The 70,580-nt window shown below is 41.8% G+C and overlaps 3 protein-coding genes across 4 annotated transcripts; 2 read left to right on the top strand and 1 right to left on the bottom strand.

Annotated features, from left to right (window-relative positions):
• Positions 1-847: 847 nt before the first annotated feature.
• On the top strand, positions 848-17,368 carry LOC132765445 (putative DBH-like monooxygenase protein 2). Its single transcript, XM_060759729.2, has 13 exons — positions 848-1,129; positions 3,467-3,613; positions 4,730-4,891; positions 5,824-5,904; positions 7,451-7,618; positions 9,095-9,197; positions 10,810-10,976; positions 12,748-12,839; positions 13,487-13,583; positions 13,779-13,838; positions 15,497-15,627; positions 16,364-16,478; positions 17,054-17,368. Exons 1-13 carry the CDS (start codon positions 848-850, stop codon positions 17,282-17,284), a joined length of 1,836 nt encoding a protein of 611 aa, XP_060615712.2. The 3' UTR covers positions 17,285-17,368.
• A 4,865-nt stretch (positions 17,369-22,233) lies between these two features.
• LOC132766507 (C-type lectin domain family 5 member A-like) lies at positions 22,234-32,317 on the top strand. The gene is made up of 6 exons (XM_060760856.2): positions 22,234-22,475; positions 24,114-24,260; positions 28,034-28,093; positions 28,186-28,322; positions 28,754-28,854; positions 31,465-32,317. Exons 2-6 carry the CDS (start codon positions 24,182-24,184, stop codon positions 31,574-31,576), a joined length of 489 nt encoding a protein of 162 aa, XP_060616839.2. The 5' UTR covers positions 22,234-22,475; positions 24,114-24,181; the 3' UTR covers positions 31,577-32,317.
• Positions 32,318-36,153: 3,836 nt separating this feature from the next.
• On the bottom strand, positions 36,154-51,548 carry LOC132767574 (C-type lectin domain family 5 member A-like). Of its 2 annotated transcripts, XM_060762681.2 has the most exons (7): positions 51,370-51,548; positions 46,986-47,074; positions 44,939-44,995; positions 43,727-43,804; positions 40,634-40,782; positions 39,459-39,568; positions 36,154-36,463 (listed from the first exon to the last, which is right to left on the bottom strand). In XM_060762681.2, exons 2-7 carry the CDS (start codon positions 47,062-47,064, stop codon positions 36,355-36,357), a joined length of 582 nt encoding a protein of 193 aa, XP_060618664.2. In that variant the 5' UTR covers positions 47,065-47,074; positions 51,370-51,548; the 3' UTR covers positions 36,154-36,354. The 2 variants fall into 2 exon arrangements, with proteins under 2 accessions (XP_060618664.2, XP_060618665.2); XM_060762682.2 differs by lacking the exon at positions 51,370-51,548 and having other exon boundaries at positions 46,986-47,790.
• Positions 51,549-70,580: the final 19,032 nt, after the last annotated feature.

Raw genomic sequence — 70,580 nt, 5'->3', positions numbered from 1 at the left:
AACCTTTTGTATCATTACCCCAATACCCCCATACATATGGGATATATTGAGAATGGTGATCAAATCATGATATTAATAAACATAACAGTTTAAATAATGCACCAGTAAGGCCTTTTTGCGAACCACCATGAGAATTTCGGGGGGGGGCTGAAGCCCCCCGAGCGCCCCCTCCCCCCCCCCCCCCCCTGGCTACATGCCTGTCACAGTCCCTCAAATTGTTGGAGGGCCGGATTATAATTTTAAAAAAATGAATGAATTCCTGTGCACACTGCACATATTTTATTTGTAGTGCAAAAAACATTTAACAACAATACAATTATTAAAATGAAGAACAATTTTAACAAATATAAACTTATTAGTATTTCAATGGGAAGTGTGGGCCTGCTTTTGGCTGATGAGATAAAATTGTTGTTGTTGTTGTTGTGAGCTTTCAAGTAGTTTCAGACTTAGGTTGACCCTGAGCGAGGGCCAGGTAAATGACCTTGGTGGGCCGTATCCGGGCCCCCAGGTCTTAGTTTGAGGACCCCTGTTCTAGAACATGGCCATACAGCCCGAAAAACCTACAACAGCCCAGTGATTCCAGCAATGAAAGCCTTTGACAATACTTGAAATCAGCAATCCTTTTGGAATGATTCCATCTCATTATATAAATATACTAAGCTTATTCCATCACCTTTAAAAAATCTGATATGGCAGAATGAAAGCCAGAGCCCCTCCCCTCTGGCCCTGGACCCATTCTGTCTAGTATTTTATATAAAGCAGTCATCCTCTGAGCCCCAGGTTATCTCAGAGAAGTCTCTGTAAGGGAGTGTGTGAGAGCAAAGGAGGGCACACTGCCCATAATGCGATGCACCACCAACCACTGAAAATGCTGTTGTTCCTCCTATCTGTCTTGTGCCTTTGCGCCAGCCATGCGTCTGTGCCTCCATTGCGTTTCTCTGCTTTCCTGGACCCCACCCACCAGATCTACTTGCGATGGGACCACAATGATGAAGAGGCCACCATGACATTTGAGCTTCAAGCCCACTCAACAGGATGGGTTTCGTTTGGCTTCACCCATAATAAAGAGATAACAGGAGCAGACTTCGTGATTGGTGGCGTCCTTCCTGATGGTAATGTTTATTTCTCGGTAAGCTGAAGCCTCGAACTGCCTCTTCCACTCCATAGGAAACCTGCCTGTATATAGTAGTAGGGCAGAGAAAGGAGGATGATTCTATTTTGGTTGAGGTCACACATTGATTTAGACAATATTGTTCCTCATAAACATTGGGACATGATTCTTTACTAGTATCTGTACTACTTACAATTGGATAACCATTCCACCCATACCTAGGGCAAACGTCACCAATTTTTAAAATTCAGAATGAGAAAATATGTCCTTGATGGATTTTTCAGTCTGGTGTGTCTGAGCATATGTAGTAAGAATTACTGGAGCCAATTCTATCTATCTCTCTGATCAAAAAACAGAAGCAAAACACAAAGCACACATTTTGCTTCAAAGTGGAAGAAAGAGAGGAGTATGGAGGCAGGGTATTGCCCCCCCCCCCCAAAAAAAAGATTTTTCTGTGTTAGAAACAGAATTTCTAGATTAGGTCAAAGGTACATCTGCTTACCACAATGAATAACCAAAAGATTGTCATAAATCTATGAGATATTTCTTACTCATCTATTAAAAATAACTCTCACCCAAAAGCCATAATTACACATTATAATAATAAATTATTCACATAAATTGTATATTCTGTGAAAAATGCAAATAATAAATAAAAATATCTATTCTTACCAATACCTATACAGCATAAAAATTTGAGATCTAGAACATGTGAAAATATGCATTCTAATATCAATATTTATAATAACACAAGCTTATGGAAGGTGATACAATAAAATTATAAATACAACCAAAACCAATTGCAAAATCAGATGCAAGGGTAACCACAAAACAGTCAAAGGTATTTTAGTAACATCTTTCTTAACAGTGTAGCAACAGAAAAATATTCCGCACTTTTTTTCCTTTTCTGATAAGCATTTGTATTTGGAAACCATTTGAGACATAGGAGAGCATGGTTTTTAGTACCGTATTTCCCAAACATTTATATACCGTGGATAAATTTGAAATGTTGTCTTCACAGAAACCAAAACACACATAACAAAGTGCAGCTTCATTGTTTGTGTCATTTTTATTTGTTTATCTGTTTTAAACATTTTACTCTAGACCAATATTGAACACTTGTTGAAACGTATTTGGCTATGCAGAATCTATGGACCTCATCATGTTTCAAGAGATCCCCATGCTGATTCACCAGCCTTTGTTGTGAATTGTCTGTGTAGTGGGTAATCCCTGTGCCCTGTGCTCCGCCCAAACAGCAGTGATGATTCCCCATCACACGTGGAGAAGGGTCACCAGGCAGCTTGTCCCCGAAGTAGCTTCATTGTTCCAAATTGGCCACGGAAGTGCGGTGTCCTACCATGCTGCCCCCCCCCCCAGTTCAGCAACAGAGCCCCACCAGAAGTGAGGCTATATAATGTGATGGGCAGCATGAGGGGTCCATCATTCAATTGGGGCAGAAGCATCCTAGGACACTAACAATTCCTCATGTGATGAGGTCCTATGCTTTTCGTGTGTGCTTATGTGTTACTGATGTTGTTTGTATTGTCATTGTTATGTGCCTTCAAGCTGTTTATGACTTGGTAAAGGAAACCATAATGAGCAAACTCTGTACATTCTTCAGGGGCATCTATTTCAACTTCATATTCCATACAAAAGATACCTTGCAAAAAGTAATTTATTTGATCACTTTAAACAACACGTACACTAGAAACTTCATCAAAAAGAGCTGAGGAAAATGGGGAAAAGTAGGAAAAATCTTATTTGCATGTAGAATTGTCTTCTTTGCATAGGATACCATTGTTAAAGAAGACAGAGATCCCTATCACACAGGATTACCTCCTCCCACCTCTAGATCAACTATCCATAGAGGAGACAGAATGTAAAATAAAGTGTCTGAGAAATATTATTTGCCAAAAGGAAAATGAAATGAAATCCTATATATCTTTACAAGATGGATGGATGGCACCCTTGAAGTGATTGGCTTGACCTTGAAGGAGCTGGGGGTGGTGATGGCTGACAGGGAGCTCTGGCGTAGACTGGTCCATGAGGTCACGAAGAGTCAGAAGCGACTGAACAAATGAACAGCAACAACATATCTTTACATAGAAGTACATCCCACTGAGTTTACTGCAGTTAATGTCTAACTAAGAATAAATAGGATTGCATAAATAGGTACACGGCGGTTATCCCATATTAACTTGCTATCAAGGTAAGTCAGTCTTGATTGTAATGATTTGTCCAATACTACCCAAGGATATATACAACTAAACAGAATTTGAAATCAGGCGTCCTCAATGGAAACCTGTAATTGTATTTCCTGGGCTTTGTGCATTTTGTTTTCCCTGTTTCACTCAGGACTGGCATGGTGTGAGTGAGGATACAATCTTGGAAGATGAAAAGCAAGACTACAAGTTGTTGTCGTTGACACAGGATGCAACTTCTACTACCATGGCCTTCCGGCGATATTTCCGAACATGTGACGAAGATGACCTGGAAATCACGGTAACAGAGAGACAAGTGCTTGTAATATCAACAAGGATACAGACAGGGTGCATCCAGAATGATCAAAAAACAAATAGGAATCCCCAATTTTGTTCTTCTTCCTTCCAGTATTATGCAGGGTTCAAATATATTGATCTGAGGCAGGCCCGTAGTCAGGATTTCGTTTCGGGGGGGGGGTGATTTTTTTTCAGGAGGGGTTTCGGGGGGGAGCTGAATTTCGGGGGGGGGGGCTGAGTCTGAGTGAAAGAGGGTCTAGCCTAGCAAACCTTTTGTATCATTACCCCAATACCCCCATGCATATGGGATATATTGAGTATGGTGATCAGATCATGATATGAATAAACATAACAGTTTAAATAATGCACCAGTAAGGCCTTTTCACGAACCACCATGAGAATTTCGGGGGGGGGGGGGCTGAAGCCCCCCGAACCCCCCCCCCCCCCCCCCGGCTACATGCCTGATCTGAGGAGCTGATATAAAAAGTTTCTGATCATACTGGAAGCTGGCAGAAAATACTGTAGGAAAAAAAATGTATGGATCTTTAAAATAAAATCAGAAAGGACAGGAACAAAATTTGGAATTTCCTCTTTTTTTCCTACAGACTTTCTACAGCTTTGATAACTTGTAACACAAGTAGTTAGACCATTCCCAACATTCCTTCTTCTTTGATTGTTGTTGTTGTGTGTCTTCAAGTCATCTCCAACTTATGGTAACACTATCAAGGGATTTTCACACTTCTATATATATTTTTTCTTTGTCAGGAAGCAGATGGCAGCTAGATATAAGACCATTTCAGCCCTGTCACTCCAAATATAGAAGACTCCAAAGAAACCTCCCTGATATTTGGTGGCAGGCAAAGCAACAGAAGCTTTTAAATGTTTAAGTGTTGCTGACTACTTTTTCATCTGCTAGTTCCTGAATCTACTTATATTTGTACATTTTGACCTTGTATAAACACCCTTGAAATTTTGACAAAATCTACCATATAAATGGGGAAATTAAACAATGTTTTCTTCGTTATCCTGGCCAGTTTACCTGCGTGTGCATTTGTGCACATATATGGCAATAGTGTAATCTCACAGGGAATATTTTCCCTTTTAATTTCTCCCTGCACAGGGGGATACGCTAAGACTGATGGCTGGCTATGGCACAGATGATACCATCGATTTCTTCAAAGGCCGAATAGTTCACAAATCTCTCTATATGATGCTGTTGTCAACTGATGAGGAATTGCACTCACCCAGTATCTACCATGTATATGATCTGAAAGTAGATGATGTGAGTATTGCATCACTTAGAACAAAGATAACTCTTGTGAAATATTTCCATTCAATAATTTCAAAGGACTCTGTTTCTGATAGATTTAATGCATTTGTTCATTTACTCATCAACAATGAACATCATATCATTCACAAGGCAGTATTTACTCGCCTTCTTATCGTTCTTATATGTATACATGTGTGTATAAATACATGTCCAAATAAGCTGATCTATAAAATAAAAATCCAATGGCAGTCTTGCAAAAATAAAATAAATTATCATTCAGATAAATATATTAATATGGTTTTCAATCACAAAATTCAATTTGTTTGAAACATATCAGAATATAATGTATATGTGAGCTTTCTCCATCCTTCTTTCCTTCTTCTAGGAAGATAGTCCATCTTTTGGTTCTTTTTGCTTGAGTAAGGGACAGTCTACTAAGATCTCATCTCCTATTATGGTTATTACTGTCTATACTCCTGTATAAGTATAGAAATTTTAGCCAAAAGATGAACCCAAAAAACTGGGTCAAATTGTCCACAGTCAATGTAGAAACTATACCAGGAGTTCTCAAATGTTTTAAATCAAGGGCCAGTTCTATGTAATTTTATTGGTATGTATTTTTATTTTGAAATTTGCCAGCAGCTGCTGCATTTCCCACCCTCAGCTTGTACTTAAGTCAATACGTTCTCCCAGTTTTTTGTGGTAAAATTGCATGTCTTGGCTTATGTTCGGGTCAGCTTATACGCGAGTATATACGTATATTTCTTGTCAATACTGCAAGGGTTAAAGGCAGTATAGAAAGTTATACAAAACCTAGGCAGAGCTTTAGTGTTCTAAGTATTATAATGCCATAGTGCATTATTTCTAGAGTTTTAACAGTTTATAATGGCAAACCACTAAAATACAGTAAACTTCTGTTCTTACTATGTATCTTGGTTTTTCAGTTCCCTGTCCCTGAGGACACCACTTATGCCTGCACTTTTCTTCCACTGCCCATAGTCAAGACAAAACATCACATCTACAAGGTAACAATGGAGAGAAGGCAGAAAATGCTGTATCTACACTTATCCTCTTAAGCAGGGGTCCTCAAACTAAAGCCCGGGGCCCGAATATGGCCCTCCAAGGTCATTTACCTGGCCCTCACTCAGGGTCAATCTAAGTCTGAAATGACTTGAAAGCACATAACAAGAACAACAACAATCCTATCTCATCATCCAAAAGTAGGTCCAAACCCCATTGAAATACTAATAAGTTTATGTTTGTTAAAATTGTTCTTCATTTTAATTATTGTATTGTTTTAAAGTGTTTTTTGCACTACAAATAAGATATGTGCAGTGTGCATAGGAATTTATTTGTGTTTTTTCAAATTATAATCCGGCCCTCCAACAGTTTGAGGGACTGTGACCTGGCCCTTGGTGTAAAGCGTTTGAGGACCCCTGCTCTTAAGTATCTCTGTAAGCTCCGTTTTAGGGGATGAAATGGGTGGTTATAACTGTAATTTAGCTACTGTTATGAATAGTAATGTAAATATCTGATATGCAGAATGTATTTTCATTCACTGGACCAAATTTGGCACAAATTGCCCAAATTTGAATACTGGTGGGGTTTAGGATGATTGATTTTGTCATTCGGGAGTTGTAGTTGCTGGGATTTATAGTTAACCTAAAACCAAAGAGGATTCTGAACTCCACCAATGATGGAATTGAACCAATCTTGGGACACAGAACTCCCATGATCAACAGAAAAATACTAGAAGGGTTTGGTGGGCATTGATCTTGAGTTTTGGAGTTGTAGTTCATCTACATCCAGAGAGCACTGTGGTCTCAAACAATGGTGGATCTGGACCAAACTTGGCACGGATACTCAGTATGCCCAAATGTGAACACTGGTGGAGTTTGGGGAAAATAGAACTTGACATTTGGTAGTTGTAGTTACTGGGATTTATAGTTCACCTACAATCAAAGAGCATTCTGAACCCCACCAATGATAGAACTGGGCCAAACTTCCTACACAGAACCCCCATGTTCAACAGAAAATACTGTGTTTTCTGATGGTCTTTGGTGACCCCTCTGACACCCCTCACCCCCACCCCTTCAGGGGTCCCAACACCAGGTTGAGAAACGCTGCCCTAGAGGCTCAGCAGGAACATTCTGGCTATTCATTTTATTTTATTTTCAAATGAAGTAAATAAAGTACACATGGATTCTTTTTTTTTTAACTTACTGATATTTTTAGTAGTATTGTAAGCCCTCCACATTTGTGAATCTTACTTTCATAGTCTTGGTTATAAGCAGATTTGATGCATATGTTCACTCTCAGAATCTCTAGTTCTTACGGTGAAACTCTGTGGTCAACATTGCCCATAGAGTTGCAGAGATTCCTAGAGAAAACACTCCTCTTGATATATGTCAGTCCTCCAGCATAATTCTGTAGTCACCTTCTGCATCGAGTTCCAATGCTTCTATGACATTAAGCCATGGCAGTTAAAGTGGTATCAAGCTGCATTAATTCCACAATGCAGATGCAGCCTTGGTTGTTGTTGACAATGCTATATGTTTTATCTGTCTGTAGTTTGAGCCCAGGATCACACCCCGGAATGGAACTCTAGTACATCATATCCTGGTCTATGCTTGTGGGAATGCAAGTGTGTTGCCCACTGGTGTCGGTGACTGCTATGGAGTTGATCCTGATTTTGCCCTCTGCTCCCAAGTAGTTGTGGGCTGGGCTGTAGGAGGAGGGGTGAGTATGTGGAATTTTCCAAACCAAGCAAACCATATCCAGCCCATAAGCAAATGATTGCACTGAATTGTCATCCCTTGTAGACAGGCCCGTAGCCAGGATTTCGTTTCGGGGGGGGCTAAAAAAATTTTCAGGGGGGGGGTTTGGGGGGGGCTGAGTTTCGGGGGGGGGCTGAATCTGAGTGAAAGAGGGTCTACCCTAGCAAACCTTTTGTATCATTACCCCAATACCCCCATGCATATGGGATATATTGAGTATGGTGATCAGATCATGATATGAATAAACATAACAGTTTAAATAATGCACCAATAAGGCCTTTTCACGAACCACCATGAAAATTTCGGGGGGGGGCTGAAGCCCCCCGAGCCCCCCCCCCCCCCCCCCCCGGCTACATGCCTGCTTGTAGAGGTGAGTTTAATTTTATCGTGAATTTTAGGAGTAAGGAGGAGTTTATTTTCCAGGGAGCAAAGTAAAGGGGTCTGGGGATCTTAAGCATCAGTTGCATACTATTCTGATGTGCTTGGCCATTTTAGTCATCAGGAGTTTGGGATTTTTTGTAAGCATTTCCCACTAAAATATCAGAGTATTACCAGTACCACCTTCTACATGTCTTCTCCGGGATAAGCCCAATAGCGTTCAGTGGCACCTACTCCTCAGCAGGTGGATATAGGATTCCAATCACAGTCTTTGCAGACTTGTCTACGCCAGCCCTTTACCTCTAAGTAGCCTAGAAGTCAAACCTAGATATTAGGCTTGGGTAATCACGGAAAATTTGGTTCTAAACTCATTTCGTTTTTAGGGGGCCCTTGCGTTTCGTTTTTTTAAAGAATTCCGAAATTTTCCTTTAAATAAGTTCAAAATATACAAAATTTCGTAAAATTACAAATTGATTCATTAATGGCGGATGCAATTGCGCAATATGTTAAAAAAACCCTCCAAATGGGACAGGGGGAACTTCTGAAGCTTCCCTCTCCCTCTGTTGTTGACTGTTGGTGTGATAATTTATTTTTTATCACTGATAAAACAAACAACAACTATAAAACTTGCACCAGCCATACGAAAATAATAACAAAACAATTTCGAAACAATTTCGAAACAATTTTGAACCAATTACGAAACAATTACGAAACAATACGAAATAAATTGGAAAAATTGTTTCGATTTTTAATTACTCCTCACAGTAGTCCTGCATGGCTCAATATTGGATCGTAAGCTAATTTAAATATGAATTAATAACTAATTACAAAATTAACGAACGAAACCGCCCAAGCCTACTAGATATCCAGGTGACATCCAAGGACTTCTAGTCCTTAATATGGAGTAAATTGGGTTAGACTGAACATTACTTCAGGCTAGCCCTGAATATGCAGATGAGCCCATAATCAGTCCCTCTAAAGCTAAAGGAACAAGTGGCAAAACTGTAACATGATTTTTAAACGGCTATTTCCTTTCTCCTCCTCTGCCTCCTACCTATAGTCCTACATGTTCCCAGATGAAACAGGAATTTCCATAGGCACACCGTTGGATCCCCAGTGGGTCCGCTTAGAAATCCACTACAGCAATTTTAATTCAATTCCTGGTGAGTATGTTATATGTAAGGAAAAGGCTGAGGGGCTGTGGTGGGGTAGGACCCAAAAATGGAGAGAGGAAACAGGTGCATTTTGCCAGATTCTTTAAAAAAAACCAGCTTGGGTTTAAACTGTACATCTCAAATGCATGGACCACAGGCCGACTACGTCATTTTATGTAGTCCACAAAGTTTTCAATGCCAGGGAGACATAGTTGCATTTATACAGTATTACAATTACATATGACCCTTTGGAGGCAACCATAAGGCTGATGTGGCCCTCAGTAAAAATGTGTTTGTCACTTCTGGTTTAAACTAAAGGAGACCAAAAGAAAGGATCCTCAGTTATAGAGAATTCTTGGAAATGATTTATTTTCCTGTGCACCTTTATTACATGGCTGGAGGGGGAAAAATCAGATTAGAAGAACAGTGAGTCTGTTCTTGAACTCTAGGAACTGTAATATGAGAGATGAATGCCCTTCCAGCACTACAGTTTACACAGTTTTGGGTTCCTGCTGGTATTTCCTATGAAGAGCCAATTAAACGTAACAGTGGCTGTACCCCCACTGCAGAATTATAGCTGACTCCACATTAACTTTCATGGTGCAATGCTATGGAATTCTGTCACTTGCAAGCAGGACTTGAAGGTTTTGTCTTTAATCTGTTGATCATTCCCAGGATCTGATATTCAGGGGTATGTTAAATTTACATGTCAATGGTACAACTTAAATTATGTGAAGCCTCTTCATTTTCCACACGAACAACAAAGTAATTTAGGTGTGCAATTTGGCCAAAAAGCATGCTGCTTCAGGGTCCATTTTCAGCTAACCCTTCATTCTGTTTACTGGGAAGTTACTCGAATCAGGATTGATGTTGCCATTTTCATTCAGCAAAGATTCGGCCCATTAGCTACAATGGGAAACTTTAAATGCTCAATCCTTAGTCATTTTAAGGCCTATCTGCATGAAACCTATTTCAGTTTTAGATCACATTTACAACTGCAGGTCTGCCAAGTTTCAAAAGAATTCACCAATCTACTGATTCTTTAGAATTATTTTAAGTTTTTACCATAACATTTTTTAAAATAAAGCAAATCACAAGAGAGGGTTCTGGGAATTGTAGTTGCCAGTTGTGTCCATTCTCAGCCAATTAGAGCATGGACACAATCAGGCTTTTTATTGGCTGAGAAACAGAGAGAGAGAGAGAGGAACTTCAACTCCCATCATGCTCTGAGAGGAACTCATAGAATTTTCAATGCCTGTCCCATGCAAGTGCTGCTGGGAAAGCAAGTTCTCAGCAGAGCCCTCTCTGGAGGAGGAGCCTAGGTACTTTTTTGCTGCTGGGGAGAGAGAAAAGATGCTACAGTTATTCCCATCTTCTCCAAGAGTCCCATGGCAGACCCCTGCCTCAGGTATATTGCATACTTAACTTCATCCTCTCCAGTAGCTAATAAAATCCAGCTCTCTTATTTTCGGTTCCCTTCTCCCTGTTCTGTTTTTGGAGATTATAAAAAACAGACCACTGAATATTACAAATCATTTTTGTTCTGATTCATGCTCAAGCCCAGTAGGTTCTGGAAATCTGTAGGGAACTTACTACTCAGGTTATGTTTTTGTTTTTTAAGATTTAATTGACAACTCAGGGATAAGGATATACTATACCCCAGAACTGCGTCCATATGACATGGGAGTGCTACATACAGGAATCTTCACCTTTCCTATCCATTTCATCCCCCCTGGAGTGGACTCTTACAAGTCATATGGCATCTGCAATACCAGTCAGTTCGAGGAGGTAAGTTCTTAAGTATCCCACTGCTTTTTCTTTAGCCAGTACCAAGCGAAATTTCATTGGTTTCTTCTTTTGGACAACTTCAGTCCCAGTTTTTGGAGAAAGGCCAGGTCAAGTAGTAGTGAGAGTGGCTGTTTCATGCTCAGGTTTGTAATTACTAGGGTTGACTGGTCTCCGGGCACCAGCTGAAATCTCTCAGGCATTGCAATACATCCCAAGATATGGAGGCAAATCTTTAGGGAAGTGGCCAGTGTTAGGTTTTGTTATGTAAAGTCTGAGCACAAGAGACATAAATCATTACTTGTTTAGTTTAATTCTTGCATGCAAAGATGACTATTTTAAAATTTGTCTTCCTGCTGCATTAAACTATGGTTTCAACATGGTTTTTCCTGGTTATATGCACTTCAGGACTTTTTGAAAAAAATAATGTATGCAAAAAAATACCCCACTTTTTGCAAAGAATATTGGTTTGCAGCGTTTTGCTCAAGAAATTGTGTATTTTGTGCAAAATTCATTATTTCTTACACAAGAGTATTATTTTTAGCAGAATTGAATATATATCCTAAGGTTCCAAAGTATGAGTAATTTATTTTAATGATGCATTGTGATGCATTATGTCCATATTTTTTTCATCTAAGCTGGAAAAACATAAATATTCTTTTCCTCCATAGCTAACCATTTCCAGGTTTTGCCTATTTTTTGGACTATTAGAAAGGTGTTTGTGTGGGTGTTATGCTTGTGCAACATTGGTGCATCAAATCTCCAAGATCAGGGGGAAAGAACTGAGGAAAGGGTCACCATGTGTATGCACTAGCTCTGAATTGCATTGTCACCTGATTTTATCCATAGTCTGCCCCTTGGATTTGGAAGGCACCCAAATGTCCATTGACCTAGAACAGTTCTGGCCCACTTGCCATATAAGCTTGTGCAGTTCGGGTAAACTGCAATCCATTTTAGTGTCTCAGATTTCATTGAGGGTCTTGATCAGTTTTTTTTTCGGGAGCCTCCTGAATTCGGGAGGACAGAAATTCATTATTGATCCAGGAAGCCAAAAATTCGTTTTTATCTGACCCATTATGGGGTGTATTACCTAGGTTCCCCTTCCTGTCATTTTAGGCATTTTTCTCCTTATATCCTTCATTAAGACCTGGATTAAAAGCATCAGAGTTAAGATACCACCTTATTGCAATCCTTTCCCTTCTGTCTGTAGAGGCGACGGGGTTTAATACTTAGTTAAAGCTGTATCTACTCTAAAGGACACAGGTACTCCAGGTGCGCATAGCGCTCTCTCTCTGCCAGCACACAGCTTTCCAAGGCATTTTAAGGTGGCTTCCCCAATTCCCAGGGAAGGAAAAGTGATCAGCCTGGAGCTATCTTAACCTGGACTTCCTTTAAAAAGCCCTGGAGTAGTGTCTTTTTTTTTTTTACCTCACACTTTTCCTTCTAGTGGCTGCCTCCCTGCCACACTCCACTTGTAATTGAAAGCAGTTGGTTTTCAACAGCCACTGTTCTGTTGCAGCTGAAAAAAACATGGTGGCTGAGCCCTTGCCGTTACGGCCATCCCAACAAGCCAGATTGGCCAAAGGGAACCAACCATTTCGAATCCATGCACAAGCCTACTTGCCAATCTATTGTGCCTCTGTAATGTCACAATAGCATACACCCCTGTGACATCACATGAGTCTGAACCAAGGTTTTGGTTCTCAGATCTTTGGAAACAGGAAGCAGGTGCTGTGCCCCAAAACTTGTCTTTTTCCTCCCTTTTGGACTGTAGATGAATGGGGCTCCAGTGCCTGATATGCATGTATTTGGCTACCTGCTGCACACCCACCTTGCTGGAAAGGGAGTGAGAGGTGTCCTCTACCGGTAAGAAAAATCATTTCACACGTGTGCCCAATCTAGATGTGACAATTACAAAATGTCATTCAGAAAGGGGGTGGTGGTTTTAAAAGCAAAACATGAAGAGTATGAAATCTCTCTTTCCCACTCCTATTACAACTTTTGCTGTTGCTTGTATCACTTCAAGTACTAGGGGTCACATGAGAGAAAATTGGTTGTGATAAAGATCATCCTTGCACTTAAGAAATCCGCATTTCCCACCTATGTGTTTGAATGGGGAAGCGGTGGAAGGGGGTACTTGCATGAGTTTTTATTTTTAGATGTGACTCCATACAAGCTGAGTGAACTAAGAGAGACAAGCTGTAAAAAAAAGGCAGAAAATGGTTTACTCCAACAGGAATATGTGTCCTATTGTCCATATACATTGCAAAACAAATGGTGAACTGTTACAGGAACAGCTCCAAAAGTCAGTTCATTGAGCATATGGACAAACTACAATTGAATCCGTAGTGGGGGGGGGGGGGGTTGGGGGGGTTGTTTTGTTTGCAATAGTAATTTTATCTCTGGGCTCTCAGAAATGTTCTATGACATATTGATTGATCACATCTTTTAAGTTCCTCCCAGTAGTACACATGTTGTTCCTGTTTTACTAATTCCTCTGTCTTCATGCCAAGGAATGGGGAGCAGGTGACAGTCCTCTGTGAAGACAACAAGTATGATTTTAATATCCAGGAGACAAGAAACCTGAAGGAGACTGTCATTTTCAAGCCGGTATGTTTTTACAGGTGTCCATTTAAGCTAGTTAGATTGTAAGTCATTCATTTCCTGCTCCCCCACTTCCCCAACCTCACCCCCCCCCCCCCCCCACTTGCCTGCTCACCTTTCAGCTAATTTTGGATTGTGGTTTGGGGACTCAGTTTCTTAAAGGTTCACCACTACTGATCTATGGACGCCATTGTTTTACAGGGAGACGAGTTCCTGGTGGAATGTCAATATCAGACTCTTGATCGAACTGATGTCATCTTTGTAAGTCTTTGACTGGTAGCCATCTGAGCATCTAAGAAAATGTGATGAGTGAATAGCTTTTAGGAATCAAGTTGGTCTCCCTATAACACTATACAAACATCTGAATAATTATTTGCAAGATCAGTAAATTTTACATTACTGGGCAATGGAAAGGTGTATCCTATGCTGGAGGGAGATCATGGGAAAAGAAGTAAGGCAGCATATATAAAGAAAGGGATGGGGTATACATTTATTCATCTGGTATATAGCAAGATGATGAGGAGACACTGACTAGAATCCTGTTGGTGACATACACTCACAGACGTTCATTGAGTAGGAAGATAAGAAGATATGCACAATGAGACCACAACACAATTATATCCCAGTAGTCCTAGGGCATACTCCCATACAGGCCCGTGGCCAGGATTTTGATTTGGGGGGGGGGGGGGCTGAGTTTGATTCGGGGGGGGGGGCTGAGTCTGAGTGAAAGAGGGTCTACCCTAGCAAACCTTTTGTATCGTTACCCCAATACCCCCATGCATATGGGATATATTGAGCATGGTGATCAGATCATGATATGAATAAATATAACAGTTTAAATAATGTACCAGTAAGGCCTTTTCACATACTACCATGATAATTTGGGGGGGGGGGCTGAAGCCCCCAAAGCCCCCCCCCCTCCCCGGCTACATGCCTGCTCCCATAGTTAATTTGTTCTTGCGGGACAGTAGGAGAACACCTGGATCATGTATGTCTACGCTTCCACAGCCAGCAGGAGAAGAGAAATCATCTTCCCATCTCTCCAAAAAAAGTACATGTGAATATTCTTGGGATTCAAGAAGATAGCCTCTTTCCCTCTCTCCAGTCATATGCTACACAGATAGCCCACCAACCTCTAATCATGAATTCACCACCTTGATAAAGAAATTAAACAAGAAGAGTCTGGGTTTTTCTTGGGAAGGTCTGGTTTTGATCTTGCTCACCAACCAGACAGGATTGTTTTTGGATGGTCTACCTTTACCAGCGCTTTGTAGATTGCACTCAATGTCATTGACCCTTCTTGTTTTCTTCTGCCAGGTTGAGGATCAAGGATTATAGAAGGAAACTATTTTGGAATAGTATGTCCATTTGAGTGCAATGCATTAAGTGCTTTTTTTTCTATTGAAAGGCAAATCATTCTTCCATCCAAACCTAGATTACAAAGATAAAAACAAAAAGTTTTAACTGAAATTATGGATCTTCAACTGAAGTTTATCAAACTGAAAGAAGTGCTCCAGATTAATGAGAGGTTAAGATCTGTGAATATTCACAGGCAGTTCATTCATGCACATACATAACCTATAAACCTAATTGCAATCCTAAACTGATTCACTGCTTATTTCCTCTTCTCAGGGAGACATGAGAATTGTGAGTGGGGGGGATGGGATCCCCTATACAGAATTCCCAGCACTCTTGATCAGTCAATGAGAATTGTCTTTGAAAGGCATCAAAACAGTTAAAACTGAAATACAATTTTATGGTGCAAGCCCAAACTAGCATTCCCATATAGCATTGTTTACAATATGTGTTTTCCTAATAAGTTGCCAATTTTGTGATTATGAAATAGATAAGTAAGGGCAAAGCATTCTCCTTTCTTGCATCTTAGCTGAATTTTGAGTTGTTTTCTCTCTTTCTCTCAGGGAGGACCAAGTACCCTGAATGAAATGTGCCTGATATTCCTTTTCTACTACCCTCACAACAACATCTCCAGCTGCCTAGGATATCCAGACATTCAATATGTTGCCAATGAACTTGGGCAAGAGGCCTCTGAGTGAGTGCTTCTGTGGTGAGGTGAAGAGCAAAGTACTTGAACGGCTTAGGATGGAGAGGAGGAAGCAAGGTTGCTGTAGTTGGTAACAGAGTGGAGAGAAATACCAGAGGATGAAGGCAGTCTAAAAATTATGGAAAGAAGGGATCTGAATAGACATTCTCTGAAGTAAATAATGGGCATGGAGAACTTGGATTGTCTCTGCCATGTTTTACAACAGCCTTTCCTGAACTTGGAACCCCAGATGTTGCTGGATTGCATCCTCCACACCATACCTTAGCAATTGCCATGTTAGCAGAGGGTGGTGGGAAGTGTACTCTAACAACATGGGGGGGGGGGGGAGGGAACAAGTGTGGGGTGGCAGGGAAGGACTAGGGACACTTTCTCACTAGCGTTATAGAATGAAGACTATTGTCTGCCAATCATCCGAGTTGCTCCTGCAGAATTCTGGGAAATGTAGACTTTTGGAAATCTCAGCTAGAGAGGTCCTCGGCTTCCCTGAACTACATTTCCCAGAATTCTGTAGGAGTAGATCAGACAATTGGCAGATGAAAGCCTCCATTCTATAACGCTAGTGGGAAAACGTCCCAAATGTCTTCAACTGAAGATTTTTTTTCATCTTCTACCGCTGGCTTCCCTTGATATTTGTGGCCACCATGACATCTCTCCTCATTCTCTCCACTGTGTCCTGCCTTTTTGCCCTTAGTCATCCATCTCTTCCTTGGTGTCTCCCCTGCAGTGAAGCGGAAGGAATGATGGCCATTACCTTGGTGGAATGGGACAATGAGACTATCAAGCAGGCAGAGAAAGCATGCAAGGAGGCGGAACAAACTGTTATGATTAAAACAATCAATGTAAGCAGACTTGACCTTTTTTTGGTATAACCAATGTCTTCAGCTGAAAAATCAGAAATGAAGGCTCTCTAAGTCACAAGTGAAATCTTGGAATCTTAACATTTGTCCTGACCCCGACCCCCCAGGGAGGCAATCAATCTTTATATCAGAAACAGCATATACAGTTGGCCCTCCACATTTGTGAATTTCACTTTTGTGGATTTGATTATTCATGGATTTGATAAGATGTTCTCTTTAGGAATCTCTAGGTCCTGCAGTGCAATTCTATGGTCAACTCCTGCTAGAAACTGACCTGTGGAGAACACTTCTCTGGGCTTTTGTAGAGCCTCCAACATGATTCCGAATTCGACTTCCAGCAAAATTTGACCTCCAATTGTGCTGGAGGACCTAGAGATTCCTAAGTTCTGAGATTCTCTCAGTTTTTCCACTTTTGTAGAGATACTGCACCTCTAATCCAACAAATGTGGTTGGATGATGGTAGTCACACTTGTCAATGGCGAAGGAAGGAAATGTATCTTAAAGCAATGAGAGCAGACAAGTGTATCTTTCATTCCCTTCATTTTCTCTTCTTCCAGGAGCTGGTGAGAAATGAAACAAGTTTCATTCGAGAGATTACTGATACTATATCAGCACCCTGCAAGGATATTTCCAAAATCATCCCTCCATCTCGGTTGAAAAGACAAGCTGAGTACCAGCCAACTCCACCAACGACTGCCAAAGCTCTTGGGGCAAAGAGCATGTTTCCACTTCCTCCCCTGCTCTTCTTATCTTGGGGTTTTACATGGCTAATTACTTCCTCAGTGTAGACTCTGAGCATCATATATCAAGTTTTAGTTGCATAATATCATCAACATGCTAAAGCTCTTGTGATTTGATTTTCTCTGTGGTATGATGGGTGCGAATTTATTTGAAATCACACTTTCCCAAGCGCATGAATGAAGTACAAAACAGAAGCAAGCAAACCATCTCTTGGAAGGAAGTCCAGATAGATCCTTTTGCATTTAAAAACCATCTATTGTGGTTGTGTACCTTCAAGTCATTCCTAACCTATGGCAACCCTAAGGCAGCCCTAAGGCAGCCCTATCTCAGGGTGATCTTTGTTCAAAGAAAGTTTGCCTTTGCCTTTCTCTGAAATTGAGGGAGTGTGACTTCTCCGAGGATATACAATGGGCTTCATGGGGATTTGAACCTTGGTCTCCAGAGATATAGTCCAATGCTCAAAGAATTATATCATCCTAATTCCCAAAGACAACTTCTACTGCTGTATTTCTGAAAGAAACAGCAGGCATGTTCAGCAGATGTGGCAGCTCCAGTTTTCCAGATCAATACTGAGCAAGCAAAGGAGTAGGAGGCACTTGAGATTTATACAACATCCAAAGAATCTTAGATCACCTATCTAGTGCTCAGCCAAGTTTCATATAATTGTTTTGCAGAAAGGCATGCTGGAGGAGGAGACCTCAAAGGGGAGGTCATTGGCATTGAGGTCTGGGATGGTAAAACATTCAGTGGTGATCGTCATAGCCGTATCTATAACTTGTTCAAACAGAGAATAGCTAGATATATTCGATCTGAAACCCTCATGATACAGAGCAGACATTAACTCCCATCATCATAACCATTGGCCATTCTTGTTGGGGATGACAGGAGTGTATTCCTCCAAAGCAAGGGTCCTCATATTTTTTAGCCGAGGGCCTGTTTATTTATTTATTTATTTTATTTCAAACATTTGTAACCTGCCCTTCTCAAACCTGGGGGGGGGGGGGGGGGGGACTCAGGGCGGCTTACATTCGGCACAATTCGATGCTATGACATATAAATAATACATACAGTAAGAACACAGTAAATTAATTTTAAAATCAGTTTTAAAATAAAAATACATTAATAAAAAGTGCAATAGTACTAGCTGTTTAGCCTTATGTAGAAACAAATTCAGCAAGCACAACACAATCAGAAGCTTGTCCATAGTCCATTTTCCATAATATTATCATCATTATAATTGTCAATTTATCTGCCAGCTACCCAAAGGCCTGGTCCCATAACCATGTTTTCACAGTTCCTCAGAGTGTTGGGGGGGCTGGGCTATAATTGGGGGGGGGGGGAATGAACAAATTCCTATGGACATGGCACATATCTGGTTTACAGTGCAAAAAAAAATCATGAAATAATAATACAATATTCAAAACGAAGAACAATTTTAACCAACATAAAATTACCAGTATTTCAATAGTGAAATTTATTTATTTATTTTACCATGTCAGAAGCAACCTGAGAAACTGCAAGTCGCTTCTGGTGTGAGAGACGTTGCCCAGGAGATGCCCAGATGTTTTGATGCTTTGCCATCCTTGTGGGAGGTTTCTCTCATGTCCCCGCATGGGGAGCTGGAGCTGACAGAAGGAGCTCATCCATGCTCTCCCTGGATTCGAACCTGTGACCTGTCAGTCTTCAGTCCTGCCAGCACAAGGGTTTAACCCATTGTGCCACCGGGGGCTCCTTGGTTTGTGAGATAGTCAAGTTAATTAGGATTGCTGTTGTGTGTCTTCAAGTCGTTTCAGACTCAGGGCAACCCAAATCTAAAGTTTAGGGCAATGTCTGGGTAAATTACCTTGGAGGCTTGCACCTGGCCTTAGTTTGGGGGACCCCTGATCCAGAGATGTCTGTGCTTACCCATCTTCCCTTTCGATAGCCCTTTCTATAGCCTGATCATCAGTATTTTCCCTTCTTCCTATTGCACATACTAACATCTGTTAGGAGCTTGGCTGAGTACAAGTGAGAGAGACACTCCGGGATTCATCAGCTGGCACACCAATACCCTCACCTTAATTATTTTTTTTCACTTGTCTAGGAAGTTGGAGTTCCACGGTAGATTATACACCATTTTATGTGATAGGATTGGTAGTTTTTATTAATGGTGGTTTCCAGTTGCACACACACTGCATGCAGAGAGACCAGAAACACGTCCTTAAGTGTAAAACATATTTCTATATCACCACCTTCAATCCTCAACTTGTTTATTTGGAACCAGATATTATGGGAATAATTCAACAACCACTAGTTAAATCTCACCTTCAGATGTTCATAGAGGTATGAAGAAGACAACAATCATACTTGGCAGCCACATCGCATTAAGGAACAAAACAGTAACCTATAACAAATAACCTCTAAGTCCTAAAAGTGTGGCTGGCTCTAGGGATAGATAAATGTTTTACATTCTATTTATTTATTTATTTACAGTATTTATATTCTGCCCTTCTCACCCTGCAGGGGATTCAGGGCGGATTACAACGCACATATACATGGCAAACATTCAATGCCATAGACACACAACATATATAGGCAGACACAGAGGCTATTTAACATTCCAACTTTTCTTAAGGGTATTTTGGCCACCAGGGGAGCTGTTCCTTCACTGACCATTTGTGACACTGATGAAGTACTTCCTTATTCTTTGCATGGTTGCTGGAGATTTTATGGCCTCGTAAATTAGTTAAATTTGCCTCCCCGCATAAGCGGTACCTAAATTTCCTACTTGACAGATGCAACTGTCTTTCGGGCTTCAAAAGTCGACAGCAAGCTTCACAAATTGGTTGGACACTCACGCCGACCCGGGCTGGCTTTGAACTCATGACCTTTCGGTCAGTAGTGATCTTAATGCAGCTGACTCCCAGCCAGCTGCACCACAGACTCAATGGTTCTCAGCCTATGGGTCACCAGATGTTTTGGCCTTCAATTCCCAGAAATCCTAACAGCTGGAAAACTGGCTGGGAGTTGTAGAGTTGTAGGCCAAAACACCTGGGGACCCACAGGTTGAGAACCACTATCTATGCCAAAATTCATGGAAGATTAATCACATTGACCCCTATACAGATGTTCTTCACTATTACAGATATCATAAACCTTGGATAACATAAGTCCATAGGCCCTTCAAATATCTGCATAGGACTTTAATCAAAATCAGCTTCTCCTACTGATTTCAAGAAGGACTTGGTGGTCCATATTAACTGTAAAATAAGCCTTTGGAAATGAATGAAATTTGGAAGTAAATTATTGCATTGGCTATACACAGTGGCACACACCAAAACTGCTACATATAATTTATGCTCACAGAGAGTGGATAAAGAGATGGTCTTTCTCAGTTAGGACCACATCAGATGGAGGAAATTTAACATCCTAGGATACTTTCACCCCGGCTTCTGGATGGAGCCCCACACCAGATATCACACAAAGTTGCGTGACTTCCAGCACAGGGCCCCAATCCCAACCCGGGTAAAAGCATCACCAGAGGCTTCCCCCACAACACAAAAGGCTTCCCATGTTGTGCTGGCTCCAATAGAGCCAGCATGGGTCCTCTCCAGGAGGGCTATGCTTCCCCAGTGTGATGGGGAAAGCATCACTGAAAGGGAGATGCATGGGGGCCAACAGATTCACCCTGCTGCCCCTCCTTTTACCACAATGCTAAGCAAAGTGAGGCACTTCATCTGACCTTTGTGATGAGGCCATTTGTAGTACGGGCAAACTTGCCACAGATCCAAATCCAAAAGCTGAGAATTGCACTATAGTGGAAAACCTAAGGTTGGATGACCACATGCCAGTCATAATTTTATCACTGGGCATCACAATTCTGCCCAGAGTCACAAACACCCAACTTACAAGTGACTCATGGTTACAAAAATTGGTGAAACAATAGGAAGTTAGAGAAATCTATCCCTCAGATGGGAAATTCACTCCTGAAAGAGTTATCATGGGGAAAAACTTTCTCACCAAACCTTGTTTCCATGACAAGCCAAATTTTTCAAAATCCAATTCTCACAGCGATAGAATGTGAACAGGGGCACAGAGAAGCAAAACAAACACCACAGAGGTGTTAATACTTCCCTATGCTATCCAAAACACACACAGGCACACACTCACACATATATGGTTGGAATTACCTGTTCCAACTTAAATACAAATTCAACTTAAGAAAAAACTTACAGAACCCATCTTGTTCTTAACTTGAGGACTACCTGTATAGTCAGTTCATGTAAACACTAAAATATTCCTTGATGCCAACCTTAGAGGCTCTTAAGTTCCTTAAAATACATTTCTAAAGCTGAAATATTCAGAACCGCCTCACTTTTTGTTTGTATGCACTTAACTTTAGGAGGTAGTGAAACCGCAAACTGCTGAATCAGTGCAATTGTGTGAATGAAGCGAGGTGTGGTATCCAAGGTGGCCTTCCCAGTAGGAGTCCCCTATCAGTGATTGCAGGAGCCCCCGGTGGCGCAGTGGGTTAAACATTGTGCCAGCAGGACTGAAGACTGACATGTTGCAGGTTCGAATCTGGGGAGAGCGCGGATGAGCTCCCTCTGTCAATTCCAGCTCTCCACACGGGTACATGAGAGAAGCCTCCCACATCAAAACATCCTGGTGTCCCCTGGGCAACAACCTTGCAGACGGCCAATTCTCTCATACCATAAGCAACTTGCAGTTTTTCAAGTCGTTCCTGACACGAAAGAAAAAAAGATTGCAGTGAAATAGTAGGTTTGTACACTGAAGTCTTTAATGTTTAAAATCTTGTACCAGCTCTTATATGTGAACTCTGACATCTCAAAACTCGGCTAAATAGTAAGTATTGGCAGCCATCACAATACGATACTCAGCGTTGTTAGTTGTACATCTTTAAAAGAAAAAAAACATTTCTATGCTTGTGAAGTGTAAGGCATTACATAAACTGGAAACTGGCTAGTAAAAAAGGAGAAGTTTGGAGAAGCAAGTATCAAGAGAGGGTTGGAAACTTTGGAATAAGTATTTTGAAGGAAGAGTAGTCACAGCAAGTTTACTGCAGAGTCAAAAGCATTTCTGGAAGATGTGAATAATTCTGCACAAGAAGAAAGCAAGAAGGTAACATTTCAATGAAAACCAAGAAGAGAGAAATACAATAACAAAACCATTTATTGTAGCCGGATTCTCAAGAATAACGAAGCAATAAGTGAAAAACAAAATCATATCTTCACTCAGGTAAAGCTCTTTTGTCTCTGTGTTTACACTCAAGGTTCCATGTAGTACATGTTACTTATGATTAAGTCCCAAAGATTTCTTAGGGACCTTTGAATGTCTTGCCTAAACTTAATCAGATTCATCACACTAGAGAAAAAAATCCACTTAAAATCCAGTTTCTGCCTCCTGCAGAATTCTGAGGTTTGTAGTTTAGGGAGGAGCCTTTAACAGCCTCACTAAACTACAAACTCCAGAATTCTGCAGGAGAGAGAAACCGGATTTTAAGTGGATTTTTTCTCTAGTGCGATAAGGCAGCACGGGTTGTTCACAATAGAAACCAGGAAGAATTTTGTTTGGTTTGTTTTTAAAAAAATAAGAATGTATGCATGCACATACACAAATAGTTGCATCAAAACAAAAGAGAGAATTTGTAAAAGTTCCAATTGTAAGAGAGAGAAAAACTTGACAGATTAATCCACCCAGTCAGCGGGATTTGAGCTGTTAGAATATGAGTGTCTCTGTCTCTTGTTGTCAGTAAGCCACAGGTTCTTTCATGTTGAGAATATTTTCAAAAACTTGTATGAATAGAAACACTGACTGAAATTTGGCTGGTTGAGTAGAAGGAGGATTTTCTTCTGAGTTTCTTTGCTTTCTGAACTGCAAGATATTTGTTTCTGAGGAGATGAGTACAGAATTCCAACCCTTATTCTCTCCCTTTTGCAAGAATAATCTTAACTCCATTTTTATTCCATTAATCCCCATATGTTTGATATTTTATTTATTAAGTTTGTGGTCTCTGCCCCACATTTATTGGTATTGATTTTTTAAAATTTAATCTAGAATTATGAACATGTAAGTTCATAAAGAAATACTTTTATCACCCTTGGGAACTTTATTATTGTTAAATCTGTATAACAAATCTGGAGGCATATAGTACCAATGGGTGACAGCCAGATTGCTCACTGGAGCGATGTATAGGGAGCATACAACGCCCCTGTTAAGTCAGCTCCACTGGCTGCCAGTCTGTTATTGAGCCCCATTCAAAGTGCTGGCTTTGGCTTCTAAAGCCCTAAACGGTTTCAGCCCAGCTTACCTGTTGGAATGTATCTCCCTCTAGGATCCACCTCAGAGGTTAAGATAGTCGTGGGAGGCCCTGCTCTCAGTCCCGCCTCCTTTGCAATTGCAGCTGGTGGGGATGAGAGACAGGGCCTTCTCAGTGGTGGCCCCTATGGAACTCCTTCCTCAGCAAAATTAGATCAGCCCTCCTCCCTTCTGATCTTCAAGAAAAAAACTAAAAATGTGATTGTGGGACCAAGCTTTTGGCCAGTAACTTAAGCAGTGGAGTAAGTGACTATGAAACTAATACAATGATGAATGGAACAGCCCTGGATAATTATATGAATTGCTTGATTTTAATGAAGTTTTAATGTTTTATGTTTTTAACTGCTGAGTTCAATGTATTTTATTTTATTGATATGTATCTGTGTGGCATCAAATTGTTGCCTTTTGTAAAGCCACTCTGAGTCCCCTTCGGGGTGAAGAGGGCAGGTCACATTGTACTGAATAGTGTATTTCTCTAGCAGGTGTTTATTAAAAGAAATCTATATAGCCCACAGAGTGCATTACCAGTAACAATCTGTGCTAATATTTATCTTACAGATCCAACCTGGAAGTAGAATTAATCAGATTTCAGATATTCAGAAGACTGTACTGCCTAAAATCAGAATATGAATTGGAAACTCGTGAGCCATCTTATGACAATTGCGTTTATTAAGCTAATAGGCACATCTCTGTTCCTTTTCTATTGTGAGTATCAGAATGAATCTGAAAAATTTTCATTACGGTTTTCTGATTTTAAAGACAGTAGCTAAATAACTCAGTTTCTAAATTTCATTCATGATAGTTTTTGTGCTGAGTGCAGATTGAAAGACTTTATTTAACTTTTTATCATTACAGAAGTAGTAATATTTAGTCAGAATTTTTAAAGTTGCAGATCAGTTAAGCATTGCAAACTGATTAATTAAAGTTGCAGGTCAATAAAGCATTGCAAACGGATGCTCTACTACCTGATCTAGAAATTAGCCCTCTCCTCATGTCTGGAGCTAAACTCACACAATCTGGAGAATACGTGCACTCATTTCCTGCCTGAGGATGACTTGCAAAAGCTGGAGACTCATGGCCAGGCCCTGAGATCTGGAAACTCCAACAGAGAATGAATCACCATGAAAGCGGTCAGAGCTATTACTCAATAGTACACATAGATCTGCACTGCAGAACAGTTTGTCTCTAGTTTCCAAAACTGAATTTGTTTTCTGAGGCCACAAACTGATATAGATCATGGAATCATGAAACTGGAAGAGACAATAAGGGCCATCTAGTCCAACCCCCTGCCATGCAGAAACACAATCAAAGCAGTCCCAACAGATATCTGCCTTAAAAAAAATAGGAACGGGTTGGGAGAAAATCTAACCAAGATGGCAGTATGTGAAAAGAACTTCAGCCCCTCTCACCATGCATTTTCTGATTAATTTCAACTACTCTTTGCCTTGTTCTTGGAAAACTGTGATTTTTTTTAAAGAGAAAGCTACTGGCTTTATGTTTAAATGGTCCACTTTTCTATGGGTGTTTCTAAGCCAAATTGGGAATTTAATCTTAGTTATGATTTGCAGGAACGAGTATGAATGTAGTATTTTAGAATAACTGACATTAAATATTGAAATACATAAATCCTTCATTAATTCTGAACGATCCATTCATGTGTTAGAGTTATAATGATCTATGTGCAATATAGTATCAAAACTTCAGTGCTACATTGTGGATTCTTTCCGGATTCCAGATCCAACCCCACATATTGGTAAGCAGACACTGGGATTGACAGGGATCTGTTGCCCACATAATCAAAAGCAGTAGATTGTTGTTCCCTCTCACCATACTTGAGCAATCTCTGGTATGACAAGCAGAAAAGTTTGGAAAATGGAAATCTCCAATAACCTTTTTGGAGATTTTACAATATTTGAAAGGCATGGCCTTGTTAGAAGTCACAACCTTTTGAAAATGATGCCATAACCTCTTGGTAAAAGCATGACCTATTAAAAGCCATAACATTTTGTGAAAATGGCATTCACCAGTATTCACACACACACACACACACACATACAGCACAATTTCAGAAGTGTTCCTTTTAGTTGCCCAAAAAACATCTACTGTACCTCAAAATATATTTGCCTTTAAATCATGCTCTCTAGAGACAAAAATAAGCAGACTTCTTTAAAAGCAACACAGTTTGTTTACTCACAAACTTCATGTATTCAGCATACAGGTACTTTGATTATCAATCCAGTTATAAATAGGATTTGAAGTAGTTTCTCTCTGTGTGTATGTATATACACACACAGTACATAATCTAAAGCATCTCTCTATTTTGAGAGTCTAATAGAGTCTCTGTGTTCAAATAGAGTCTAAACTGAACTTCTCCTACATTGAAGTATAAAGCAAATCAGTTCCTATTGAAGTCTGAGGCAAAACCGTTTCTAAAATGGAGTCTGAGTCCTGAATAATCCCAGTTCTGATCACATGGTTTGCAGCCCCTCCCACTGCAAAGATAAAATTGCAAACCAATATACACAAATACAATACAGTAAGCAATTATACACATAACAAACAAGTAGTGGAGGCTTGAGAAGGTTGCTATTTCCAACAGAAAATGAGGACCTGTCACAAATCCCACTCACACTGGAGTTCACTTGTGGAGTTCACAGAGTGTGAATGTCAGCCCCTTCTCCAGTCAACAGAAATGGGTGTCTGTCAAATGGGGTTTGGGGACTTCCATGGTCCTATATTTGGGACTACATAGGGATCATTAATACGTAGCAGTTACAGGTTCCTAACTGGGGTTAGGAATTTATAACAGCTCGATGGGATTCTGGACAGTGTTGCTATTCAAACATTTTTTGAAAATATACCTAAACTGTTTGAACAATGGCAAAAGTTAATTCAGGATTGATTGTTTTCCTCCATTCAACACTTTTTGAGAAAGTAGGAGTGGGAGGAAGTCAGTAATGTATTTAGTTGGTGTCTGTGTCTAAATGAAAAGAAGAAAGGAAAGATATAACATGTTCTTTGTTTGCACTTCCTTTGCTTCTCTGCAGAGGATCGTGTCCTCATTTTACAAACTAAGAACAGCATAGATGGCAGACATGACTGAAAGCAATGGAGCCAGGGATTTTCAAGGGGGGGGGGGGGAAATACGACAGTCATTTCAACCCAGATTACTCAAAACATTATGACTAAGATGTCTTCCTTCCTAAAAGGACAGACATTTTCAGTAATCTTTGTTTTAAAAATAAGCACGCACAGAGATGAGGCAATCCAGTGGTGTCTTGCGATGTGGTTTGTTAGATGGCAATAACCTTCTGAGTATGACTATGTAAGGAAGAGGAATCATCTGACGACTCCTTCTCAAAAGTTGTCAGTTGACTTCCTGTATTTACTTCCTTTGCCAGGGCATTATGAATATCATTTTCTTAAAATACAAACCAGGAGTGGACAACTTCAATGGATTGCAGGGGATCCCTCCCTCCCCCACCCCCCACCCCCCACCCCACCCCCCACAAACACACACACACACAAACATTCCCTGGTCGTACAGACAGCCAAAAATACAGACACAAATCCACACACACAAAAGAATTGTGAAAGTAGCTGGAAGTTGACCTCTGAATTTTTAAAATATATGTATATATATATGTGTGTGTGTGTGTATATATGTATGTATGTATATATATGTATATATATATATATATATATATATATATATATATATAAATAAAATGTTAATCAGGATGGAGTTGGAACCTATTTAAAATGTGAATTGTCGTTGCCAGATGTTTCAAGGTGGGCTATGACAATCCATCTGAAAAACTTTGGGAAATTCAAATGTTTGTCATCTAGTACCAAAGAGGCTGTGTTGAAGCACTAGGCAAGTCTCCTAAATAGAACTTTCCATAAACATAATGCCACAAAGATTTTCACAATAGTTGAAAGTGGTAACTCTCAAAGGGAAAAGGCTGTAATACTAAGGCAGATACATTGGGAAGGGCTTGTTCTCCAGACCCTTGATCACTTTAGTCACCCCCTCTTGATACATTACATCCTGTCAACATCTCCCTTCAATTGTGGTGCCCAGGATTGGACACAGTATTCCAGGTGTGTCTGATCAAGGCAGAATAGAGGGGGTAGCATGACTTCCCTGGAACGAGACACTAGACTTCTATTTCAGCAGGCCAAAATGCCATTGGCTTTTTTTTGCTGCCACCTCACATTATTGGCTCATGTGTAACTTGCTGTCCATGAGGACTCCTAGAACTTTTTCACACATACTGCTGTCGAGCCACGCGTCCCCCATTCTGTATTTTTGCATTTCATTTTTTTCTGCCTATGTGGAGTATCTTGCATTCGCCCCTGTTGAAATTCATTTTGTTAGTTTTGGCCAATCATCCCTCTAATCTGTTAAGATCATTTTGAATTCTGCTCATATCTTCTGGAGTATTATCTTTGTATTAAGAAAATGTTGTCTACAGTTTCACAGATTTTTCACAAAGCCTCCAACACCTCCAACACCACCTCAAAACCAGAGAAAGGTAGGTTTGCAACAAAAAAACTGGGCATGGACATCTAGGTTCCTTGCTGTGTAATAATTTTGATTGCCTCCAGTTTCTCCCATCTTCCACAGACTGCTCTATAAGATGGGTACCTTTTGATGGCAAGTGCTACTATTTTTCTGCTGTAGAAAAGACATGGGATGAAAGCAAACAGGACTGTGCACAATCAAATTCTCATCTTGCAATAATCAACAACAATGCAGAACGGGTAAGAATAAAAAAAAGTGGTTGGCTATATTTGGGTCCCAAAACACTTTGCTGTGTGATCGAGTCTTCTGAAATGAAAGAACTGAATTTTAGAATTTTTACAGATTCCCACCACGCCCGCCCCCACCACCTTGCATTTTCTCGTGGTTGCCTTCAATTTTAGAAACTATTTAGAAACTATTATTTTAGAAATGCTAAAATAATAAGGTTTTGCAGTCCTCAAAATGTACTTTTAACTTAGCAAGTGCAGGCAAATGCCTGCAAAGATCCAAAAGAAGCGCAGGTACAAAAAGCATTTATAGGAGACGTCTTTTTCCCTTTCCCAAAAAGGTGCTTGAATTAAGGTCCCTCTGCCTTTGCACTTCATGACCACAACAAAGTGTTCAGATTTCATTGTGTTTTTCATGACTAATACCTATGCATCTTCCCCAGATATTCCTACAGAACAAAACACAAAATGCGCACTACTTCTTAGGTCTGACTCACAAAGGACAGTGGACATGGATGGACAATACAAAGTTTGACCCTAACATGTATGTTTATTCATCATTATGATACTTGGGGCACAAGGCTCTATCCATCAGACTTGGTTACTATAGGTTTGCAGTTGGTGACACTGACAAGCTTTATATGGGCACCTGTAAAGATTAGGACTGTGTGCCATGAGGAAGCTTCACATTTTTGAAGCAGCCAGATTTAAATCCAAAACAAATTTGTTGTGGTGCACAAAATGGAGTCCTGGCAAGATTGGGTGGGTGTTAATAGGATATTTGGAGTTCATTTTTAATGGGAATTGAAATAACAATCTTCGCTGCCAAACACGACCTTCATTGGGGGTCTTTGGAAGGAACCACATACATATACACTAGGCTTGTGCATTTCGGCTGAACCTTGTTCCATTTCTGCTGGCCGGATTCTGGTAGACTGTTCTCATGTGCCTTTTTTTGTCCTCATCCGAAAAATACAGCTAGATCCGGCCCATTGGCGTTAATGGGAATTTACAAGGCTCCCTTTTATGTTCCTGGGACCCTTTCCTTTCTTCCCTTCAAAGCAGCCTGGGTTTTAGCAACAGGGTTAAGGAAGCACCCTTCCTGGCACCCTTTCCATTTTTTCCCCTTCAGGGGAGCCTGGGTTGCAGCAACAGGGTTAAGGAAGCACCCTATCCAGCCCATTGAGGGGGGGGGGCTTCTCAGGCTCCCCTTCCCATCATTTTAGGCATTGTTTATCCTTATATCCTTCATTAAGACCTGGATTAAAATATCATACCACTCTTTCTGCAATCTTTTCCCCTCTATCTGTAGAGGAGACCAGGTTTAATGCTTCATTAAAGCCATTTTTATTTCTACTCTAGAGTAGACAGGTGCTACAGGCATGCATGCTCTCTCCTTGCACACAGCTTTCCAAGGCATTTTAAGGGGCTTCCCACATTCTAGGGAAGAAAGAGCAATCCACCTGGAGCTATCTCCCCGGGCTTCCTTAACAAGCCCACTCTTTGCCCTGCCTGGAGTGGTGCCTTCCCCCCCCCCCCCCCATGCCTTTCTGTGGGTTTAATGCATCCTTAAAACCGTTTCCACTTTGTACTCTAGAGGAGACGTAATAGTAATCGTTTTCTGAGGATGAGGCTTTTCTTTTTGTTTGCTGGGATTATCATTATTAATAATTATTATCTTTTAGAAGTATTTTCTGAAGGAGAGGAATGACTGGGAGTTCCCAACTCTCAGTCAGTCCCACTAAATAAAAAGAATTTTAAAAAGAAGGATAATAAAAAAGATTCAAGAGAGAGGCCAAGCCGGAATCCAAACCAAAAAATATACTGAAGCCAGGGTGCAACTGTGATGCCAAATAGGGAAGGAGGAGCCATGATCGGCTGCCATGTGGTCCCGTTATGGATGGGAATCCATACTGGCTGGGCGCTTGCCATTACGGCCACTCGACCCAGCTGAAGAAGCTGAATTAGCCAAAGGAAAATGGCTAAAACAGATCCACGCGGAAGCCTAATATACACACATCCTGTTAACCCCTGTTCATAGCATGTTGATGAGCACCAAAATTAGGGATGCATTTACACTGTAGAATTAATGCAGATTTACACCACATTAACTACCGTAGCTTAATGCTTTGGAATCAGGGGAATTGTAGTTTTACAAGGTCTTTAGCCTCCTTTCTTAGAGAGTACTGATAGCTCAGCAAACTTGCTTCCGTAGCATTGAGCCATGGCAGTTCAAGTAGTGTCAAACTGTATTAATTCTGTATTGTCGAAGGCTTTCATGGCTGGAATCACTGGGTTGTTGTAGGTTTTTTCGGGCTATATGGTCATTTTCTAGAGGCATTCTCTCCTGATGTTTTACCTGCATCTATGGCAAGCATCCTCAGAGGTTGTGAGGTTGTGTATCAATTCTACCCAAAGAATTGTGACAGCTACAAGCCAGGACTCCTACATAGGACCTATAGCAGGAGGAGAAAGAAGGATTTCTCCAGTGGGCACTTGATAATACAAAAGTATCAAACTAGAATTCCACTTTAACTACAAACACCCTATCAAATCCTGGGATTGGCAGTTTCGGCAGGGGCATTTTGGATTCTCAGACAGAGAGCTCCAACCGTGCCTCTGACCAAACTACAAATTCTGAGCTGTATTTTAAAAGCCAAATTTGCAATTTGATCAAATGTCGTGTTTTTATAGAAATATTTGCTCCAGCCTCATAAACATTATCCATGGAAACATGAGGTTTCCTCCCTGTACAGCAGTGTTTCTCAACCTGGGGGTCGGGACCCCTGAGGGGGTCGTGAGGGGGTGTCAAAGGGGTCGCAAAAGACCATCGGAAAACATAGTATTTTCTGGTGGTCATTGGGATTCTGTGTGGGAAGTTTGACCCAATTCTATTGTTGGTCGAGTTCAGAATGCTCAGTACTAAAATGACAGGTATCAAGTAGCAACAAAAACAATATTATGGTTGGGGGTCACCACAACATATGGAACTGCATTAAGAGGTCACGGCATTAGCAAGGTTGAGAACCACTGCTGTACAGTTTCCCCATTTATTATATTTGCAGTGAATACAGAGCATATTTATTATTTATATATGTTAGGTTGGATGCAGAAATCTTCATTCTTCGAATGTTTGCTTCTTTTCCTTTCCCAGATTTAAAATATTTCATATGGAGAATTCTGACTGTGCCTTGGTTGGATTTAAAAGATTTAGTTCCCAGTCTTGTTCTGTATCAAGCCGCTGGATTTGCGAAGAGAATGAATAAGGATTCCCCGAATGAATGGGAAATTATTTCTCAGTTAAGAAACTTTGCTGAAACTGAACTCTTTTTTTCATATTCTATGACCTCTGGAGGGGCATCCATATCTTCATTCACGTCGAAAGTTGCATATAGGTACTGAGTAGCAGAGCAATACAGTGTGCATGCAAATGTACTTCTGTTTGCATAGCTGCATCTACTTTAATATATGTCAACCTGTCTTGATGTGGACTCTTACTTCAGTTGTCCCCACAAACAGCCATTCCACCAGATGACCAAAGAAGGAGCAGACATGGAAGGGATCTTTCATCACTCGTGAATGATTCCTGTTGCGTCTTCCTCTTCTGAGGAGGAGTTGGAAGAGGAGAATGCTGAAGAGGAAGGGGCTGGGGACTCTGGTCAGATGGTCAGGCCTGCTCAGGACGAAGAAAAAGAAGAGGGAAGCACGCTGGCTGTTCCTACTTTTCAAGAGCAACAAGCAAAACATAGATCACCCAGGATTGCTGTTAAAATTTGCAGCGATCACACCACTCCCTAGAGACACGTATGCTATGGGTTGAGGTCTATAAATCAGGAGCAGGGGAAACAGTTGTTGCTGGCAGCAACTGATCCAATTACCTAGTCTTTGTTCCTGTATCTGTTCCAGCAAGAAACCTTGTCTTTGTAAGTGTTTTGCCTTGAGAAGAAACTACCAAAGACTTTACTTTGTTCAGCCAAGAGACTTTTACCTTGTTTTGTGTACTTGCCTTTTGTATTTGATTTTGCTGCTTTAAACTTTGATGAAGTAAAAACTTTTTGAGTTCCTTTAAATTTTGTGTTAAGGCTATTCTTGGGGCAAAACAGGACAATTCCTTGAGTTCTCCTAACCCTTTGTTTCCACTCACTCTTTTTCCATTGGTTAGCCTGTGAGCATGGACTGTGGGCCAATGTCTATACTTGTCTGTGCAGGGCAAAGGTCCCCATAGGGCCAGAAAGAAGAAAGAAGCATCATGCTGGTTGTGCAAAGTCCCCAATCTGATGTCTGACAATATTCCCACAGTGGTCATGAGTTCGCACAGAGCTCTGTGCCTGGCTATGGGTGGCAATAGCAACAGCAATACAGAGATTATAGAATCATAGAATAATTGAGTTGGAAGAGTGAAAACTGTGGAGAGCTCCTGTATCTTTCATGGTTGTGTAGACTCATAGTTGGAAGAAACCACATGGGCCATCCAGTCTAACCCCCGCCATGCAGGAAAAGCACAATCAAAGCACCCCCGACAGAGGGCCATCCAACCTGCTTAAAAGTCTCCAAGGAGGATGCTTCCACCACACTCCCAGGTAGAGAGCTCCACTCTCATAGTCAGGAAGTTCTTCCTAATGTTCAGGTGGAATCTCCTTTCCTGTCCTTTGAACCCAGGCAATTGGAAGGAACCAGTTACCTTCAAATTTTAAGTATGGACTTTGTTGTGGGGAAATCAAGATAGTGCCTGGGTGGAGATAGGCCCAAGACCAATTAATAAATTGTTATTGTTTCTTGAAAGCAATAGCATGGACATTGAATCTGTGGGGTACCTTGCTCAAACAGGAAGACAATCCAGCATCCCTCAATCTGATAGAAAGTTAGGACACATTAATGCTAAAGATTATTTGGGGGTGCACAACAGATTATTTGGGGGTGAGACAAAACCTTTGATTGCATTCCCATATGCATATTTGTCATTATTGCTAGACCTGCAATAAAGGCCTTTGTAGTAAGAAACCAACTTATGGCCTCCTCCTTGCACTGCTACTTGGGCCTTTGAGGGACTCCTAAGCTTGTGTATTTGGAGTGCTGGTGAGCCCGTGCCCCTACATTGGTGTCCCTTCACCAGCATACATTGCAAATTTTGATTTGTTATCAGTAAATGTTTGGGGGACACAAGTTGAGAAGATTAAACTGATCTAGGGAATGGTGCTATGAACCTGAAGAGGACATCTTAGCATGGAGATGGGTATGTGACTTGAATCGCCCTGCTCACATGTTCAAATCTCTGCTTGAATATTTGTGAATAAAACATTAAAAAGCCATCATTCATTTATGAAATCCTCTTGTCCAAAAGAAATGATATTGTGTAACATTCCAGCAACCCTGTGTGCACAGTCCAGAAAAGAGGCACAAGAAATGACAGGAAGATTACTTTGTTCTTTTGTCGCGTGATGCAACAAAACCACATTATCCACTTCTCCTCAGCATGAGAAATCCCCCTCCACCGAATGGAATATTTTGTTCCTCTCCCGTTGAGCAAGAATGCATTGTTCTACAAATCCCTTTACTAGCCTGGAGTATCTTGTTGTTGTGGTTTGCTATATTTGCAAAACATTCTCACTATAGGATGTGAAACGGATATGTCTACGCACGCACCCTTTCAGCAGTAGGAAAGTGCTGAATTGAGGGAAGTGTTGACATGCCACTGCTGATCACAAGTATCCTCTTTTTAAAATAAAGTTTTAGAATGACACAAGTGTCCTCTTCTTAGAAGCCCAGCTGAGGCTCAGAAATACCTTGCTTTCAATGTTGTAACAGTTTTAGCTGTGCACTGGTCAACAAGGACTCAAAACCCTTTTGCATCTGGAAATGCAAGCAATTCTAGTTCTAATTAATAGCTAAACTGAAGAGACATGCTTGCCCTCTGCCCTTAATTCAAAGCCTAAACATCCCCTCCAGGAAATCAAGGGAAACAGCAGGTGAAAGGGAGAAAGTGATATTGTTAGCCAGTTCTAAAAATATTGAGGTCAATGCATGACAGCTGCCACTGTGTAAAAATTGTATTCACAACTCTAAGCCATGATACTCCTTCTTTCTTCTTCCCACTGCTGAGGGCACATCTACACTAACATATGAATGGAGCTTGGAACCGGTTCTGCTGTAAGGGTGATTGGATCGATAGGTATGGGACTTTTTTGAGGCCAGGAAGGTGATTACATTAAACATGGATCCTGACCTCAAACCACTCTGTGGTTGGTTTCTTTTTCTAATTTCCACTAGAGATGCACATCAGTACTCCAGAGGCATAAGAGGTGGGGAGGGAAGGGGGGGGGATGACAGAAATTGAAGTAATCAGTTCCCCCTCCCAGTGGTCACTTTAGCCCCCTGCTAGCCAGCTCTGCCCTAGGGGCATTTCCCAGCAGACCCACATTCCACAGAGCCAATTTTGCCCTGGGATCTGGGATATAATGTGATCTCCTGCAGCACATTAAAGGTATTATTTCAAACATTCCTACAACTTTCTTTAGTGTGCTATATACCCCTTAATTCAAACTGCAGTATTGTTAGCTCACATATTGTGGTCACCACAGTTCTGAATCTGTTTGGATCTGCATTACATGGTCAGTGAAGATCACTGATTCCCAACCTTTGGTCCTCTGAATATTTTGGACTTCACATCCTAGAGCTCCTAACAGCTGCTAGGATTTTGGGGAGTTGAATGACCAAAGGTTGGGAACCATTGCTGTAACTGAGTGCCAAGTACTTTTGCACTATTGAGCTCAGTTTGCAGCATCTCAACTAAACTGAGAACAAATGGAGAAGATGGGAGGAGGAAGAATATTTGAAAGCAGCTAGAAAAGTGGGAGGACTGAAGATTAATAGTTGGGTTGGGGTGTTGTCAGTCAGGTTTCAATGATTCGGGCTTTATCTTGGTGCTGGTTAACAAAATATCTTTACTTACAAGTTTAGCTCCCTAGGAAAGCTCTTAAACATAGGTATATAGTGTCGCACACTAGGTCTGGAACACCTTTACACCCAACATCAAACATAGTCAGTGGTTGCTAACTACAGAAATGTATTTACAAAAGGTATATAAACAAAAAGGGAAAGGGGCCTTTCTCCAAAGGCAGTAGAAAAGGTGCTATAAAATAGCAGTAGCCCAAAGTGTCCCCAACCACAGTGATGGCTTGGGGTTTGGGGGAGTATAGACTCCAGGAGTATTTGGAGGACTATTCTCTACTTTGTAACAGGCAGACATAGTCCAGAATTGTTTTGTTTTGTTTTTTAAGTTTACTTGGCTGTCACAATGGCTTACCAACCACCACCTTCTGTCTCAACTGCATTTCACATACATTCTGCAATCAAGAACTTCCTTAAGGGCCTGGTACATCTTTACCCTCCAGTGGCATCCTCTATCTCACCTTGGTCCTCTCACAATTGACAGGTAAAGCATTTGAACATTTGGCTAGTGCTGTTAATCTTTTATTCACTCTACGAAGAGAGCAAGTGAATTGGTGGAAATGACAAACTAGTTTTTCATTGTGTTCTATCATGACAAAGTAATTATATGGCCAGACATTTTCTTCTTATATACAGTGATGTCACAGTTCCATCCCTCTTGGAATATCATTTGGCCAACAAATCGCCTGAAGGACAGTATACAAATATAGTAAATAATTTGTATACTGGTAGGACAGTATACAAATATAGTAAATAAATAAATAAACAATTGCTTGATATAAGATTTCGAGAGCAAAAAATACTCCACAGTATACTCTACTAGCAATTGATAATGACATGCCAACAATAACAAAACAGAAATGAGTACAATAATAGAAAGCTGACAATGAAGTAAGACGATGATAAGATATACTCTTTTAATAAGCAGGAATTTGTGCTCATAATTTGTCTCTTCTGTAATCTTTGGGTGGTTTTTAATATATTATTATTATTATTTATTGAAAAGAAAATAGCATATTTGAACAGATAATATTTGTCTATTGTAAGCACACATTATAATAACATATTTCTATATGTTATAATCTTTGGGTGGTTATCATTTCTTGCAGATCCAGTGGCTTTTTTTAAAGCATGATGTTGGACTCACTTCTCTTGCCTTGACAGTCGCACAGTCATTTCCCACTTCAGGTTGTCTCATTGTAAAGCTGTGAAACAACCAAGAGGTGACAAACAATGAGGAAAAGCAAGCAGAACAAAGTGTGATGAGCAATCGGCTATTATTTTCACTAGAATGCTAAATCTCCATGTCATGCTTTCCAATATAACCAATTACTAAATCCCATTTCTGTTAACTCACATCTGTTTTGTCTCTCTGGGATTCAATCTAGATCATAAATTTATCACTTAAATGGTGGAAAACGTCTGCCTGCACATGATTTTTTTTTCAATTACTACCTTGCATTTAGCATTCATTGCTTTGCAATTGGCATTGGAAGATAAAGCACAGGCTTAATTAGTTTGATTACTGAAGCACATATCTACAAAGAAATCCCACTGTGTGAGAGAAATTGGGTTTACTGTAAAAAAAATTGTTGTTGTGTGTATTCAAATAATTTTTGACTTATGGTGTAACTAAGATTCACTTGAAATGTCAAGATATACCATTGAATATTAAACTTCTTGCCATGATAGATCCCATTTCTATGTGTGGTTGTGAATGCTGGACAATGAAGACAGCTGATAGGGGGAAAATTAATTAATTTGAAATGTGATGCTGGAGGTCTATGGGTACCAAGGACTACAGGGGCAGGGGGAGGGACGATAAATGGTCCTAGGAGAAATTGAGTCTGAATTTTTCTTAGACGCTGAGGCGGTCATACGAAATGGCCAAAGTATGACTACCTGAACTGAGGCGGTCATACTTTGGCCATTTCGTGAAAGAAAAAACAATAAGGCTTGGCAAAGTGGGAGTCAGTAGGAAAAGAGGAAGACCAAATGGATATATTCTCAGTCAAGGAGGAAGTCACACATGTCCTAAGTCTATGAGACCTGTTGATGATAGGGTGACTTGGAGATATTTCGTTCATAGGGTTGCCATAAGTCAAGACAACTTGACAGAAGTTAGTAACAACAAAGATGAACATGTCGCAAGGTTTAGTCGGTAAGATTTGTTTAGAGGAGGGTTGTCATCCTCTGAGGCAGAAAATATGTGACTTGCTCAAGGTAACTGAATAAGGATGTGAACCTTGGCCTCTAGAGAAGTGGCTCCCAACTTTTATTTGACCAGGGACCAATTTTGACCAGGGATCACTCTTCAACAAAAGGGTTATGAATCAGTTTTTGGTAAGCATTAGATTTGGTTTGGTTATTTGGAGTGCTGACTCAGAAAATTGCATTGGATAGACCACATCAGATCTAGTTTCTGATACAGAACATATGCCATCCAGTAGTTGTCATCTGCTTGCCCACAAAAAAAAACATATTTAATAATCTAGAACTGGGGACCTTCTTTTAGGTCTCACAGCCCGTCAGTGGACCACGGCCCACAAGTTGGGAACTACTGCTCTAGAGTCATTGTCCAACCCCCAAACTACTACATTTGCTGCCTCATGAGGTATGTGCATCCCCCTTAATGTCTTATTTTGCCTTCAGTTTGGTAAGAAGGAGAACCACAGGGCCCTACTAGTTGACATGGTCTAACAACTGGTTACTGCAAAGAACTCTCTAGGTCAAACTCAGGACCCATATGACTCATCTTGCAATTTGAGACTCGTGATTTTATATTTTAATACATTGATATTTTTCTTCTTGTCTCTTTCTTTCTCCTCTCTTTGTCATTGTCATTTTCCTTCACTTTTTTACTTTCCAGCAGAGGTTGGAAATCTTTGCCCTCCACTTGTTTTGACCCAAAACTCCCATCTGCTCTACTTATGAATAACAAGAAATGGATTTGTACTCCAAAACATCTAGAGAACCAATGCTTTTCTCCCTCTGCTAAGTATTATGTATAAGATGAACTTTTGCCTCTTCTTTCTCCCTCTTTATAGACAAAAATACAAACCACCCACTATCTTCTTTGCAAACTGGTGTGTATGTTGTAATCTGCAAATGTGTCCCAAACATTTGAGTTGTTAACTGATTTCAGTTTTGTGTCATGAACATTTTGAAACCAGGGATGACTACATTTTGCTGATCTCTGGTAAGTCGGATAAAGGGGGATTTTCATTTTGTAAGATGTGGCATCCCCCAATACAAACTCATCCATTGAGATCTGTGGCCCTCTAAAAATACTGAAAGAATTGATACAAATTGATACAAAATCCTTACAGCAATCATTTGTCAAAAAGGACAGGATTCCTATACCAGATGCTTCCATGGGTCCCCAAATCAAAGGTCTCTATAAACCAGAAATCTGGTTTGGGTTCTTCTCTTTCTCCTTCCATCCTTTTAGTAACTTACAGTCACATAAGAGAGGGACCTTAGAGCTTCTGGCATATAATGTGAGCATTCTGCACCTGGTTATAAGGGTGTAGGTAGACCCTTCTCCGATGACCCATACTCTCTACTAGCCACTAAATGTTTATGGAGTGGGAGCTGTAATAGCTAAAAGGTGAGTTCTGGAAGGAGGAGAAGTGTCATAATTCTGCCTGTGAGGAACTTTACGATACATCTCAAGATACAGGCCAAGGAGGGAGATTCACATACCCTAAGGCTCATGCCATGCACAAACTGCCACTTCCTATCCAGTTGGCGAAGGGCTAAAGCTCAGTAGTACAGCGCCAGATTCAATCTCTGGCATCTGCCTTTTGTAAAAGGAAAGAAATGACCAGTTAGCAAGTGCTCAGAGAGGCTGAAATCTGAGCCCCCTTCTACACTGCCATATAAAATCCAGATTATCTGCTTTGAACTGGATTACTTGGCAGTGTAGACTCATATAATCCAGTTCAAAGCAGATAATGTGGATTATCTGCTTTGATAACCTGGATTATATGGCAGTGTAGAAGGGGCCTCAGAGAGTCAGATAGGCTATATTGAGCTGGATAGATAAATGGTGTGATTCTAACCAAAATTAAGAGAACTTCCTAAATTGAAGTTGGAGCTTGGAAAAGGCACTTTTTTTACTGCACTTCCCTAAACCAGCCAGAAAGTAGTTCAGGTGATTCTCTAACGATGAGAGATTAAATAAAAGAGGGAACTTACAGATTTCTTTGGAGTTCGGTGCTATCAGTCCATTCCCATTTTCTCTCATCCTCTACGTATGACAGCCCAATAAAATAATCCAATGATGTTGTTTTATTATAAATAAATTCCTGGCAGGAACAAAAAATGCAATGGGAGTGAATAGCAAGTATACATGTGCGCTGCCGTTGCAAGTATAATTCATTACATATGGGCAGGATGGCGGTGTGAGAGATGAATTGATTTACATTCCCATACATACAGACTGCCCCTTTAAAAAGTAAAAGATCATTATTCATACAAGGACAAACATCCAATACACAATATAAATATATACTTTCTATACACTACAAAAACAAAATACTAACTACATATCACTAGTAACTACACCAAACTACCTAGGTAAAGGTAAAAGTTTTCCCCTGACATTAAGTCCAGTCATGTTTGATTCTGGGGGGTTGGTGCTCATCTCCATTTCGAAGCCGAAGAGCCAGCATTGTCCGTAGACACTTCCAAGGTCATGTGGCCGGCATGACTGCATGAAGCGCCCTTACCTTCCCGCCAGAGCAGTACCTATTGATCTACTCAAATTTGCATGTTTTCGAACTGCTAAGTTGGCAGAAGCAGAGGCTAACAGCAGGAGCTCATGCCGCTCCCTGGATTCGGACCTGTGACCTTTCAGTCAACAAGCTCAGCGGTTTAACCCACTGTGCCACCAGGGCCTCCAAACTACCTACCCATCATAAATTGATAGACTGTCTCTTTTGTGTAGGGAATTTATTGCACGGAGGTAGAAGCTGGCATCACCAAAGGTGACAGTCCCCATTGCACAATATCATGCAATACCTGTCTGCCACCTCCTCTCAATGAAGCCAGGGGTTACTTCTTGCAATTGTAGCCTGGGCTTCTGTTGTGGCATCCTCACATCCTTCCAGCAGAAAATAAAAGTTTTTTAATAATGTTTTTGAAGGAAATGACATCTGCAATGTCACCCACTGTGATCGTAAAGAGCTGCTATCACAGGTAACAGGAATGCTGCAGAATATTGGCTTGCACAGTATCGTGCAGCATTCCTTAACATCATAGAATTTTCTGCAGGCATTCATGGAAACTCTCCTCTCAGGCAAAACTAATCATTTAAATGTGTGTGCACTCCAGGGGATGACCTGTTTTCCTTAAAGTGGCCACAGTCTCACCAGTTCATTTTTGTCCTTGATGATCACTAGGTCGGAGTTCTGCTTCTTGCATTCGTTTCGGCTGCTGGACCAGATAGCCACAGTTTCAGAAAACCAGTAATCACTTCCTTGATATCCTTCCCACTTCAAAGGAACAGGAGCTGCAGGAGCTTGCAATTTGACAAAAGAACATGCAAGAGACAAGGTATGAATAAGTTCAATGCCAGCAGTGAGGACATTGAATGTAGGAACATGACAAACAAAATACAGTTACTACAGTACAGTGTTCACTCACATATTGTTCCAGGAACGCCTGCGATAAGTGAAAAATCGTGATATAGGGAAGCTATACTGTACATATACAGTATAGCTCTGCCCACTTCTCTCTTTCCCTCCTCTCTCTCTCCCTCTCCTCTTTCCCCCTCCACTTGCTGGAGCCACCCTTCTCCTTCCCTCCCTGCTTCCCCACTGGCATTGGGGCTCTCACCCAGTCACCTGAGGAAAAGCGACCAGGAAGAACCCCCAGCGTAAGTTGCTTTGGCAGCCCTCTGGCCACGGAGGAAGAAGCTCTGGGAGGTGACCGAGAAAAAGCCCCGGCAGAAACTGCCTTGGCGGCCCTCTCCGCACCCCTCGCAGGTGCCACTTCAGGGCTCTTCGCCACACACATATACACCTGTCTGTGAGTAACTCAGCAACTCAAGTCTGTGGCAGCATATACAGTGTTCCTTCGCTACTTGTATTTTAAATTACTTTTTTTGAAAAACCGCGAAACAGCGAGTCTGTGAGAAGCGAACCGCAAAGTACCGAGGGAACACTGTACACCCTTTGCTGCCTTCAAACCTCTTCTTTGGATACTGCGTTCCCAAGGTCAAGCCATTCACCCTTTTAAGTTGCCATTCATCAGAAATGACTTGAAGGCACCCAATGACAATATGTGTGTGGAGTGAACAGCTGAAATGTACTGAATTGCCATATCCTTTGGGACAACCCCACTCTATCTCAAGTTCTTTCCATTCCATGTTGTTTTGAAATGGATTCTACTCATATTCAGTTTTTTTCATGTTGGCTCTTTCACTTAATGGGGGGAATGCTTACCCTAGTAATCATACTACAATTGTGGTCATGTCATGTGAAGAACATGTTTGCACACAGATGACACCCTTTTGCACTAATGCTCAATGCAGGGAATGAGGGTTTATCAGGTGCACTAGTAGCAGAATGTAAACAGTTGCCATGGCATCTCTCCCTGTGCCTTATTTAGTTATTTTATGTATTCACTGCATTTTACCCTGCTTTGTCTCAACCCCAGAGGGGACTCAGAGTGGCTTCCAAACCGGCAATATTCAATGCCGCATTAAACATAAAAACATACAAATACAAAATACATTTTGCATTAAAACAATAAAAAAACAATTCCATATAAATACATCAAATAAGCAGTTAAGCATTGCACATAGACCCAAAATCATAATCCAGAAACCGTTCTGATTACATTACATCCCCTTAGTAGCTGCATGTTGCCCTGTACTCTCTCCAAACGCTTAGTTCCATAGCCAGGTTTTAACTTTCTTTCTAAAGGACAGGAGCTGATCTGATTTCACTGGGAAAGGAGTTCCACAGCCAAGGGGCCACCACTGAGAAGGCCCCGTCCCTCGTCCTCACCAGCCACACCTGTGAAGGGGGTGGAACCGAGTGTCTTGCATTTCTCTAACTCACATATGTCAGCCTCAAGGCTTGCAGACCAAATCTGGTCTACCATGTCATTTTATATGTCCCTCCAGATATTGGACTACAACTCCTGTATTCCTCTCCATTAGACATCACAACCAGAGCTGATGAGAGTTGTGATATAGTAACCTCTGGAAAGCTGCAGTTTGTTCTGTTCGGTCAGGATAGTAGGATCTGAATTTAGATACAAGGCTTGTGGATATGGTGTCTGACTTTTAAAATGTCTTTTAACTTTTGCCCAAACTCAGAGCCGAAAGTGCTGTGGGCTTGCAATTCCCATTATCCCCAGTCCACCTGGAGGGCATCTGGGGACCCAAACAGGGTAAAAATCAAAGAGCATTGACCACTATGTAAATAAAGGATAATTGGCCCTCTGTCTTCCTGGATTCTCCATCCATGGATTCAATGGCCCTTTGAAGGCAACCTTATACATGGCTGGTGTGGCCATAAATCAAAACGGGTTTGACACCCCTGCTGTAGATTCTCCGACATAACTCTGTGTCCAGAGGAGGGCGACTAAAATGATCAAGGGTCTAGAGAACAAGCCCTGTGAGGAGCGGCTTAAGGAGCTGGGCATGTTTAGCCTGAAGAAGAGAAGGCTGAGAGGAGATATTATAGCCATGTATAAATATGTGAGAGGAAGCCACAGGGAGAAGGGAGCAAGCTTGTTTTCTGCTTCCTTGGAGACTAGGACGCAGAACAATGGCTTCAAACTACAAGAGAGGAGAGTCCATCTGAACATGAGGAAGAACTTCCTGACTGTGAGAGCCGTTCAGCAGTGGAACTCTCTGCCCTGGAGTGTGGTGGAGGCTCCTTCTTTAAAAGCTTTTAAACAGAGGCTGGATGGCCATCTGTCAGGGGTGATTTGAATGCAATATTCCTGCTTCTTGGCAGGGGGTTGGACTGGATGGCCCATGAGGTCCCTTTCCAACTCTTTGATTCTATGGGCAACTTCTGGCAGAAATTGACCATAGAGCTTCACTGAAACACTTAGGCCCCTTCTACATTGCTATATAATCCAGATTATCAAAGCAGATTTCTAGCGAGAATATTTTAATAAAATCCATAAAAGTAAAACCCACAAATGTGGAAGGCCTACTGCATTCCTAATCTGTGCATCTTATTTATCTTCATCTTCTGTCAAGCCTACTAACAAAGATAGTTCCACATTAATCAGAAGAGTTGTCTGCCATAGAACGTTGCTTACTACAGGCACTGCAAACTGTATACAGAAAAAATATGAGTGCTACAGTGATGTTACTTGGATAATACTTCCACCTGTATCTTGTGTCTTTGAGGATGCTTTCCATCCATGCAATCCATTTATGTATAAATTAACATCACATTATGAAAAACATAATAAGTATTCTTTCCCCCCAATATTACCTTTCACTGTGGTTGAAGCTGTGCTTCTCACAGGAAGAGTAGTCGTCACTTTGGGCAGGTTTTCTGTAGTATGCAATACTGTAAAATAAAGTATATTTAACATCTGTCTACCTTGAAAACATTCACTATAGCACTGCCACAGACTTTAAAACTGTAGATCAGTTCAATAGGAACTACAACACCAAGTTCTGTATTCCAAAGCACTAAGCCATGGCAGTTAAAGTGGAATCAAACTACATAGTGTAAATACACATTAAATGAATTGTACTTGCTTCCTGCAGGACATGAGAGAAGCCTCCCCACAGGATTGTAACACTGGCTGGCCGGCAGGCAGCCCATTCACCCAAAAAGAGTGTTCCAGTTGTGGTTTCCACTCTGTAGGGTTAATAAATTAATACAGGCACTGCAGTGAGCTCTCAGTTCACTCCAAGCTCCTTCCTGCCCACCCCTATGACTTATAGGGTATATGTATATTATTATTTTGTCACATCTTTATGGGGCAAACATCTTTATGGGTCATGGATCCAGAATCAGGTGACCAGTGTACTCCATCATTTGATTGTGTTGGGTTGATCTCATCAGGAGACTCAGGTGTGATCTGGACTCAATCTTGGGTTGATCTCATCAGGAGACTCAGGTGTGATCTGGACTCAGTCTTACCCAGTTGGAGATCAGTAATTGCCACATACACTCCTAGTGGCTGAGACCATGGCTGGAGCAGCATATGCACATATTTCTCATGGCATCTAGTACAGAGCCATAGCTGCAGCATAGTCATTGCCTGTATATGTGGTCCCACACATGGCCAACCCTTGTCTATAGCTGTAAACAAATAAAGTGTAGCCTTTTCTCTCCAACATATGGTGTCTGCCTAGTGTTTACTTTTCTGTGGAAAGCATATCTCATACCTGGACATGCAAGTAGTATGACGCTCTATCTGTGTGAGATACATATGCACCCTGCTGTGGATACCGAAAACCTGGATGATAGCTAACCCTATATTTTTGGCCAGAAGCAAACTATAGAATCACTCCGAAGGGTCTAGAGAGGTCCACAAACACTTCCAAGGAAGAAGTTATTTGGAGCATGAGTAAGTCAAAACATGGATTTTGAGTTCTAGAATGAGGGGTTTGGAAAGTAGTTTCCTCTTAACAGTAAGGATAATAATAAACAAGTTACCAAGCTCTGAAATCTCCCAGATTGTTGAATTACCTGTCCAGTTGTCTTCATGAACAGAACTGACATTGCCATGGGGGAAGATGCTTGGCACTAAAAACAAGAACAGTTTGAATGCTTTGGTGATGAGTATTTCTTTAAAGCTGTTGCTAAAAACAGTACAGAGTTAAGAGCATTTATATATCCTTGCCTGATGAAGGAGACGTTGCCTAAGAGCAAACATGGGGAGGGGAAATCACTAAGCCTAAATCCAGTTGTTAAGTTAAACTTAAATAGCCAGTGTTGTGTCAATCCAATTGATTCACTGGGGCCCTTTTCACACATCTGAATAAAATCCCACATTTTCTGTTTTGAACTAGAATATATGGCAGTATGGACTCTGATAAACCAGTTCAAAACAGATATTGTGGTATTTTCTGCCTTGAATTTCTGGGTTATAGGGCTGTGTGGAAGGGCCCTGGGTCTGCTCCAGCTTGGACGAGCAATAGAATCTAGACCGTTTACACCTCTGAACATGAAGAGTGCATCCACACTTCAGAATTAATGCAATTTGACACTATTTTAATTCCTGTGGGATCCTGGGAGTTGTAGTTTGTTTTGTGTGTGTGTGTGTCAGGAGTGACTTGAAAAATTGCAAGTTGTTTCTGGTGTGAGAGAATTGGCCATGTGCAAGGACGTTGTCCAGGGGATGCCTGGTTGTTTTGATGTTTAACATCTTTGTGGGAGGCTTCTCTCATATCCCTGCATGGGGAGCTGGAGCTGACAGAGGGAGCTCATCCATGTTCTCCCTGGATTCAAACCTCCGACCTGTCGGTCTTCAGTCCTGCTGGCACTGCACTACCAGGGGACTCCAGTGTAGATTGGTGAAGCACCAGAACTCTTTGGCAGAGTTTCCATAACATTGAACCCAGGATTCCATAACATTGAATCATGGTAGTTAAGCAGTCAGTCTGCAGTAATTCTATAGTGTAGATGCACCTACAGGTTTGGTTCCTTTTGTAATATTGCTATAATAAATATTATTTACATTAAAAGGATGTATAAAATATTTCAAACCGTTTTGGAAACACCCGATATAATTTATTAACTTTCATTTCATTGTTGTCATTTGTAGCCTTGTGCATTGAGACATGGAAAACATATAATTAAAGTTTCTATTGATTCGTTGTTTTTACTCTATTTGTGACGGACAGTGAGATTTAAGCAACAGATGCTAAACATGTTTACAAGCCCATAGGACATGAAACAATATAATACTAACAATACGATATTATAATTATATATTTTATATTACCTGTAATATTACTAATAATATAGCAATATATAATACTAATATTGTGCTATGGTAATAGTATAATATATAGTATTTACATATTACTTGTAAGCCGCTCTGAGTCCTCTTCAGGGTGAGAAGGGCGGAATATAAATAATGTAAATAAATAAATATAATATATTGTATGTACATATCATACTGATCATAATAATGTGCTACAATACTAATAATAATGCAATATAATAATTATATATATTTATATTTCATGTAATATTACTAATAATATTACAGTATAATGGTATAGTATTATATAGCAGTATATAATACTAATATTGTGCTATGGTAATAATATAATATATTGTATTTACATATTACTTGTAAGTCGCTCTGAGTCCCCTTCGGGGTGAGAAGGGCAGAATGTAAGTGTTGTAAATAAATAAATATAATATATTGTATGTACATATAATATTGATCATAATATTGTAATACAATACTAACAATAATACAATATAATAATTATATATATATTACATGTAACATTACTGACAATATTACAGTATAATGCTATAGTACAATATAGCAGGGCAGCATATAAATGTCATAAATAAATAAATAAACTCCCAGTATTTATCTGTATTAGCTTCTGTGTGTGCATCTTTGTCCCAGATAGACAGATGAAAAATCCATATTTAAAAACTAAAGAATCCTCACTCCATTACACAGGCGTACATGACAAAAAGAGGAAGAGTTGCTAAATTAGAAAATATATTTCCAGATAAATACTCAAACTAAAAATTGTGCAATACTTACTGAAAACAAGAAACAGGGAGGTCCCTGTAAGTTTGATGAATAGGAGGATTATTCCAGGAGCCAGATGCCACCAGTCCATAGCAGCTAATCTGAAACATTTTAATAGTGTTCCATTGGCATTCAGTGGGCACAATCAGAAGTCCCATGTACTCATGTTTCCTTGCAGGAAATTGTAGAGGATTGCAAACAAAGACCCCAACAACATCAACAGCGGAGGTTAAACCCTTGAAACCAGTTGGTCTTTTGATAAGAGATTTCAGAGGGAAGGGGTTAAACCTGTGCAATTTTATCCATATGATCACAGTAAAGTATTTCCACTATCATCACAGTTCCCATATCTGCAGGAGATATATTTTTCAACTTCCCCTCAATAAAGGAAAGCGTAAATAATAGTGAACCATGCTGAAGTAATCAACTTTTGCCAAAAGTTACCATAGAAACATGCTGGAGGACCTAACAAATTCTTAGAGATGTATCCTCTCTAGATATTTACTAGGGCGGTGCTTTCTCAGTCTCTTTCACAGCAAACTCTGCTTTCTCCCTGCTGCTTCCCTCTCCTAATGGTAAGAGGCCATTCATTTAAAGAGGAATGGCAGCATTTTTTGGCTTGGCTTTGCTTTGCTTGCTTGCGCTGAAAATAAAACAAAAAAGTATTGGGTAAATTTTGATTTCTAAGGTTTTGGCGCGGACCACGGCCGCATGTCAGATACCACATGGTAAATACGAATTTAATGAATTTGATACAACTTACAATGACTAATGTAAAATTGGGCAAAGGTAAAGGTTTTCCCCTGACATTAAATCCAGTCGTGTCTGACTCTGGGGTGTGGTGCTCATCTCCATTTCTATTTATTATTTATTTATTTGCTTCACTTTTATACCGCATATTTCAGCCCTTGACAGGCGACTCAATGCGGTTTACAGTGCAATTAAAACATGGCAATACAACAACCGGGACGACAACGTCGCTCCACAACAATTAACATAGACAGACAAATCGACAAACAACATATATAGCGCCTCCGTTAAAGTCAGATCCATTCTCATAGTCATTGTGCCGTTCCTATGTTCAGTTACCGTCTTCCTTAGTTAGTTGCATTGCTTAGCCGAACGCTTGTTCGTAAAGCCAGGTCTTGACCATTCTCCGAAACGCCAGCAACGAAGGTGCCTGTCTGATGTCAGCTGGCAGGGCATTCCATAGCCGAGGGGCCACCACTGAGAAGGCCCTGTCTCTCGTCCCCGCCAAGCGTACCTGTGATGCAGGCGGGATCAAGAGCAGGGCCTCCCCAGACGATCTTAATGTTCTAGTCGGTTCGTAGGCGGAAATGCGTTCGGAGAGGTAAGCGGGGCCAGAACCGTTTAGGGCTTTATAGGCTAAGGCCAGCACCTTGAATTGAGCCCGGTAGCGGATTGACAGCCAGTGGAGCTGGCTCAACAGAGGAGTGGTATGCTCCCTGAGTGCCGCTCCTGTTAGCAACCTGGCTGCCGAGCGCTGGACCATCTGAAGCTTCCGGGCTGTCTTCAAGGGCAACCCCACGTAGAGCGCGTTGCAGTAATCAATCCGGGATGTGACCAGAGCGTGGACCACCGTGGCCAAGTCCGACTTCCCAAGGTACGGGCGCAGCTGGCGCACAAGTTTGAGTTGTGCAAATGCTCTCCTGGACACCGCCGAAACCTGGGGTTCCAAGCTTAGCGAGGAGTCCAGGATCACACCCAAGCTGCGAACCTGCGTCTTCAGGGGGAGTGTAACCCCGTCCAACACAGGCTGTAACCCTATACCCTGTTCGGCCTTCCGACTGACCAGGAGTGCCTCTGTCTTATCTGGATTCAATTTCAATTTGTTCGCCCTCATCCAGTCCGATACAGCGGCCAAGCAACGGTTCAGGACCTGAATAGCCTCCGTAGTAGTAGGTGGGAAGGAGTGACAGAGTTGGACGTCATCTGCGTACAGATAACACCGCACCCCGAAACTCCGGATGATCTCTCCCAACGGCTTCATGTAGATGTTAAATAACATGGGGGACAATATTGAGCCCTGCGGGACCCCACAAGTCAATGGTTGTGGGGTAGAGCAGTTGTCCCCCAGCAACACCTTCTGAGTACGATCCTCTAGGAAGGACCTGAGCCACTGCAGAGCAGTGCCACCAAGGCCCATTCCCGCGAGGCGTCTCAGAAGGATACCGTGGTCGACGGTATCGAAGGCCACTGAGAGGTCCAGCAGAACTAACAGGGACACACTCCCCCTGTCTAGTTCCCTGCGCAGATCATCCACTAAGGCGACCAAGGCTGTCTCGGTACCATGTCCCGGCCTGAAACCAGACTGTGCCGGATCTAGATAATCAGTGTCTACCAAGAATGTCTGGAGTTGTGAGGCCACCACACGTTCCAGGACTTTGCCCAAAAAGGGAAGATTGGAAACAGGCCAAAAGTTGACGAATTGAGTGGGATCCAGTGATGGTTTCTTCAACAGCGGTTTTATCACAGCTTGTTTTAAGCTGGCTGGAATTTTGCCTTCCCGAAGGGAGGCATTAACCACCACCTTCACCCACTCAGCCAATCCCCCTCTGGCCTCCTTTAGAAGCCAGGATGGGCAGGGGTCTAGGATGCATGTGGTAGCCCTCATTCCTCCAAGCATCTTGTCCACATCCTCAGGTTTCACCAATTGAAATGAATCCAACGAAATCGGATAAGCAGATGCTCGTGTTACATCCTCTGAGACTGCCGTTAACATGGTGTCCAGGTCGGAACGGATCGAAGCGACTTTGTCCGCAAAGAACCGAGCAAAAGCTTCACAGCGGGCCGTCGAGTTGTCAGGGTTCCCATCTGACTTGGTGGGATTTAATAGACCTCTGACAACTCGAAACAGCTCAGCCGGACGGTTCTTTGCGGACGCAATATTGGCCGCAAAGAAAGATTTCTTTGCCGCCTTTATTGCCACGGCATATGCCCTGAGAAGAGCGACATACCGTGTTCGATTTGACTCGCTCGGGTCCGAACGCCACATGCGCTCTAGTCTCCTCTTCCTTTGCTTCATTGCTGCCAGCTCCTCGGTGAACCAAGGAGCTGGTTTAGCTCGGCTACTCTTCTAAGCCAAAGAGCTGCCATTGTCCAAAGACACCTCCAAGGTCATGTAGCTGGCATGACTGCATGGAGCGCCGTTACCTTCCCGCCAAAGGGGTACCTATTGATCTACTCACATTTGCATGTTTTTGAATTGCTAGGTTTGCAGAAGCTGGGATTGACAGTGGAAGCTCACGCCGCTCCTGGGAATTGAACCTGTGACCTTTTGGTCAACAAGTTTAGCAGCTCAGCGGTTTAACCCACTGCATCACCGGTGGCATAGACACAGAGAACTGGGAAGACCTAGCCCTTGAGCACTCTAACTGGAAGTCAGCTGTGACCAGCAGTGCTGCAGAATTTGAAAAGGCACAAATGGAGGGAGAAAGAGAGAAATGTGCCAAGAGGAAGGTGTGTCAAGCCAACCCTGACAGGGCCCACCTTCCACCTGGAAACTGAGGTCCTCACTGCAGGAGAAGATGCGGATCAAGAATAGGGTTCCACAGCCAGCTACAGACCCACCACCAAGACACCACATCTGGAAGACAATAATCCTCAAGCTACGAGGGAGCGCCTAAGAAAGTAAGTAAAGTGATAGAATTCCATTCATTTAATAGTAACAACAAAATTAGGGTGACACCACACCAGTCCACTGCTGAAATTTTAAAAGTTTAACCAAGAGTAGGATTTTGTGTGAAAGGAATGTGAACTCCATTCAGTTCTGGTGCTTCACATAAAATGCTTAGGTTTCATAATTTTCCCTTCCAAATATATGCATTTTTAATCAGATCCCAGCCATGGATTCTAGAGAGTTTTTATTTTAGTTCTGTTTCTATTCCAGTGACCTCATCAGATGGGCTGCCAGAATCACCACACATCGTGACGAATCTGGTGGCGCCCGTCACAGGGTGTGGAGAAACTGTCACCCCATGCCCTGCATCGACGAATTCACCCATCATCCTATCCCAAGGGGGGAAGTGTTGGCCACCTGGCTTTCCCACATTGATCACAATTGAACATGGGAAGCCTCCTGTGTTGCCGCCATGACGGGATGTGCCGGTTCATCTACCCTTTACCACAAAGCCCCACCAGAAGTAGCTGTGCATCGTGAAATGGGAACCAGTAGACTCTGTGACGAAAGAGAAGGCAAACCTTCGTCTGATGAAGTCTTAAAGCAGAATCTACATTGCCAGATTATTTACTAAATCTACTTTGAACTGGTTTATATGAATCTTAAATCAGATTGATCTTGTCAGAAGTATTTTCATATTACATTTCCTAAACTATCAAAATTGTATTTGAAAAGTAAATTAAAAGCAAATGTTACTTATCAGGAAGACTCCGTTGAGATGAGAAACCTCTTCAGTTCAGTTACTCAGTAGCATTTGATCATTCTGCCTTGGCGTGTTAAAATCATGTGGTTCTCCCTTTAGTTCTGGTTTATTCCCCTCTTTCTCACTAGGAAACAGCTAAATCCTGGCAGGCAATGTCACTTCTTCTTCACTGTCTTTGGTGTCAAGAGGTTGGTTTTAAGTATTCCCACAGTCCTGATGATGAAATGTTCTATTTCTCAAGACTTCCTGACAAACAAACACTTTGTAAAGCAGGCATTATAACTGGACTCATATTCACACAATGTGACACAAACTTGATCAGTTTTTGCACAGAATATTTCTAAACCTACTCTACATCCTACTGCAGTTTGGAGGAGGGTGGGCCATGGATGATGGGACTTGAAGTACCTCCACTCACTTCCCGAGACCGCTGCGACCCTCATCCAATGACTGATCAAGACCAAACTTGACACACATAATCCCCATGATCCCCTTTATGTTCTGGTGAGGTTTGGGGGAGGATGGACAATGAATGATGGAATTTGAAGTACTTTCCAACCCTTCGGTTCCCACAGACCACTGCGGCCTCCAACAAAGACCGATAAAGATCAAACTTGGCACACAGAGCCCCCATAACCCACTCTTCATCCTGGTGCAGTTTGGAGGATGATGTACCATGGATGATGGGACTCGCTGTACTTTCACTAACTTCCTGAGAGCACTGGGAGCCACATAAATAACTGATAAAGACCAACCTTGGCACACAATGCCTTTCTCAAATAATGTGGGCACCACTAGGTCCCCAAGCTAGTTTGTGATAATTGTTAAATATTTCAGTTAATTCAAACATTGGGTCCAGAACTTGGCACACTTTGCTACCCCAAAGGCCAGATTAAAAAATGAACTGCACCTGAAGGGGAAATGAACAGAGGTTTATTCTTTCTAGTCAGAAAAGGATGTCACTACAAAGTCTGTGCTCAAAAGAACTAACATAAAGCATGCATTTTATCCACTTTGACAGTCATTCAAAACTCCCTGTTTGGCTGAAAAGTCATCCCTCTTAGATCTGCTTGTTAGTTAGGGATTCCTCCCAATGTCCCCAGCTGTAGGAGTTTCCCCTATTGCGGGGAAAAAGGAACAGCTGCAGTTGGATGATTTAAAGTCCAAGTTCGTTTAAAGGTCCACCCCGGTGAGGGGCGTGAAATCACAAAGCCCTATATCCCAGAATACCAAGGAAGAAAATCCTACAATATCTGCTTTGAACTGGGTTATCTGTGTCCACACCGCCATATGTTCCAGTCCCATGACTGACTTAATGTCCATTTCAAGTAAACACAAAGTGATAGACAGGAAAACACAAAAGGGTGATTGGGATCAGTTGATGGACTAATGGGCTGGTCTCGCCTACAGCAGATCTGCTGATCCATGTCTGCCAATAGCTATGATCTCATCAATGGAAGCCAGGAAGTTTCCCAACCCATGTAAGAGGATTTATAAATGGGAAAGAGATTTGTTAATGGGAAGGAGTTTTGGTTCACAAAAATACAATAGATATCCCATCATTGAGACTTGGGCGCCTTCAAAATTGCATATATTAGCTAGCTTTCACCAATTTCCTGTCCCAAGAAACATGACCTAAATCTGAATTCCTATATTTTATTTCAAATGTTTAAGTTAAGCCGAATTGATCCTGTTTAATTTCTCTGTTCCATGCTATTTCCTATGCTACTATAAGTTTCTATCCACCTTATTGAACCACCCTATCCTTTAACCAGTTCACATAATGGCCCCCTCCTCCCCTCCAAAAATTAGTTTGCTGTTGCTTTTGATGCTTGTTTATTATTGTTTATACTGTTTTATGCTATTTAATTTGTTACTGTTCTGTTTTTAATTGTATGTTGCCTTGGGCTTGGCTCCATGTAAGCCGCCCCGAGTCCATTCAGGGAGATGGAGGCAGGGTAGAAAAATAAAGTTCTTTTTCTCTTCTTCTTCAAGGCCCAGAATTAAGCAAGGCATTTTTACAGACCTGGAACTTTTGTAACACTTTAGAGGTTAATTTCATTTGATATAGCTTATACAATTTCATAAAGGTTGATTTCATAAAGAACGGGAGAAACAGCTGACCAGACTCTTAGAAAGGTGAAGAAGCGATCTTTCAGCATTCGAAAATGGTTTAAAAGGAAAAATAAAAATAAATTCATTTTTATTCATTTATATTCATGTCTAACTATGAGGAAGGTGAATTTCTTGATAACACAATCAATGTAGATATATCCAGTCCCATATCCTTTTTGGTTTTCAGGAACTCCCCTCTTGTCCCTCCCACCCCCATACTTACATTTGTTGATACTGTATATATATTTTAAGTAGAATTGTTTTTTTTAAAAAAATGTGATAAAGATTACATTCCTGTAATAGAAAGATCAATCCCATTCATGTCACACATACTAATCAACCTGGCTTGAAGTTGGAAGAATGGGGGTGCATGGATACTATAGAACAGTGTTTCTCAACCTCGAGGTCGGGACCCCTGGAGGGGTTGCAAGGGGGTGTCAGAGGGGTCGCCAAAGACCATCAGAAAACACAGTATTTTCTGTTGGTCATGGGGTTTCGGTGTGGGAAGTTTGGCCCAATTCTGTCATTGGTGGGGTTCAGAATGCTCTTCGATTGTAGGTGAACTATACATCCCAGTAACTCACAAGTGTCAATGTTTATCTTCCCCAAACTCAACCAGTGTCCACATTTGGGCATATTAAGTATCTGTGCCAAGTTTGGTCCAGATCCATCATTGTTTGAGTCCACATGCTCTCTGGATGTAGGTGAACCACAACTCCCAAACTCAAGGTCAATGCCCACCAAAACCTCTAGCATTTTCTGTTGGTCATAGGACTTCTGTGTGCCAAGTTTGGTTCAATTCCATCATTGGTGGAGTTCAGAAGGCTCTTTGATTGTAGGTGAACTAAAAATCCCAGCAACTAAAGCCGTTAAAGTGGTGTCAGACAGCATTAATTCTACAGTGTACGTGCACCCTCAATCTTTCCCCCCAGTTATGAAACTGTTCATTCAGTTCTCCCAAGGAATCTACAGTATTTCTCCAGAACCATTTTGATCCATGGATATACTGCTATTGTTTCTTCAGCTCTTTGACTTGCTTACCAGTTAGTTTCAAAACTTCTATCCAGTGGTAGTGCAGTTATTTGATATTAGAGCTAATAATAGTATAATCATGTCACCTAGATTGGAGATGGTTTGTAATGGTTGGTGACAGTGTGGAATATTCTCTTCATTACCTGCCCATTCACCTGTTCTTTGGTGGTGTTGTGTGTTGTCCAGATTAATGTGATGCTCAAAATGCAACAATACAAATTGTATGAAAGATCCATGCAGGTGAGTCCTAATCTTTTCCCTTAAGAACAGAAAAATTAGGGGGGGGGGGGGGGGACGACAAAAAGGGTTAATGAACTCTTCTCCACACCATCCAAGTATTTCCCATTGTTTCATTTATTTCATTTTTTTTAAAATCTAAGGACCCTTCTACACAGCCATATAACTCAGAATATCAAGTAGAAAATCCCATAATATCTGCTTTGAACTGAGTTATCTGAGTCCACACTACCATATATTCTAGTTCAAAGCAGAAAATGTGGGATTTTATTCAGCTGTGTGTAAAGGTCCTCAACCATCATTCAGCTCTCAGCACATCTAAAAGCTTAACACAATTAAAGAAAACTGTGTAGTTTAGATGTGAGATAGAATACACCAATCAAATTGATTCACACTACTCAATAAACATGAACCCAAAATTGGTGTATCGATTGTACAATACATTTTAATCTAGTCAAGACAGCAGAATTTCTCCAGACAAGTTGTAGTGGTCTCCTTGTCCACTTCTTTGGTTCCTCTTCTGAAAGTAAGGGAATTAACCCTGGAAGAGAGGTTGGGTGTGCCACCTGGTGTCCTAACATAAAAATAACAACTTCCTGGAAAATGCCTTGGGTCAAAAGATACAAAGCAAGTTGCCCATCCCTTTTGCGTCATTTTCACTGTTGCTCATATATACTACAACTCCCATTATTCCATACCATCTAGCAATGGTTGTTCAAATGGTGTCAAACTGCATTCATTCTACTGTGTAGATGCACCTTTAGAGCATTTAAAACAATTCATTATTTTATTTTATATCTTCTGTTTATCCTATTGTATTATTTTGTTATTGTTTGCATTTGATTTGATGTTATTATCTGTTGTATGACATTTACTTTGCTTTGTTGTAATTCTTGGGCTTGACCTCATGTTGGCCGCCCCGAGGTGACGGGTTATAAATTATTATTATTATTATTATTATTATTATTATTATTATTATTATTATTATTATTATTTGAACACAACAAGATGAGTCCATAGCAGACAAGATCACTCTTCTGGCTGTTGTATTGGCTCACACATAGGAACACCATAGGAACACCTCTACTCCACCTCACTAAAGCAATTCAACACGGGCAAATTTGATAGCTCTATGCCACATGTTTTTTGCTGTTTTCTCTGTTAAGGAGAGTAACTGTAAGGGAAAGTAAGAATATATAGGAAAATGCAAATGATTTTAAGGAGGAAAGTGTGCATTTTACATTCTGTACAAAAGCATCAATGACTTCTCCAACTTGAATTATTCAAATAGCCATTTGCAGAATTCTTTAGCATAAATTATATGCTTTTGTCTTATTTTTCATTATTTAATTGAAGTTTATTACTCAGGGCAAGAGACACAGAAGCCTCTGAGGATATATATATATGTTCTCCAAAATCCTTAAACTCTTTGCACAGACCTCTCAAATTGGTCAATATTATTAAAAACTAGTCTATGGCATCCAAATGCAGTCTCACATTACTTATTGATTCTCTCAAACACAGGAGAAACATGCAGCTTAACTTAGGGTTCTTCCACACAGCCCTGTATCCCAGAATATCAAGGCAGGAAATCCCACATTATCCAAGGGCCCTTCCACATAGCCCTATATCCCAGAATACCAAGGAAGAAAATCCTACAATATCTGCTTTGAACTGGGTTATCTGTGTCCACACCGCCATATGTTCCAGTTCAGAGCAGATACAGTAGGATTCCCTGCCTTGCTATTCTGGGTTATAGGGCTGTATGGAAAGGCCCATAGACTTCTAAACAACAAGGTCTCCTTACATCTTTAATTAATGTTTCAATCATTCTTCCTCTATAATATCACTTTAAGATTTACAGCAATGCAATCATGGAAGTCTTGGTTAAATTAATGGCATGCTTTCTCCTATGAGTAGAATCCACCCCTTTTTCAATAGGCAGAAGCTGTGTGCTTGTTGACAGCTGCATCACTGGCAAAAGTCAATCAGGAAAGTTTTACACAATATCACCATTGTATCCCCTTATGTGTGAACCTCTATTCTTTAAAAATCTGCAAACAAAAAGTCACTGCATCCCAACTGTCTTCCTATACTAGCCAGGTCTCAGTATGTTGCTATTTGGGATCTTAAGTCCATAGCTAGCTTTGCTCATGGAGGTTTGTCCCACAGGCTGGGAAGGATTGTTTGGAAGGAGTCCCACATGTGGTTTGGAGGGGCGGCCCATGGGAGGGACACAGGCATGCCCCAACCCTACCTGATAAAAGAGCTCAGCAACAGGGCTGGTTTTTACTGGTCTACCTGGATGCTGTTGTGTAAAAGAAGGAACAATTGATTGCTTTTTGTTTCAAGAAGGTAATGGTAATGTTGGTGTGTTTGTGGAGAGTATGTGTTTATTGTAGAGCACTATCTGTGGGGAGTTATGTTATGCTGTGCTGTATCATAAAAGAAAGTAAGTTGGGGGTGGTTCGTTTAAGCTCCCAGAATCCTGCCCAAGGCAGTTGGTGCTTTTGAGAGTCGAAGCCCAAAACACTTGGAACATTAGAGTTTGGCAATTACTGCTTAGAGCAGTGATTCTCAGCCTGGGGGTCATGTGGGAGTGTCAGAGGGGTTGCCAAAGACCATCAGAAAACTAAGTATTTTCTGTTGGTCATGGGGCACTGCGTCCACATTGCTCTCTGTAGGTGAACTACAACACCTGAACTCAAGGTCAATGCCCACCAAACCCTTCCAGCATTATCTGTTGGTCATGGGAGTTTTGTGTGCCAAGTTTGGTTCAACTCCATCATTGGTGGAGTTCAGAGTGCTCTTTAATATTAGGTAAACTATAAATCCCAGCAACTGCAACTCCCAAATGGCACGGTCTATTTTATTCAAACTCCACCAGTGTTCGCATTTGGGCATATTGGGCATTCATGCCAAGTTTGGTCCAGATCCATCATTGAGTCCACAGTGCTCTGTGAATATAGGTGAACTGCAACTTCAGAACTCAAGGTCAATGCTCACCAAACCCTTCCAGTATTTTCTGTTCGTCATGGAAGTTCTGTGTGCCAAGTTTGGTTCAATTCCATCATTGGTGGAGTTCAGAGTGCTCTTTGATTTTAGGTGAACTATAAATCCCAGCAACTACCACTCCCAAGTGACAAAATCAATGCCCCTCCAACCCCACCAGTATTCAGAGTTTATTAGATATTTGGTCCAGTGAATGGAAATGCATCCTGCATATCAGATATTTACATGATGATTCATAATAGTAGCAAAATGACACTTATGAAGTAGCAACAAAAATAATGTTATGGTTGGGGTCACCACAAGATGAGGAACTGTAATAAGGGGTCGCGGCATTAGGAAGGTTGAGAAACACTGGCTTAGAAGTAATGGCTTTAGTATGTCACTTTGGGCTGAACGTAAATTAAGTGGAGGGAGAAGGGACTCGCCTTCTATAAGGTGTCTTCTGGCAAAGCTTCTGTGTGTCTTTGGCATGCTCACATAATTGGCATAATTTATTTTATTTATTTACTATTTACTATATTTATACCCCGCCCTTCTCACCCCAAAGTGGATTCCAAGCAGCTTACAAGTAGGCAAAAATTGGATGCCACATAACGAACATACAAATAAAACTTATGCATTAAGTGACTGCCATGTCAGGACTACCACGAAGCTAACATTGCTCAGTCTGAATGTGGAGACTCTATGCCTCAATTCCTGTGTGAAATAGACAAGCAAGAGAAGTATTTCTCATCACTCTGTGAGCTTAGGCAGTTTTCACCTGCAGTTGTTTAAAAATGCAACAACACTTGCACATCTTAAAACAGTGTTTCTCAGCCTTCCAAATGCTGTGACCCCTTAATACATTTCCTCATGTTGTGGTGACCCCCAACCATAAAATTACTTTCGTTGTTACTTCATAACTAATTTTGCTACTGTTATGAATCATAATGTAAATATCTAGTATGCAGGATGTATTTCATTCACTGGACCACATTTGGCACACATGCCCTATATGTATTGATTTTGTCATTTGGGAGGGATTGTTTTTGTCATTTGGGAGTTGTAGTTGCTGGTATTTATAATTAACCTATAATCAAAGAGTATTCTGAACTCCACCAATGATGGGATTGAACCAAACTTGGCACACAGAACTCTCACAACCAACAGAAAGTACTAGAAGGTTTGGTGGGCACTGACCTTGAGTTTTGGAACTGTAGTTCACCTACATTCAGGGAGCATGGTGGATTCAAACAATGATGGATCTGGGCCAAGCTTGGCACATAGACCTAACATTTTTTATTTTTTTTATTTACCATGTTTGTATACTGTCCTTCTCAGCCCGAAAGTGACTCAGGGCAGTTCACAGTTGGCAACATTTGATGCCTCAACAAGTAAAACAATCATAAAATACTGTTAAAAACATTAGCATAAAATATAAAAAATAAAAAATATAAAAAGCAATGAAAACAATATTGTGAGCGTCTCCTTGTTAAAATTGTTTTTTCAATTGCATCATCAGGTCGTTCCAGGATTTCATATAATTTTACTGGATTAGCAAAAGTCTGCTCAAAAAGCCAGGTTTTAACATGACCAACTATAAATACTGGTGAGATTTGGGAAGGATTTACCATGATTTGAGGAGTTGTAGTTCACCCACATCCTTATGCATTTTCTAATGAGAGCATTAATTAAAAAAAAAACAAAAGGAAAGACTGATTTTTTTTCTAGTAAATAGCATTACAAATTACCTAAGCTGCTTCTGCTCCTCTTTCCTGGAAGCCACATGACTGCGTACAATTGATTTATAGTGCATCCATTAATTTCATAGGGTTTCATAGGGATCTTAGACAAAAGATAGCCAGAAATGGTTTCCATGTGGAAATTAAGCTGTGCTCTTCTTTCCTAGCATGAAGATCAATTTCACCTGCTTTACCTTCTGCATTAAGTTGCCTTCAAAGGTACAATATCTGGCAACAGTTGGAAGAGGCCTTATAGCAGGCATGGGCAAACTTTGGCTCTCCAGTTCTTTTGGACTTCAACTCCCACAATTCCTAACAGCTAGTGAGATAGTTGGGATTTCTGCAAGTTGAGGTCCAAAACACTCGGAGAGCTGAAATTTTCCCATGCTTGACTTATGTATGTATAATGGGCCAAGGATGCTGAAATGCATTGGTAGCAAAAATAAAAAATTAAACATGCAAGCCTACAGGTGCCGATGTATCCGAAGTAGGAGAAAAGAGTCAAGTGAAAGTTATGGATGAAGGTTAGAAATAGAACTGGGTCTAGTAAACAGTTTGCTGTTTGTCTTCATTGAATACTTTGTCATATTTCAGAGCCATGGCCAATTCTCCAAGGACCCCTGCCAAGACCCCACGCCGCCGTGTATCCTTGACCTCAAAGGATGAGACACCATCCCAGTCTTCTCGTAGCTGCCCCCTCCCTGATGTCTGCTCCACAAGAGTCTCCCAGATTCGCAAACAGGTTTCTGCCTCATCACTTCCTTCAGAGGGGAAGTCCCGAGTCACCCCACTTACTACGCCCCGGTGCTACCATGCCAAATCTGAGCCAAGCCCTTTAGTGATTGCCCTCGTGCAGGCCCTGGCTCAAGCAGGCCTCCCACTTTCAGAAGCTGAGCTCTTTGAAGGCCTTCTCCGCCTCTTGGGGACTAGGCGACCCATACTTTCAGTTGCTCAGCTCCATCGTACCGTTCTCCCAGCCTTGGGGCGGCATCATGAATCAGCCCTGCGGCATGCTCTTCAGCACCGCGAGGCCTTTGTCTTCCTCCAGGAGGCAACCACTGGTGATGGGCGTGCTGCCTTGGCCATCTCCCTTTTGCCTCTTGACAGGGCTGGAAAGCTCCCACTCCTGCTTGGGGTGGAATTGCTGGAACAGATGACCCATTCTTTTGTGGCCCGGGCAGTTGCTCGTGTGCTTAGTGAGGGGCATGTCTTATTCCATCGAGTGCTAGCCATGGTGACTTCTGGAAGTTCTCCGATGATACAGGCCTTTGCTACTAATGGGATTTTGGGTGCCGTCTTATCAGCTGCCCTCCATGTCCCCTGCTTGTTGCATCAGCTGGAGCTGATAATGGAGCTGTGGCCAGACAGGCTGGAAAGACTGACCATGTTGCTGCACCTTCTGGAGGACACATTTGGGCGGCGTCCTGCTCTCCGTCACCGCTATGAACTGTTTCTACGAGAGCGGCAGCTGAGCCTCTCCTTACCTGTGGTCAGCATGGAGACAGGCTCAGAGGCTTGGCTGAAAAAAGCCACCAGCATTGCGGAACATCTCCCTCTTCTGCCAGAGTTTGTGGCCACTGATGAAGAAGATGGTCCCCTGATGATGAAGCTGAAGGCCTTCCTAGGCGAGGGTAATGAGGAGTTAGTAGCAGAAGCAACTTTTGTAGCAGAACATGCATCCAGTTTGTTGAATATGGCCCATTTCCTCCGCCAGATGGGTGAGCCGTTGGCCCATCGAGTCTACGGAGAACTGGACTCCTTGCGCGTTTCTTTATCTTACCACTTGGACACAAGGTTGGGGCCTAACACAGAAAGACAGTTGGCTCTATGCCAGCCCCCACTGATGGATCGGTTTCGTGGGATCCTGGCTCGTAGTCTGGCCAGGCTAGAGCACTTGTTTGACTCGCATCCTGCTATGTCTGCCCTGAGAGCAGTCCGGGTCTTAGATCCCAAGCAGCTAGGGGCTGTGGGCCGGAGTGGATTGGAGCACGAACAGGGGATACCTGGGTTGGCAGATGTGCCAGAGATAGAATGGTTCCGGTACCAACACTTGGCAGAAGCGGCTCCAGCCAATGTCTCCCTGCCCCAATGGTGGGAAGTACATGCAGAGCAGCTTCCCACACTGTGTCCGCTGGCTCGGCGATATCTCTGGCTGCCTGTCTGCTCTCCCAAGTCCCCCTTTGGACCAGGAGAAGTGCTCAAGCTAAGAGGGGCTGAAGAGAGTTTGACTGGAGAGGCTGCCCGCCTCCTATGTATGCTCAAGTATAATCGTAACCGCCTGCTCTCTCGTGCCTGATAGTGGTGAGCTTAAACCCCTGTTGCATAGCATGGAAATCCTGAATGTTGTGAACCCTGTTCCAGAAAGCTTATCACATTTGCCTTTTTATGGCTGGTTAACAAGGTGAGCTATCATAGTCTATTATGGTAATGGTTTAATAAAATCCTATGATCTGCACAAGGTATTTCTTGTTGTTTTTTTCCTTTTGATAAAAATCCTACAAAAGGGGTGGGGGTCATGAAGAAACATGGGGAAGTTGGTGGGGATATGTGTGTGTGTGAGTGTGAACCTGTATCATTTTCAGTGAGATGTAAGTCTGATAACACTATGTAACATAATTTTTGTTCCTGGGTTATAAATGTCATTTCCTAATCAGTTGTATCATAAAAACATCCTGCAGCACATTTTGCTATAGTTTTTCAATGAATATCTGAAGTCTTCACCAATTCAACATAGTTTGCAGCAGCCACAAAATGAAGTTTCTGGAGGATAACAACTACTTCAAAGTACCACACAGTTAATCAGGAAATAACACTTTCCAAAGAAAAACAGAACATTTTTTCAAATTTTGTTACATAGTAGATAATCCTTGGGAACCCCGGTGGTGTAGTGGGTTAAACCGTTGAGCTACTGAACTTGTTGACCAAAAGGTTGCAGGTTTGAATCCAGGGAGCGGCATGAGCTCCCATTGTTAGCCCCAGCTTCTGACAACCTAGCAGTTCAAAAACATGCAAATGTGAGTAGATCAATAGGTACTGCTCCAGCGGGAATGTAATGGTGCTCCATGCAGTCATGCCAGCCACATGACCTTGGAGGAGTCTACAGACAACGCCGGCTCTTCAGCTTAGAAATGGAGATGAGCACCAACCCCCAGAGTTGGACATGGCTGGACAATGTCAAGGGAAAATCCTTATATAATCCTTTCTACCTAGTTTTTGCATGAGTGTTTTGCTTGGTAATATGTTTAGTTGTTGAGTGGTTTCAGCTACTGCAAGAACCGCAGGTTCAGAGCCCGGCATGTCAAGCTATGATCATTACCACATTACATTGTTACAGTGCAATTATACCACTTTAAGTGCTATCGCTGCATTCTTTGGAATTCTGGGGCTTATAGTTAGTAAGACCTAAGAACTCTCTAGTTAAGAATTATAAATGCCCCTACCCACCCACATTCCATATGATGATGTTATGGCAATTAAAGTGTAATCCATCTTGCACTGTTCATGGAAAAGAATTGGAAAAATATAGCCCACAGTGCCAGATATGGCCTTCCTTTTTGGCACCTTTCAAAGCCCTAATTCTTAAAAAAAATATTTTGCTCAAGAAACCCAAATATGTCCAAATAATCCCCCACCACCACCACCACCACCAAATCCCTATATTTCTGGTCACCTATCAGCCAATATAGTGGTCAGATGTGAGTCTATGAAACATCCAGATGCAATTTTCAATAGGATTTGCCCCCAAATGAAAGGTAATTGGGGACATCAACAGTGGAAGCTGTTGCCAATGGCTACATTCTGCCTTTTCCCTAGCAAAATGGTGCTGGACCATTTTTCTGATGGTCTTAGGAACACAGTGCTCTCCGGAGGTAGGTAAACTACATCTCTTTTAAATCATTGTCAATTCCTCCCAAATCCCTCCAGTATTTTCTGTTGGTCACGGGGGTTCTGTGTGGGAAGTTTGGCTCAATTCTATTGTCGGTGGGATTCAAACGGCTCCTTGATTATAGGTGTAGTATAAATCCCAGCAACTACAACTCCCAAATGCCAAGGTCTATTTCCCCCCAGCTCTACCAGTGTCCACATTTGGGCATATTGAATATTTGTGCCATGTTAGGTCCAGATCCATCATTGTTTGAGTCCACAGTGCTCTCTGGATGTAGGTGAACTCCAACTCTCAAACTCAAGGTCAATACCCACCAAACCCTTCCAGTATTTTCGGTTGGTCATAGGAGTTCTGTGTACCAAGTTTGGTTCAATTCCATCATTGGTGGAGTTCGGAATGCTCTTTGATTGTAGGTGAACTATAAATCCCAGCAACTATAACTCCCAGAAGACAAAATCAACACCCCCAACCCCACCTGTATTCAAATTTGGGCATATTAGGTATTTGTGCCAAATATAGTCCTGCATATCAGATATTTACATTACGATTTATAACTACCAAAATTTCAGTTATGAAGTAGCAACAAAAATAATGTTATGGTTGGGAGTCACCACAGCATGAGGACCTGTATTCAGGGGTTGCGACATTAGGAAGGTTGAGAACCACTGCTCTAAATAAAAAGACATAAATAAAAGAACATATCACTTTTCTTTATTGCAAGGCCATTGCTAAAAATAAATGCAGGGATTTCTTTCCCCTGAATTGCAAATAGAGGAAGATAATTGTGTATAACAACTAAGAATATTTCCAATCCTGAAAATAATTTTCCCCCAGATGTTGTGTTCTTTCATTTTAAGCATACTGAAGCTATTCACTCTAAAGTCTGCCCTCCTCTTCTGACCAAAACCCAGATGGCCTATTGTGGAACACAGGATCTTGCAGGACACTGTTAAAAATGAGCGAGTTATGGCTAGTTTTTAGTTGTGTCCATCAGATGACAACATAGGTGACCTTCATGGAAGTGGCACTTTGATAGTGTAATATGACAATTGACCAATGGGTGGCACCATCAGGCCATGTTAAATGGGAACTTCTTAATTTTAAGTGACAAGTTAGGTGTGGCTTTACCTATTCCAACTGTAGCACTGGATCTTATTCCTGTGCATGCAAAAAGAAAAAAAAAGTATGCCACTGGTACTATTAAGGTTGTTGTGCCCAGGGAACAATTTAAAAATAGAGAATGGAGTGTGCAAGTTTGTGGCATTTTTAAGACTATCTGATTTATTTTTGTATGATTTTTGTAGATTTCAACCCATTTTCTCAGATATAATTATGGACTATTGTATTCCAGCCTTGGGTATAAAGGCACTGATGAAGGCTTGATGAAAATACATAATACACATATTGGAAAATATATTTGATATAACCATATTAGAAATAGGAGTTAGAAAATATATAAGAGAAATGTATGCATGCATAGCTAGTTCACTTGACTTCTCAAAAGCTGCAAAATAAGAGGCCAGCCCCAGGAAAGGAATGTGGTGCCTGACACTTCTAAGACCATAAGATAAGATACATACCAGGCACCAGGCACCAGGCACCTTATCATCCATTAAGAGGTGCCTGGTACCTTATCGTAAAATTGACTAATGAAGTGTCCATTAGGGGGTCTCAGGAATGTTATCTCAAGATGGATGGAGCAGGTCCGGAGACATCCTGGCGCTGGGAGTACATTAACAGTCACTCTTTAGATAGTAAATTAATGAGGATTGACAACTTGTTGATTTCCAAAATATGCCTTTGAAGTCAGTGAAAGAGTAGATGTTTGTGACGCACATTGTGATGTTTCTATGATGCATGAATACTTATTTTCAAAAAGTGTATAAATACTCTGCATTTCCTTTGTTCGGGACCCTTCTTTCCTGGCCTACCAGGGGGTCTATATCCGGTTGGCGCCAACCGAGAATAAAGCGTGCTTTCCAGTACTCTGGATCTCTCTTTGTCTTTGTTCCTCAAACCATCTCTCTTCCATAACATATTTCTGGCGAGCCAGCCAGGAGGCTTTTGAGAGAGGTTTGTAGGGGAAAAGATTAAAGACAGAGGCCTTTTGGGAGGCCTGGAAGATTCCTCCGAGGCAGCAGGCTGGCTGCATCATTTCGACAGCACTCTCACCGGCCGGCATTGGAGGGAGCCCTCGGGAAGGTGAAGACAGACTGCTGCTTCTGACGAAATTCCATCCTTTCACCTAAGAGGCTGCGAAAACCACGGATCAGGCGAGTATGAATTGCACCATGACATTTTAGGAAAGTGTAGACGTCAGGAAAAGCCTTAGCATTTTGCTGAAGGCTCCAGGAGTAATTAACCTGGAAAAAGGCAGTCCCTAGTAGACTTTTTTGGGGTTTGTGTTTGCTTTGTGTACCAGAAAAGGGAAACCGACTGCCTAGAGAAATAAGGAAAGGGGCTGGTCACAGGGGATCGCAGAATCCCAGACTGGTGAGCGAAGGGAAGTGTGGTCCGTGTCCACCCCTCTGGGGTTGGCGTTCCTTCTAAAGGAATCCCTTGCAGTTCTCTTTGTCGGGCGACTGGCAGAGTCAGGGGACGGATGAAAGCGGATGATTAGATCCCGTACCTTTTTCCTTTTTTGTGTATTAGTTGTCCATTTGTCTGAACATGGGAGGGTCTGTTAGCAGCAAGCCTAAAACTCCTTTAGAGCTCATGTTAGCACACTTTGACAAAAGCTTTGGAAAGCTAGACTATGGAGAACCACTAAGGCCCAGTAGATTGCAGACTTTATGCCAAAAGGAATGGGTTAAATTTAGCGTAGGTTGGCCAGAAGAGGGCACTCTTGATCAACAAATCATTGCTAGTGTCTATGATAGAGCAAGAGGAGCAAATCCTTTTGAGGGAAGTTATCCCACACATGTCCCCTATATTCTAGCTTGGGGAGATGTGGTGCGCCAAATGCCAGAATGGCTGAAGCCTTGTGCTTTAGCACATTGCAAAACTCTCCTAGCACAGAAAACTAAAGCTCCTATTCTGCCATGCCCTGTTGAGGAGGAAATAAATGCACCTCCTCCTTATTCAACTGGGGAGCTCATAGCCCCCCAGGCCCCTGCAATTCCAGCCCTTGATCCAGCAGCAGTAAGCCCTCCAACGCAACCTATGGCCCCAGCACAACTGTACCCAGATCTCCCTGAAGATTTAGATGATGACACAGACTCTACCATGACTGAGTCTTCTTCAACTCCTTCCCCTGAAAAAGAATCCCTACAGGCAAAGGCAACACTGAGAGCAGCAAAAGGCCATGACCATAACTTAAGGAATATGGACAAGGCAAACAAGAAATTGGCTACAGTAATGCCCCTTCGTCAAGTGAGGGAATTCATAGGGACCCAAGTTGAAGGTGGACAACAAGTGCCTCAGTTCCGGCCAGCTTTTACGCATGTGCCATTTACCAGCTCAGATCTTTTCAATTGGAAAACACACACCACCCCCTTCTCTACAGATCCAGGACCAATGACAGATGTTTTCACTAATATTGTCAATACACATGACCCTACATGGCAGGACTGTCAGCAGTTGATGACGTCCCTCCTTACTACGGAGGAACGTAAAAGGGTCTTAGCAGCTATGAAGCGACAGACTGAGGCTAGGAGAAATGCTGCTGTTAACCTAGCTGACCACATGAGGGAGAATTGTCCAGAGACTGATCCACAATGGGATCCTAATACAGCAGACCAATTGACTCGAATTCGTCAGTATGGCCAGTTAATGATCCAAGGCCTTGCAGAAGCTGGGAAAAAGCCTACTAACTTATCTAAAGTAAAAGAAATAAAGCAAGGTGCCGATGAAAGCCCAGGCGCCTACCTGGAAAGGCTGTTAAGTGCCTACAGACAATACACGCCTTTCAACCCCGCAGAGGAAGCCAATAGAAACATGGTGAATGCAACTTTTGTAGAACAAAGCGCCCCAGATATTAGAAGAAAGCTACAGAAATTGGATGGGTTTGCTGGAATGAACATGTCTCAATTACTTGACATTGCTAATAGAGTCATGGCAAATAGAGATCAGGAAGAGAAGAGGGATAAACAGAGGCAGATGAGAGCTCAAGCCGTTTGCTTGGCTGCAGCACTGAGGGAATGGAACCCAGAAATAAGGCAAAGCAGAGGGCAAAGCAGAGGGCGAAGCAGAGGGCGAAGTTATGGGCCAGGAAGAGGACAGCCCCTTGGGCAGGACCAATGTTCCAACTGTAAACAACGGGGACATTGGAGGAGAGATTGCCCCCAGATAAGAAGAGGGAGAGGAAGAGGACACCCACAAGAGCAGAGAGGAAGAGGAAGTGAGATGCCCGGGAGACAGAGACCCTTCTATCAAGAAGCACGTGAGCAGCCAGAGGAAGAAGGATTCATTGGATTGGCCGGAGGCCCCCAATGGTCAGGGCCAGAAGAGGACTGAAGCCAGTCCGGGGTTCTAACCTTGGGATCCAGGGAACCCTTGGTCAAGGCAAAAGTAGGATCCCAAGAAATAACATTCCTAGTTGACACAGGAGCGGAAAAATCAGTAGTTACCACCCCATTGGCCCCCTTAACCCAGCAAACCATAAAAGTTATGGGAGCAACAGGAGATCAATGTCTCCGACCCTTTCTACAGGAAAGAAGATGTCAGCTAGCAAATAAAGAAGTCACCCACAGTTTTTTATATATGCCTAACTGCCCAGTCCCATTGCTGGGAAGGGACATGCTGTGCAAACTAAAAGCAAGGCTATCATTTGAGGAAGATGGATCTGCTAAGATGGCTGTAGGAAGAACCACAGGCCTTTTGCACCTCACCTGCCCTATGGAGGAGGAATGGAGGCTGCTAGTAGTTAAAAGGGGCTCAGAGAACAATGAATGGGAAAAGTTTGAAACTCCTGAGGTATGGGCAGAAGATAACCCCCCAGGCATGGCCAAATACATACCTCCAGTCGTAGTAGAGTTAATCCCAGGAGCCCGTCCAGTCAGTCTAAAGCAGTATCCAATTCCCAGACCAGCAATAAAGGGAATCCAAAAGCATTTGGACCGTCTGTGGCAGCATGGCATTATAACAAAATGCCAGTCTCCATGGAATACACCCCTCCTTCCAATCAAGAAGCCAGGTACCACAGATGATTTTCGCCCTGTTCAAGACCTTAGGGAAGTCAACAAGGCAACAGTTACCTTGCACCCAGTTGTGCCAAATCCTTATGTGATATTGGGACTCATACCAGCAGAGGCCACCCATTTTACAGTCCTTGATCTTAAAGACGCTTTTTTCTCCATAAGGTTAGCCCCCCAAAGCCAGTTGTTATTTGCTTTTGAGTGGGAAGACCCAGCCACAGGAGCAAAACAACAGTATTCGTGGGCAAGATTGCCTCAAGGTTTTAAAAATTCTCCAACGATATTTGGAACTTCCCTAGCAAAGGATTTGGAGGACTTTCATTCTGACTCAGAAAAGACTGTCCTTTTGCAATATGTAGATGATTTACTTTTGGCCTCCACCTCAATGGAAGAGAGTTGGGGCGCCACCAAGCGGCTACTCCAATTACTTTGCCATAAGGGATATAAAGTATCAAGGACCAGGCCCAGCTGTGCAAGACGGAGGTCAAATACTTAGGATTCCAAATAAAACAAGGATTTAGAAGTCTAGGAACTGAACGAAAGCAAGCCATCTGCCAAATCCCAGTCCCCACTACGAGGAAGAGAGTTCGCGAATTTTTAGGCGCAGCGGGGTTTTGTAGACTTTGGATTCCTGGCTATGCCGTATTGGCAAGACCTTTGTACCAAGTTACTAAGGGGGGTGAAAAAGAACCTTTTAAATGGACACAAGAACAGGACGAGGCTTTCCAGCAAATAAAGTCAGCCCTGATGACAGCGCCAGCTTTGGGCCTACCTGATGTAACTAAACCCTTCACTCTTTATGTTGCTGAGAAAGAGGGTGTAGCCATTGGCGTTTTAACACAGACTTTGGGCTCCTGGCCACGACCAGTGGCCTATTTGTCTAAACAGCTAGACATGGTAGCAAAAGGATGGCCCCCATGTCTACGTGCAGTAGCAGCTGCTGCCTTAGTAGCTGAAGAAGCCAGGAAGTTGACCCTAGGACAAGATTTGACCATCAAGGCCCCGCATGAGGTAGTGACATTGTTAGAGCACAAAGGACACCATTGGCTTACCACCTCCAGAATGCTGAAATACCAGACTTTGTTATGTGAGAACCCTCACATTAAAGTTCAGCAATGCACTACTTTGAATCCTGCTACCCTCCTACCTATAGATCCCCATATGGAGAAACATCATAGCTGTATTGAAGTAATGGACACAGTATATGCCAGTCGACCTGATTTGACTGATGTTCCATTGCAAGGGGCTCAGCTCACCATGTACACTGATGGCAGTAGTTTTATGGAAGAAGGGGAGCGAAAAGCAGGATATGCAATAGTTACCATCAAAGAAATATTGGAAGCAAATTCACTGCCAGCAAATACATCAGCTCAAAAGGCTGAGCTCATTGCTCTCACCAGGGCTCTGGAGATAGCAAAGGGAAAGAGAGTTAACATATACACTGATTCAAAGTATGCCTTTTCAGTACTGCACGCCCATGGTGCACTTTACAAAGAAAGAGGACTTTTAACTGCAGCAGGCCAACCAGTCAAACATGCAGAAGAGATATTACATCTCCTAGAAGCTGTATGGGCCCCAAAACAAGTAGCTGTGATGCACTGTAAGGGACATCAACCAGGGCAAGATCCGGTAGCCCAAGGGAACCGAAGGGCAGATGCAGCAGCCAAAGAAGCCGCCGCCAGACCCCTTCAGGTGGCTACCCTTCTCCCCTTGCCCAATCCCAAGGTGCAGCCTACCTATAATAAAGAAGAACAACAATGGGCCCAGGACAATGGAGCAGTAGAATTGGCGAACTCTACTGGCTGGTTAGCCTTTCCGGATGGAAGAATCATTGTCCCCAGAACCATGGCCTGGGAAGTAGTAAAGGGAGCCCATGAGTCAACACATCTAGGAAAAATGGCGCTAGCTAAACTACTAGAAAGACAACTGTACATAGATGGACTCCACTCTTTGACAATGGCAGCTTCAGCTAGGTGCCACACCTGTGCTAAGAACAATCCACGCCAAGGGCCGCGCCAGCCCCCAGGCATCCAGCATTGTGGAAATGTACCCTTTGAAGCCATTGT

Source organism: Anolis sagrei, chromosome 2 (genome assembly GCF_037176765.1).
Source record: "Anolis sagrei isolate rAnoSag1 chromosome 2, rAnoSag1.mat, whole genome shotgun sequence".
NCBI classification, from domain to species: Eukaryota; Metazoa; Chordata; class Lepidosauria; order Squamata; family Dactyloidae; genus Anolis; species Anolis sagrei.
Note: the sequence above shows the minus strand (reverse complement) of the source record. Positions and strands in the feature narration are given on the sequence as shown.

Excerpts from the sequence above, each read along its gene's own strand:
- LOC132766507 (XM_060760856.2), top strand. The coding sequence starts at position 24,182 with ATGAATTGGAAACTCGTGAGCCATCTTATGACAATTGCGTTTATTAAG. Across the intron at positions 28,323-28,753 it reads TCAACAACAATGCAGAACGG|ATATTCCTACAGAACAAAAC; the intron begins GTAAGAATAAAA and ends CATCTTCCCCAG. Across the intron at positions 28,855-31,464 it reads ACAAAGTTTGACCCTAACAT|ATTTAAAATATTTCATATGG; the intron begins GTATGTTTATTC and ends TTCCTTTCCCAG.
- LOC132767574 (XM_060762681.2), bottom strand. The coding sequence starts at position 47,064 with ATGGACTGGTGGCATCTGGCTCCTGGAATAATCCTCCTATTCATCAAA. Across the intron at positions 43,805-44,938 it reads TCATGAAGACAACTGGACAG|TATTGCATACTACAGAAAAC; the intron begins GTAATTCAACAA and ends TTTATTTTACAG. Across the intron at positions 36,464-39,458 it reads ACCGAACTCCAAAGAAATCT|CTTTACAATGAGACAACCTG; the intron begins GTAAGTTCCCTC and ends GTTGTTTCACAG.
- LOC132765445 (XM_060759729.2), top strand. The coding sequence starts at position 848 with ATGCACCACCAACCACTGAAAATGCTGTTGTTCCTCCTATCTGTCTTG. Across the intron at positions 12,840-13,486 it reads GTGAGAGGTGTCCTCTACCG|GAATGGGGAGCAGGTGACAG; the intron begins GTAAGAAAAATC and ends CTTCATGCCAAG. Across the intron at positions 13,584-13,778 it reads AGACTGTCATTTTCAAGCCG|GGAGACGAGTTCCTGGTGGA; the intron begins GTATGTTTTTAC and ends ATTGTTTTACAG.